Source organism: Nicotiana sylvestris, chromosome 10, assembly GCF_000393655.2.
Source record: "Nicotiana sylvestris chromosome 10, ASM39365v2, whole genome shotgun sequence".
NCBI classification, from domain to species: domain Eukaryota; kingdom Viridiplantae; phylum Streptophyta; class Magnoliopsida; order Solanales; family Solanaceae; genus Nicotiana; species Nicotiana sylvestris.
Window position 1 is genome coordinate 62,890,215 of NC_091066.1, and position 72,089 is coordinate 62,962,303.

At 41.7% G+C, this 72,089-nt stretch overlaps 3 protein-coding genes across 3 annotated transcripts; all 3 read right to left on the bottom strand.

Annotated features, from left to right (window-relative positions):
* Positions 1-23,347: 23,347 nt before the first annotated feature.
* On the bottom strand, positions 23,348-24,273 carry LOC138879422 (uncharacterized). Its single transcript, XM_070159030.1, has 2 exons — positions 23,971-24,273; positions 23,348-23,743 (listed from the first exon to the last, which is right to left on the bottom strand). Exons 1-2 carry the CDS (start codon positions 24,271-24,273, stop codon positions 23,348-23,350), a joined length of 699 nt encoding a protein of 232 aa, XP_070015131.1.
* A 255-nt stretch (positions 24,274-24,528) lies between these two features.
* Positions 24,529-25,179, bottom strand: LOC138879423 (uncharacterized). The gene is made up of 2 exons (XM_070159031.1): positions 24,886-25,179; positions 24,529-24,747 (listed from the first exon to the last, which is right to left on the bottom strand). The coding sequence occupies exons 1-2, from the start codon at positions 25,177-25,179 to the stop codon at positions 24,529-24,531; spliced, it is 513 nt and encodes a 170-aa protein (XP_070015132.1).
* Positions 25,180-36,516: 11,337 nt separating this feature from the next.
* On the bottom strand, positions 36,517-48,692 carry LOC138879424 (uncharacterized). The gene is made up of 6 exons (XM_070159032.1): positions 48,328-48,692; positions 45,224-45,248; positions 44,697-44,816; positions 44,504-44,629; positions 36,877-37,119; positions 36,517-36,708 (listed from the first exon to the last, which is right to left on the bottom strand). Exons 1-6 carry the CDS (start codon positions 48,690-48,692, stop codon positions 36,517-36,519), a joined length of 1,071 nt encoding a protein of 356 aa, XP_070015133.1.
* Positions 48,693-72,089: the final 23,397 nt, after the last annotated feature.

Sequence of the window (72,089 nt, forward strand, 5' to 3'; positions counted from 1 at the left end):
AGGTTTCACCCTTTAATTGGGACTATCAATTTTCTTGAGTCCATCCCAATTCCTTGTTGGATCAATTTCGGAGACTTAGGCTCTCGTTATCAAGAAGAGCCCAAGTCAACTTAGCACAAACTAGTGTTTGCAACAACTAATTTAGTAATTAAACCATGAAATTGACCCAAATAACAAACACCCATAGTTAATCTAACCCTAAATTGCAACACCCATCAATTTTCCACACTAGGGTTGAGCCACAACCCTAGCTAATGGGTCTAGCTACTCATACTTGAAGAGAAAAACAGAGAAATAGATGAATATAAACACATATTAATTAATTTCTAAGCAAAAAACAAAGATTCAATGATGAAAACTAAGTAAAGATGCCCAAAATGGCCAAGAAGAGTCGTCTCACGAGCGCAACTGCTGTATTACAATATCTGATACCCTAAAAATGGAAAAAGGATCTATTAATACTATGTTGGAAAATCTGGAAAAAATGCCCCTGCGGGGTTAGTGCGGACTGCACAAAATGGTGTGCGGCCGCACTAGACTCTTGAACTTGGAAACTTGATTATCTGAACTCAGGCTCCGCGGACCGCACAAAATGGTAGTGCGGCCGCATTACCTTAATGCCTGAAATACCAGCTCTCTGAATCTCCCTAGTACGAACCGCACAAAGTGTAGTGCGACCACACTAGGACTGTTTTTCCTGAGTTTGTCTTGTCTTTGGTACTTGTGAAAGTTTCACTCTTTTTGAGCTAATATTTGACATCTTGTCACTTTGTTGATCAAACCTACAATCAAGCACAACTTATGAGCCATTTGGGACTATTTTGTATGAATTTATAATTATAGCGTAAGCAAGAAAGAGTATAAAATGCATCAAAATCCCTAGTTATCAGCCACCTAGCCTCTGGTCACTTGACCTACTGGAAATTTTGACTTCTCGCCACATACTCAACTATGTACTTCTTCATTTGCTACCACCAATAATGTTGCCTCAGGCCGTGATACATCTTCGTAGCCCATGGATGAATAGAATATCGAGAACTGTGTGCCTCTTCTAGAATCTTCTCCCTCAAGCCATCAATATTAGGAACACATAGGCAACTTTGGAGCCGCAGAACACCATCCTCACTGCTAGGAACCTCCTTAGCACCACCCTGTAGTACCGTCTCTTTGAGAACTAACAAGAGCGGATCATCAAACTGATGAGCCTTGATTTGCTCAAATAATGAAGATTGAGTGACAACGCATGCAAGAACTCGGTTAGGCTCTGAAATATACAACCTCACAAGTCTGTTAGCCAAGGATTGAATCTCCAAAGATAATGGCCTCTCCTCTGCTGAAATGAATACCAAACTATACAAATTCTCAGCCTTTCGGCTCAAGGCATCCGTGACAACATTCGCCGTGCCCGGATGATAAATGATGGTAATATAATAGTCCTTTAGTAGCTCAAGCCACCTGCATTGCCTCAAATTGAGATCCCTCAGCTTGAACAAATGTTGCAAGCAGCGATGATTGATATAAAACTAATAGGACATCCCGTAAAGATAATGCCTCAAGATCTTGAGAGCATAAACTATTGCGGCCAACTCTAAATTATGTATGGGGTAATTCTTCTCGTGGGGCTTCAGCTGACGTGAAGCATATGCAATAACTCACCCCTCGTGAATCAATAAACAACCCAGGACAATGTGTGAAGCATCACAATACACAGTATACAACCCTGAACTGGAAGGCAACACAAACATCGATGATGTAGTCAATGCGGTCTTGAGCTTCTGAAAGCTCGCCTCGCAATCATCAGATCATCAGAATGGTACATCTTTCTCAGTCAATCTAGTCAAAGGTGCTGCAATGGATGAGAAGCCCTCCACAAATCAACGTTAATAACCTGTTAACCCCCAAGATATTCCTGCTCTCAGTCACTATGGTAGGACGAGGCCAACCTCGAACCGCCTTGCTATTCCTGGGATCTACCTTAACACCCTTACATGATACCACACTCCCCCAAGAATGCCACAGAATCTAACCAGAACTCACACTTGGAGAACTCAGCATATAGCTTCTAATCCCGCAAAGTTTGAAGCACCACTCTCAAATGTTGCTCGTGATCCTCCATGCTACGCGAGTAGATCAATATGTCATCAATGAAGACAATGATAAAGGAATCAATATATTGCCGGAACACTCAATTCATCAAATCCATAAACGCCATCGGGGTGTTTGTTAAGTCGAAAGACATTACTAGAAACTCATAGTGGCCATATTTAGTCCACAAAGCCAAATTCAGGACATCCGAAACACGAAACTTCAACTGATGATACCCCGATCTCAAGTTGATCTTAGAGAACACTCTGGCACCCTGCAACTAGTCAAACAAATTATTAATATGTGGTAGCATGTATTTGTTCTTAATGGTAACTTTCTTCAACTGGTGGTAATCAATGCACATCCGCACAGTCCCATTCTTCTTCTTCACGAAAAACACCAGTGCACCACAAGGAGACACACTCGGTCTTACTAACCCCTTAGTTAGCAACTCCTCAAGATGTTCTTTCAACTCCTTCAACTCCTTCGGAGCCATGCGGTGCGATGGAGTAGAGATAGGCTAGGTACTTGGAGCTATTTGGAGCTAAATCAATACATAAATCGATATCACGATCTGGTGGCTTGCCTTGTAAATTAGAAGGAAACACATCGAAGAACTCTTGAACCAAGTGAACTGAATCAATTACCAGAGTTTCTGCAACGGTATCTTGAACATAAGCTAGATAATCCAAATAGCCCTTCTCGACCATGTGTCAAGCCTTCAAGAAAGAGATAACCCGACTAGGTGCACTGACAGATGAACCCTCCCACTCTACTCTAGGAAACTCTGGCATCGCCATGGTAACAGTCTTGGCATGACAATCAAGGACGACATGATATGGAAAGAACCAGTCCATACCTAGGATGACCTTAAAGTCGCTCATATCGATCAACAAAAGATCTTTTCTAGTCTTATAACCACAGAAAGTCATGATACATGACCGGTAGATCCGATCCACAACAACAGAATCGCCCATTGGCGTGGACACATATACAAGAGGACCCAAGGACTCAAGAGGAACACCTAGAAAATGAGCAAACAGAGATGAAACATATGAATATGTAGACCCCAGATCAAATAGTACCGAAACATCCCTACCTCAGAAAGAAATAATACATGTGATCACGACATGTGAGGCTACTACATCTGGTCTGGCTGGAAATGCATAGAACCTAGCTAGAGTGCTACCTAACTGGACTCCACCTTTAGGATGGCCCCTACCCACCTGACCTCCTACTCTGGGCGGCCAGAAAAATAGTGCAATAGCTGGTGCTGTAATTATAGGCTGATGACCCTATTGTACTGCCTTGCCCCAAAGCCTGGGGTAGAATTTCCTCACATGACCAAGATCCCAGTGCTTGAATTAACCTCTCGGTGCGGAAAATGAATAACCCTGAGTCTGACTTTGGGGACCTGAACTCCCTCTTGAGTAAACCTAAATGGCTGGTGGATGGTAGAAGCTCTATTAAATGGGCACTAAAATAAGGCCGCACTAGAGTGCCCTGAAAAGGCGGCGGTGCTGGATATGTGGGCCTGCTAGACTGACCTCTCACAAACTGACCTCTTCCCCCAAATGGAGCACCACTGTACTCTCTAATATATTGAAATCGTTTCTCCCTCAGCATCTTCTCTTGGCCCCACTAACGAACACCCTCGATCCTCTGAGCTATCTCTATGACTAGCTCATAAGAAGTCTCCATCTCAACCTCTCAGGTCATATTGACCCCGATACCAGAGGGAAAATCCGAAACAAACCTCCACACTCTCTCTGCATCGGTGGGGAGTATCATAATTGCATGACGAGACAACTCAGTGAATCTTGCCTCATAGTCGGTCACCATATCTGGCCCTACTTAAGCTGCTCGAACTGACCCCCAACTTTCCCCTTAAAGAGGGTGGAATATATATATCCAGAAAGAGACGTGTGAACTGGTCTCAAGTCAAGGGAGGAGAATCTGCTGGTCTACCGATAAAATAGGACTACCACCATCTATAGGCCCTTCCTTCCAACTGAAAGGTGGTAAAGTCCACCCCGTGGGACTCAAATATCCTTATGTTGTGCAGTCTGTCCCTGCAACGATTAATAGAGTCTTGGGGGTCCTCATGTCGCTCACCTCCAAAGACAGGAGGATGTAGCCTAGTCCATCTATCCAATAGCATTTGCGGCTCATCGACCGTAGCTGGTGTAGCTCTGGTATAGCCGCTGCAACTAGCTAACCTCCACCCACAGGTAGTGCACCTGGGGTATGATATACGACAACTACATGCCTTAAAGCCAGAGTGGTAGGAGTCTGTGCTCCCCCTCCCGCTTGAGATGTGGCTAGTTCTGTTGGAAATAAACCAGCCTGTGCCATAGAATCTATGAACCACAAAATACGACCCATGACCTCCTAGAATCCTGGTGCGGACATGAAATCCATTAGGTTCGGCTTCGCTATAGGTACCTCACCCTGCTCCTCAATAACTAATCCTCCATTAGATCTACTGGTAGCACAACTGGAGCAACTCTAGGACGCCGTCATCCTCTACCACGAGCTGAAGCCCTTCCTCGACCTCTAGAAATAGGGGGAGAAGTTCCTCCATGGTCGGGTACATCTTCCGCGCACATTCTCACCATCAATTGCATGATAAGAGATGAAGAAAGAGTAGATTCCTAGCACCCTATAGCCTCTCGAAGATAAATACGAACGTCTCTGCACTAATTCGTAAGACTCTATTGAGCCTGGTCATCACTTGTGAGACCTCCATAAACCTAGTACTTTAATACTATGTTATCACGACCCAATTTACCCTATATGCCATGATGGCGCCCAACGTCGCCGTAGGCAATCCAACAGTGAACTAGCCATGTATTTATTCTTTTTAATAATTTCAAAGTAGTTGATTTTTATTTATTAAGTAAATGAGAAGTGGAAAATAATAGTAAAGTAAAGCGTAAAGTAATGAGAGAGCAAATATAGTGAAATAAATACTCAAAACCATAAAGTGTCTACAAGTATGTTCCCTGGACTCGATGTTATAAGTGTATGAGCAACTAGTAGATTATACAAAACACCTATGCTACTATCTAAAATAGGATGGACAAAAAGTAAATACAATAAAGAGACTGTGAGTGCTGCAGAACGGACTCATAGAGTATCTCACCACTATGCCTCAGGGTAATAGAGGTGCGCACCTGAATGAATGCCAGATGCACCTGCCTCAGATTCTGCACTATTAGTGCAGAAGTGTAGCGTGAGTACATAAACAACATGTATCCAGTAAGTATACAATCTAACATCGAAGAAGTAGTGATAAGGGGTTAACATAGACACTTACTATGGGTGTCGCGCCCCGTTTTCTTGCAAAATCGTGTTTTGACATGTAACAAATCTTTTAAATTGAGGAAGGGTATTAAAAGAGAAGAGTCGCCACCTAACAATGTTTTATGGTGCGTTAGGGCACCTATTATGCAAATAACTCGGTTTGACTAATCGATGTCACCAAAGATCGGGTAAGGGATCAAATTACCTCAAAGAGAAGATGTTAGGTACTCTTCGAGCGCCACAACTGTGGGTCTCGGCCGAACTTAACACTATGTGGAGTAGGTCATTAGGCTAAGTGATCATATGACAAAGAAATATAAAGTCGAAGAGTTTTATTATCACACTTGGAAATTGGTACAAATCTTAATGACTATAATGACATAACTCCATTAGTCTATATTAAACGACTAAGTGTAGATAACAAGTACATAAAGGAAGGGAGGGAGTTGTACGTTTTTTAGCCTAAAGGATCACCCCGTGCAACATAAATAATACTTCGTAACTCCCTTAAGGTAGAGGTTGCTTATATTATTCAGCGGGCACAGACTATCATCTCCTTCTACCCAATTACTTTGTTGAAGTTGTTTACTTAAAATCGCTCTAATTCCCATATTAAACAGGCAATGCAGTATATTCTACGCTAATGTATGGGCAGATCAAATCGTGATAAGTCCTATAGACATGTGATTTCTAAGTGATTCTAATTTCCAGCGTTATATATAAGCAGTGTTTAGGTGAATTGCAAATCATATTGGCATGATTTCTATGTGATTCTATATTCTAGTAGTAAGTGGGCAGTGCATCAATTTCTGGATTAACGCGTAGGCAAATTAACTGTAGTAAATCCTACATATCTAATCATTTGCGTAAAATTTAGTGAAACCAATTATAATTTTGAATTACTAATGTTGGATCGACACTGTGGTAGCAATGCAAGGGGAACAGTTAGTTGGAATATTAGAACCCTATAGCCATGTTATCTAAATAAGCAGCACACTAAAAGTAATTGAAGCAATTGATAGATTGATTCTTTTGAAGTCTTATAGGCACGACATCTATGTGAGTAAAATATTACATTACAATGCCCTAAGATATGTTATCTAAGGACACACACTAGTGGAAACAGGCACGACAAATATTGGAAAAAGCATATGTTTAGGTGATGTGTGCGTGTGACTCCTATAGGTTGGCTTTCTACTCGTGACATAAAAACATGTAAAACAAATATTGAATAAACTACATAGCTCCTATAGGTATGCTTTCTACCCATTTATGCATGTACTAGAATACCATTTCTTCCCTCAATTTCACTAAATCCCTAATTGTTTAATTTATAAAATATTACAGCCCAAATGAGATAATCAAATATGATTAATTATATAAGAAGACCACTTGAGGCCCAATGATAGGTCCAATATAGACATCCTAATGTTTTCCAGGCCTTCGACAACTCCAGTAGACTCGAGTTCCTGATAAGTTGGTATTTTACCAACTTATCTCTTCTTAATACTTAGGCTTTTTTATGATTTTGATGAGAAATCAAGGTATTTTCTAAGGTTTATTGGAATATTTTAGGTATCATATGATTTGTAGGAAATACGGAAGAAACCAAGACAAAATGTGCAAAATTGAAGAAAAATAATTGCTGCCAGTTAATGCTCTTCGCGATTGTGAACTTAGGCATGCAATCGCAGAAGGCTAGCAAACAACACATTGCGAACGTAGGGCGAAGTCTGCGAATGCGAACGTGAACGTGTGGATGTAGTCTGCAATTGCAGTGCTTCACAGCATTACCCTTCGCGATCGCAGGTCTCTTTCTGCGATCATGATTCATATTTACTGGCAGTTCTGGGCAAAAATGGAATTTTACATTCTTGATCTCCAAACCATTTAATACATGAACTAGCCTATTGGAAATATATCTTTTAGATTATTTTCAGTCTTAGGGCTAGAGAGAACGAGGTTGGAAGCTAGGGTTTGCACACACACTTTGGTCTTGAAGATTTGAAGCTTTTGGTTGAGAATTTCTTACCCATTTATGTTCATTTCTTCATTTCCTTGTTTTGTATTGTATATCTAAGTGTGTAGTATTTTATCCAACACTTGAATCTTGTTTATGAAAATATTCATGTTTAAAGTGTGGATTAAATATCTTGTTATGCTTATGTATTGAATGATTTTTATCTTTTTATGAAGTGAGTTTTTGTTATTTTAATTATTCTTGTTCTTTAATGTTTCCAAAGGGATTAGCTACCCTAGGACTCGCCCATTAGCTTCGAATTAATTTTGAAAAAGATTATTTGGGGTTGGGAAAGATTAATTAACATGAAATTGAGGCTTTAACCCTCACTTTATAGATTCTACCTAGGGATAGGATTGAACTACTTGTAGCCATAATCGGGCGTGCTTAACCTCGTAATTGCTTTGGGAATAATTCAATTAGGAATTCTTATTAGTCTTTGGATGAAGCTAATATATAATTATTACCCGTGACTAATTAACATAAACCCACTCATATTTGTAAAATCATGAAATACTTTGGATCGTTACTTGAGTGTAATTCCCGATGCATTCATACTTGTAGCCATTGATTATTTTACTTGCTTTCTAGGTTAGTTTACATTTCTGCATTTAGGTATAAATATTTTCTCAAATCTATTCTTAGTGTTTGGCATTGCATAACAAGTGATGATTCTTTTGAATTCCTAATCGCTTACATATTGTTCTCTTTTTGATTCGACCCTGACTCATAGTTGGGTAAATTATATTGCATGCGACCCTGTCCATTTATTTTTTTGTAGTGGATTTGGACGTCATCAAAATTGGCGCCGTTGCTGGGGAACAATTTGGCATAATTTAGGTTGTTTGAGAAATAAGCGTTAGTGCTTTGGTCCAAACTTGTGAATATTTGTGTAATTATTTTTTCTTACCTTGGTCTATTTTTCTTGTTTATTTTCTTAGTTTTGAAAAATGGAATAATTTAATGAAAATTGGTCGGAGGGTAGTTGTTCATACTTTGATGACCCTTGTCCTTATTGTGGAGGACCACACTCGTGGCAAAATTATTTAAATTATCCCGGGGGTGGATTGTGCGTACAATTTCAAACTCATAAGTGGAGTATTTGTTATAAGCGTGGTTGTCAAAATGGTCATTAGGATGATAACGATTATTTGTCCTTCCCTTCCCAAGCCCCCGCTATGATGATTCTACGTTTTGTGATGAAAATGATAGGGCTATGGAAGTGGAAGAAGTTGATCTTGGTCAAAATGGAGAGTTCAAGCTCATGTTAGAATGCCTAATTGAAGGAGGAAACAAAGAACAAAGCGCCTTGGAGGAGCTTTTGGAAAATAGTCTCCACAATGACTTGGCACTTGAAAGGTTGAACTTGCAAATGGAAGAAATGCTTGAAGCTTTAGAGGCCCAAAAAGTCTTGGAAGTTAATGATAGCCAAAAATCTTCCTTGAACCGAAAATCCTTCCTTGGAACTTGATCAAAATCAAGATGAACTCTCAAATGCTCAAAATGAGAAGATGATGCTCATGTTGGAGACCATTCTTGAAAATGAAGAGAAACACAACTTTGCACTCGAGAACTTGAAACAAGGCTTGACTCACAATGATAAACATATCTGCACTTTGGAAGATCAAACAAAAATATTGGTTGAGGCTCACTATGCCCACCAACTTGAGAGTGTGGAAGGAAGTAAAGAATAGTCCGATTTCAAGGAAGAAAGTGAGCTCTACTTTGAGGGATCAAGAATTGAACATTCGCCAACCGACTCCATGAGTGTTCCCGATGCCAAGAAAATTATGGAATTAGATTCAGTCAGTATGGATGAAAATTTGGTTGAGATTGACTCTAGTCCGGGGGAAAAAGAGGATGTCAAAATTTGGGAAGAATTGCAATTTGGAGGGTTGATGTCACATTCCAAGCATTTTTCAATATTGGAATTGTATGGTGATATGGGAATTGAACTACACGAGTCAATGAGAGATTGTGAGGAGGAAAGACAAAGGCCATACATTTTACAATTTGAGGGAACAAGAAGGCAAGATGACATTCCTCACATGAAAGCCAAGAAGTGCAAAATGAAGAAATTGATGCTTGGCTTGATCATCTACTTACCACCCCCGCCACTCGTGGTCAAAAGCTTGATTACAAGATGGGTGCCCAATTTATATCGTCCAAGTATCGATAAAAGTGTTAAAGTTGATTTGTGTCACGCCATGACGTTAAATGCTGCGCTTGGTGGGAGGCAACCCATCGTTTTTCAAAATTTCTAAAATTTTTTGAAAATTTCTAGTCATTTTTGAAAATATCTTTTTTTATAATAGCTTAGTATATTATTTTGACTAATCTGCCAAGTTTTAGAATTTTTGAAGTTGATTTGAGCAGGTCAGAGTGTTTCGGGCAGTCCAAACCAGTAGCTGCAGAAATATTGCAATTTATCGCGATCGCATAAAAGGCCTTGCGTTCGCAGAGAACGAAAATTTTCTAAATCTATGCGATCGCTTAATTAGAAATGCAATCGGATGCTTTTTGAAAGTTTGTTCTCTGCGAACGTAGTAAACCTCAAACGATCGCGGTTAAACAAGTAAGTTCCTAATTTTTAAAACACTGGGAATAACAAATAATGCCCACTTTGCCTCAAAACAAAAAAAACAACCTTCTCATACTTCTCTAACCCCTGGAAACCATCTTCAATCCTCCTATTGTTCAATTCCTGTGCAAAATTTTCACCCATCACTCCCAAGGTATGTGCATTTCTCCCCTGTCTCTTGGATCTCTTTTGTTTTTTCTGCTCCTATGCTTGGTGAGAAATGATAAATGGCAGAAACTCTTGAAATTTTAGGGCTTGAGTTTTGTTTTCCTTCTCAAATGAAAATGTTGTGTGCCTTGTGTGCTTGTTTGGTGTGAGAGATTGGTTGAGAGATTAAGAGATGTTTTGTGAAATTTTGGTGTAAAAATCCATGGGTTGATGGTGTTAACTAGCTGAGAAAATTGGGGCACACAACCTGTTCACTAAAATGCCCAAATGAACTCTTTCTGGGTGAAGAAGAAGACCCTCATGACCGTGATGCCTCATTCTGCGATCGTGTAGGTTTGAATCTGCTGCATACAAAAATTGTACATCGCGAACGCGTAAATTCTTCTGCAATCATGTAGCTTTACTGCTGCAAGAACAAAATTGTTCTTCGCGATCGTGTGACATATTCTGCGATCACGATTCACTGAGACCCAGGTAGAAAAATAGTAGACTCACCAATTTTGATCCTAAGTCCTTTTGATCTCTTTCTTTTGCCTAAGTACTTTCTAATACAATGCTTTAAGTGTTCATCCTGGTATTTAACATGTTTACTCCTTTTGTAGGTACTTTGAGCTCTAAAATGGATCCGATAACAAATGAAAATGTGCAAGAATATGTCAAACAAGTTGCCGAAGAGGAGTACTTTGATCGGGACATATTCTCATCATTAAGCTGTTCCCGCCGCTACGACAAATAACTGTGTAGAAGTATGATTAAGGAAAAAGGCATTCTCTTGACCGACCTTGAAGGTGGATGGCCGGAGTTCTATGGAAGATTAATATCTAGTGGATGGATTTGTTTTGCGGAAGAGCCACAAACAACCAACATGAAGTGATAAGAGAAGTTTATGCAAATTATGTATAGACCAACTTCAAGAATGATTTGGTTGTTACTGTTAGGGGCAAACAAGTTCGTTTTGATCCAGAGCTGATAAATACACATTACAATCTTCCCAATGCTTACAACCAGGTATACATGGATAGATCTAAAGGCTTGGGCACACAGTGGTTTGTAGATCATTTGCATGGTAGAAAGATGCCGAACTAGATAAAAAATCACTCAAGGATCGAGTCTTATAAATTCACAGCTGAGGCCAAAACATGGCTCTCCATTATCTATGCTCGAGTCATGCCTTCACATAATGAGACCGAGGTGACACTTGAGAAGGAAAGTGTGATTTGCACAATCATAGAGGGCATACCACTGAATGTGAGACAACTCATTATTGATGAGATAACTGAGGTTGTTGCAGAGAGGACTAAGAGTTTATTCTTCTCATCCCTGATCACTCACTTATGCTAAGAGGCCGAGGTGGAGAAGCGGCCTACAGAGAAGGAGAAGAACCCAGACAAGCTCATCCATCCACTGCTGAGAAAGGGAGCAGGGAATGCACAGAAGAAAAGGAAGATTGATGTAACATCTCCCACATTTGGCCAGTGTCCTGACACCACTATCGAGATACCCGATTCTGCCACAGATGCCACAAAGCCTTGCACTGCCATTGTACCACTTGATCAGGGACCTCTCACACTCAGGTATATCTCTCGCCAAGTTTATGGCATGGAGACACAAGTCCGCCAGCTTGTAGCTGGTCTTCCTTTTGGACCATCTGGAGAGGGCACATCTGCAGGTCTAGCTAGCCAAGGAAAGGTTCCAACTTTTGTCAGATCTTGTTAAGGAGCAACAAGTCATCGAAGCGAAATTGTGTAAGATTGAGCGGAGGCAGCTGAAGCAGAGGGAACATGAAAAGAAGAAAATCAAGTTCTTGACAAAGATGATGAACACTTTGTGGAAGTTTTGTGGATCAGAGGACGATGATGAGGATGACTTAGAGCTCTCAATTCCCAGTACATCCAGCTCGGAGTGATGCCATTCAGGGAGCACCTCTTTCATTTTAGCTTGTTTTGATTAGTTGCATTGGGGAAAATGCAACACTTTAGGCTGGGGGTGACTCATATATGATGGATGTATGTGGAGCATGATCATTTTTTGATAACTTGCGTAGATTGGTTGATTTTGTATTTTATTAGTTATAATTTGAAGTTTAATTCTAGCATGTTAGCATTAGTTTTTATATTTTTTTTTGCACTAGAATATATTTATTTTCTTCTTTTGCTACTTTATTTACTTATAGTAGTATTAATTAAAATCCTTGGTTTTTCTTTATACCGTGGTTCTTTTCCAAGTAAATAATTTGTGTCGAACCGGTTGACTTTTCCCTATGATGGATGGCGTGACAACTTTTTTAAGGGATTAGTCTTGCTTAGTTTTTCTTTCTTTTAGGTAAACATTCTTTTTTTAGTTAGTTTAGTAGCTAGTAGTGAATAAATTAGTTTTTGGGTGTGATCTTGTGTCCATAAACCAACGTGTGGCTTGTTTGGTACCAACATAATTTAAACTTTAGCATATAGAGTTTTGATCTTTAAAATAAAAAATGAAGAAGTAGTAATCCTTGTTGTGACTTTTAGGTTCTATTTTTGGCTCTTTGATTCATTAAATAGCTTTTTAGGCTATATGTAATTTTCTTCGGCTTCATTGGTTTTAATTAGATTTAGGATTTATATGTCACTCGAGTATGTAACATGTGTGGTGAGATTTGTTGTGAATTCTTTTGCATAATTTGTAGTCTAGAACTTGCCCGGAATGTGTTTCAAGGCGAAATCTTAGACTAACTTTGTTTGAAAAATGATATTAGGCATTCCTTGGACCGTTATTGTGCCTTAAATTTCCTACCCTTGCATATTTTCCCTAGTCAACCCCTTTTGAGCCAGAAACCATGTTACAAGCTTTAACCCTTGGTTATTTATTGATCTAGCTTGTGGCATCCTACCTCCCTAAGTACTTTAAAAGTGTAAACATAGGCTAAAAGCCTAAGTTTGGGGGTAAAGGTATGAAAAATTGTGATGTGGAAGTTGCTTAAAAGGTGAATGGCAAATTAAAAAAAATGGAACCTTCCTTGATTTTGAAAAAGTAAATATAAAAAAAAAGAGAAGGAAGGAAGGAAAAAAACAAGAAGTTGTGAATAAAGGGAAGATTAGGTATGGAATGATAAGTGAAGAAAGGATGAAAAATATTTTTGAAGGAAGTGTGCTTTAATTGTTGCAAAGTGTAGTGCTTAGGGAGGTTTTGAGACACTCTTATCCAAATTGTGCCCTACCTTAAACAAAAGCCTACATTACAATCCTTTAAGTCCTACTTGATTTTGAACCAAGTGTGTCTACAGTCGTGGAGAAATACATGAAGGACAAGCCTGTGACACTACTTTTGTGCATTTGAACATTTTTGAGAGAGTGAGAGTTAATTCTTTTCATTTGATATCTCATGTGTGTTTAAATTGCAATTTATAAGTTGGGATTCTCTCTTAAGTGTGAGGGCACATGAAAATTTTGAGTTGTGAACTTAATTCAATCTCCAATTGGGAGTAATGAACAAAAGAAAATTGTTTGTGATAATGAGGCAAATTTTGAAGCTTTAGTGTCATGACTTGGTTGACACTTTGATTAATATAGTGTTTGAGCACTTGAATTCAAAAAAAGTTTGTGAGAAGTTGGTGATTCATATGCTTTGGATTAATTGTTGGTACCAACCAAAGTCATTAGATTGTGTTTAATTTGTACCTTTTTGACTTGAAATGATGCTTGATATGCCATTGAGATTAATTGATGATTTTAGTGAAGGATGTTCTTAGTTTTTGAATTGCTTGAGGACATGCAATAATTTAAGTTAGGGGGCTTGATAAGTTGGTATTTTATCAACTTATCTCTTCTTAATACTTAGGCTTTTATCTAATTTTGATGAGAAATCAAGGCGTTTTCTGAGGTTTATTTGCATATTTCAGGTATCATATGATTTGGAGGAAATACAGAAGAAACCAAGTCAAAATGTGCAAAATTGAAGAAAAATGACTGCTGCCAGTTAATGCTCTTCGCGATCGCAAACTTAGGCATGCGATCACTGAAGTCTGGCAAACAACACATCGCGAACATAGGGCGAAGTCTGTGAATGCAAAGAGGAAGTTGGTCAACTGTCCTCCAATGCTCTACACGAACGCGTGGATCTGGTCTGCGATCATAGCGCTTCACAACATTACCCTTCGCGATCGTAGGTCTCTTTTCGCGATCGCGATTCACATTTATTGGGCAGTTTTGGGCAAAAATGGAATTTTACATTTTTGATCTCCAAACCTTTTAATACACGACCTAATCTATTGGAAAGATATCTTTTGGCTTATTTTCAGTCTTAGGGCTAGAGAGAACAAGGTTGGAAGCTAGGGTTTGTACACCCACTTTGGTCTTGAAGATTTGAAGTTTTTGATTGAGAATTTCTTACCCTATTTATGTTCATTTCTTCATTTCCTTGCTTTGTATTGTATATCTAAGTGTGTAGTATTTTATCCAACACTTGAATCTTGTTTATGGAAATATTCATGTTTAAGGTATGGATTAAATATCTTGTTGTGCTTATGTATTGAATGATTTTTATATTTTTATGAAGTGAGTTATTGTTATTTTAAATATTCTTGTTCTTTAATGTTTCCAAAGGGATTAGCTAACCCTAGAACTCGCTCATTAACTTCGAATTAATTTTGGGAAAGATTATTTGGGGTCGGGAAAGATTAATTAACAAGAACTTGAGGCTTTAACCCTCACTTTATAGATTCTACCTTGGGATAGGATTGAACTACTTGTAGCCATAATCGGGTATTCTTAACCTCCTAATTGCTTTAGGGATAATTCAATTAGGAAGTCTTATTAGTCTTTAGAAGAAGATAATATAGAATTATTACCCATGGCTAACTAACATAAACTCGCTCATATTTGTAAAATTATGAAATACATTAGATCTTTACTTGAGTGTAATTCATGATGCATCCATTTTTGTAGCTATTGATCATTTTACTTGCTTTCTAGGTTAGTTTACAATTCCGCATTTAGGTATAAATATTTTCTCAAATCTATTCTTAGTGTTTGGCATTGCATAACAAGTGATAATTCTCTTACATTCCTAATCGCATACATATTATTCTCTGTGGAATTCGACCCCGACTCGTAGTTGGGTAAATTATATTGCATGCGATCGTGTCCATTTACTTTTTAGTAGTGGATTTGGATATCATCAGTTCCCAACTCATAAGTTCAGTCTAGTAAGTCTGAATCCAACAACGATGCCCAACATCACATAGAACTAGACACCAAGCCAAATGAAGAATATGGTCACGCAAGCAACAGACTATATGTTGAACTAACTAAACAAAGCAACAAGTCACATACTTATTTCTTAGGACTGTAAAGCTGATTACCACCTAGACACATAGACAAATTCATGTGTCGTGTCGGCAGGACACACATAAAGCAAGTTCATGTTTTCATTTTTTCAGCTATAGGGGACATGATTGATCATCATATGATAGTAGACTATTTCTAAAGAAATTTCAAAAACTAACTTGGCGAAATATAACTTAAGACAACTTCAAGCAGGGGATCTAATTATGAATGCTGAAGGATCGACCGAAGATGACCTTAAAAGAGTAGTTTAAGCCTAAGAAATGCCATAATAGGTTCATAACAAGGAAAGAGTATAGCATGTGCAACATTGACAGTGTTGAGGAGGCTTGTTATTGGGATTAACAGGGTAAGCATACAAGATAAACATGTTGAGTTTTCAAGAAAAGTATTCCACAGTAAAGCATGATCCAAACTTAGTCTAAAAGGGACTTTACACCTGAGATTCTCAATCATGATAGTCTAATAGAGTCATAATCAGGGGAATAGCAATTTTCACATGAGGTCCTAATACACATAGAAAGCAAGCTAGTACAACAATCAACAAGCCCTAACATGCTGAGTATAACACCAATGATTCAAAAATCCAAAGAACTCATGGTAGGAAAGCATATCAACTAAGGTTAATAGAACATGCACACTCTAGGACTTATGCCAATTGACTATGCATAATAGAAAAAGCCAAGTATATTAAAATTTAACTAGAAATTTTAAGCCAATGCTGAAGAGTGCATGATAAAAAAATATGTTTGACTAAACACTGAGATAGTAATTGACACATAAGATTGATGTAAGTATAAAGCAGGGAAAATAGTAGAGCATACATAAAGCATTTATCGGAAAAAAAAGTTCACTTAAAGGAGTTCCTGGCAAGAGATAATCTCCAGAGAGTTTCAGTACAAGAATCCAATGCAAGGCATGTGAAGGGACTCATGACAAATAGTAGGTGATTAGAATGTCATAGCAGGTTTAAGGGAATCATTCAAGTTACACATAAAATGAGCATGTATCAAAACTCAGAATCCAAGTAGGTTCAGATACTATAAAAGACACAGGGTATAGGATAATGAGAATAAACATGAACACGAACATAGGCAAGCAACATCATATTGATTCACAAAGGCCTGAATGACATGACTACAAACAAAAAAGAATAAAATCGCAAGAGTCCCGTTACTCACCAGTTTGCAGAACTAACGGGCTAGTAAGGTAGAGATTAAGAGCCAACAACTTAGTTATCAATAACACAGAGAGAAAAGCAGAAACCCCAAAATACTCAATGCGTAAGAGTTTCCAAGGGCTTCAAGTGAACCCCGGGTAGTGCACGCACTGAGAGAGGTCAAAGATTGAATTCCGGTGTGTCACGAACCAAACCGATGGACCCCGATGGGCACCCGGTAACTTACTCAACCGAGTACCTATGTAACGTATCTTTCATATAATACTATCATAGGTAAATGAGCCAGAGAGGTTGTGGTGAGATAAGTAGAATAAAATATGGAGAAAATACTCGACATTGGACAACCCAACATGTAATCTAAACTCATACATATTATGTACTGGCCTATAAGGCTTGCATGATCCTTTATATATTCAAAACATAGGCCGGCAAGGCCATACAAGCATTCGTATACATGACATCTGTCTACAAGCCTCTAACAGTACACACACTTAACATAAAGGTCGGGACAGGGCCCCGCCATACCAAACAACAGACATCTAAATCTTACTGACTAAACAAGAAACTCCAGAGCAAATAGAGCGCACCAACATCTTTCGTCGAGCTGATAGCCTACTTGGAGGACTCTCGACCTATCTATCGGGACCTGCGAGTATGAAATGCAGCGTCCCCAGGCAAAAGGGACGTCAGTACGAATAATGTACCAAATATGTAAGGCACATAAATAAGTACATAAAAGATATGGAAGAAATATAGAATAAATGACTCAACATGTAAGTCTGGATAACTCTGTAAATCATGAAATGCGTATAGTGTCATGCATATACATATGAATGCCATGTCTTGCATAGGTACATGTGTTCATAATATCATCAAGCCTCTAAGGGCACCCCATCATATCATCTCGGCCACTGTAGGCAAAATCATTAACGTATACCAGTTGATCAGGTGGTGGTGCCTATATAACGCCATAAACTTTACCATATCCTATATACATATATATACACGTATATAACGCCATTTGGTCATGGGTCAATGTGCATGTATAAATGCATGAAATGCATATGAAATACGTTAATAAAATCTCTCGGTACATCATAAAAACTTTATGGCATCGATTAATATCATGAAATAAACTTTACCAACTTACGTATTTTTGAGACCCGTGAACAGAAGATAGAATAATATGACACATGAGAAAATAAGAATATATATATATATATATATATATATATATATATATATATATATATAGCATTTCTATGAATAGAGTAATTTATGGAAGTTGTGCATTTGCTCATTTCGTTTGTATCGTATGAATCATTCCAAATAGAAAGAATGGATAGCCTTAACATACCTGAGTCGATTCTCTTGACAATCCTCTAACACACGATAATTGCGATAAAATACGGAACAAGTCGTATGAAAAGCTTAAAGCAATCACTCTGCTATGCAAAGAAAATCTTGGCCGAAACCTTTCCTTTAGAACTTAGGAACAACATTGCTATTTAGAAAGTGAATTAACGTTGATATTTCCTTGGATTAGAAAGTCTTTGAATTGTAAGGTTTCTATGTGCTTGGATGAAAATCTCCTTGAGAGATTAGGATTCAACGTTACATGAAATGACAAGTTTGGATTAGAAACCAAACTTGGATTTTGAAAGAAAATTAACGTTGCTATTTCCTTGGATTAGAAAGTCTTTGAATTTTAAGGTTTCTATGTGCTTGGCTGAAAATCTCCTTGAGAGATTAGGATTTAAAGTTACATGAAATGACAAGTTTGGTTGAAAATGTTCCTTCAGATTAAAATTTAATTATGAAGGTTATCTCTAATATTTGGGTAGGCCCCACATGCTAGTGACTAAGCCACACAATCTACTTACATGTGCCACCTTTCATTCCTAATATAAGAGTCACAAATCTTGGAATGGGGCTGCCACGTTGGTCTTATCCAAGATTATTAATTAACTACCCACTAATTTTCATTAAGTTGCTAATTTCCACATTAACCAATAATCCACATAATTAAGAATTATCTCAAATTATTTATAATACTACTCACTTCAAATACACCTTAATATCATGGCCATGTGATACCTTGTATGTTATTAGTTCTTAAATATCGGGTATTTTAGCTTGGGCCGTATTTTATCCCAAAATGTCAAACTTCGACGAAAATTTATTTTTTCAATTTGCTTACCCTCTCACCTTCACGAATTATCTCATCACTTGTTTGAAAAAGCATAATGCTTATAATCTCAAAATAATCTCATTCCCGAACTTACGTCGATTAACTTACGACAAAACTTTAACGTACGAAAATGCGGGATGTAATAAATAATTTCCAAGCTTAAATTAATTTACTTATGGTGTACTTTTATGTACAAAAATATGGGATGTAACATGGTGGCCTTGGCTTCCAGCCAGCGAAGAGGCCGAGATTTAGAACAATATAGGACTAGTAAGAGTGAGAGTACAATGATTAAGGTTGGTCTAAAGGGAATCATGAGAAGGGTTTATATAGTACTGAATCAGGCAACTAAACAATGAAATAAATCAAGCAAACACAAACAAGAAAGAGTAAAATATCACATGCAATTAGTAAAGTAATGGAAAAGGAAAGAAATCTAACTCCAAACCCTAATTAGGGTTCGATACTCAAAAATCGGCTAATTAGTATGAGGAATCAGGCCTCTCTTCATGTATATGAATGAAATATTGTCCAAATATCCAAGTTTGAGGTTTATTCCAGTTCGATATAGAGAGGGTACTTGCCAAAATTGGGCAAGTACCTAAGTAATGCAATAAACGTGTGACCTGTGGTGAAAACACAGATATGGTAAGTATATAATGGTGGAATCCTATTTCTTTGCATCCTGTCTTCCCGAAACTCGAAGCTCCCATTTACCTAATTTACCACTAGGAGGGAATCACATTTTGCTTCAATGACTTCAGCTCCTAGGGCTTTGGACAATTCCAGAATTGCAATCATAGTCTCATACTCGGCTTTATTGTTAGTTAACCTTGTGGTTTTTATAGATTGTATAATCATGCCACCCGTAGATGTCCTTAGAACTATGCCGAGCCCGGACCCTCTTACATTCGAGGCACCGTCAGTGAACAGGATCCATATTCCATAAGATGTGCTTGTTTTTAGCAAAAGTTCTTTCTCGACCTCAGGTACGGGGGAGGGAGTGAAGTCGGCTATGAAGTCTGCCAAAATTTGAGACTTGATAGCTGTTTAGAGCTGATACTCGATATCATATCCCCCGAGTTTGATGGCCCATTTGGCTAGTCGGCCCAATAATTCGGGTTTATGCAATATGCTTCGAAGGGGATACATTGTTAAAACGCAAATATGATGGCATTGGAAGTAAGGTTTCAATTTTCGAGACGCACTTATTAATGCAAGAGCTAGTTTTTCCAGGTGCAGATACCTGGTTTTGGCATCACCCAAGGTCTGGCTTACATAATAAATAGGGAATTGCATACCTTGTTCTTATCGAACCACTACACTACTTACCACTATCTCGGATATGGCCATGTATAAATACAATGTCTCACCCTCTTTTAGGGTGTGGAGCAAAGGTGGGCTTGTCAGGTATTGCTTCAACTCCTCTAAGGCATGTTGGCGTTCCGGATTCCATTCAAAGTTGTGTTTCTTTTTGAGAAAGGAGAAGAAATGGTGACTCCTGTCCGACGACCTTGATATGAACTAGCCCAAGGCTGCTATCCGCCCGGTCACCCGCTGCACGACCTTTACATTATTTACCACCGTAATTTCTTTGATGGCTTTAATTTTGTCGGGGTTGATCTCGATTCCTCTATTCGATACCATGAAACCTAAGAATTTGCCCGATACTACCCCGAAGGCGCACTTCTCGGGATTGAGTTTCACGTTGTAACTTCTGAGGATGCCGAATGTTTCCTGCAAATGAATCAAATGGTCCTTTGTGCACATGGAATTAACTAGCATGTCGTCAATATAAACTTCCATGGACTTGCTTATTTGATGTTCGAACATCTTATTAACTAGGTGTTAGTATGTGGCGCTTGCATTTTTTAGCCCGAAGGGCATTACATTGAAACAGTACGTATCGTACTTCGTAATGAATGAAGCCTTTTCTCTATCCTCGGGGATCATATGAATTTGATTATACCCCGAATAGGCATTGAGAAAAGTGAGGTTTTCATGGCTGGCCGTGGCATCGATCAAACGGTCGATGTTTGGTAGTTGGAATGAGTCCTTTGGGCATGCCCTATTTAGATCTTTATAATCTACACACATTCTTAGTTTATTCCCCTTTTTGGGAACTACCACCACATTGGTTATCCATTCGGGATATTTTGCTTCCCTAATAGACCATATCTTGAGGAGCTTCGTTACCTCGTCTTTGTTGAATGCATGCTTTATCTCGGACTGGGGTCTCCTTTTTTGCTTCACAGGTTTGTACCTGGGGTCGACACTTAGTCGATGGGTGGTTATCTCCGATGGGATCCCTATCATGTCTAAATGAGACCAAGTAAAGCAATCACTGTTGTTAATAAGGAATTGAATGAGTTTTTTCCTGAGTTCGGGGGTTAATCCCGTCCACGAGTATACCTTCCGATCTGGGAGATGCTCGATCAATACGGCTTGCTCCAGTTCTTCAATAGTCAACTTTGTTGCATCCGATTCTTCGGGGGCAATGAAGGTTCTGGGAGCGAGGAAATCCTCTTCATCATCTTTGGGGGTTTGTTGGATTTTCAACTCTTCTGAGGTGGAGTGTACAGAATTCAGTACCTCTTTATGGACCACGAACATTTATTTCACCGCATGTTGCTCTCCATACACTGGCTTTATTCCGTCCTTTATTGGAAACTTCATTATCTAATACAGGGTCAATGGTACTGCCTTCATGTTATGTATCCATGTCCTACCGAGCAAGGAATTGTACCTCGGGTAACCTTTAATGACATTGAATCTTGTATCGTGAACTGCATCAGATATGTTAACTGGAAGGGTGATCTCTCCTTCTATTGCTTCGCGGCCATATTGAAGCCGTTGAGGATTCGGGAGGTAGGTATGGCCTGATAGAGTAATTCGAGTTGTTCTACCACCATCGATCTAATTACGTTGGCCAAGCTACCTGGATCCACGAGTACACGTTTAATTTGGATGTTATTCAAGAGAAACGAGATTACCAGTGCATCGTTGTGTGGATGAGATAGAGTCTCGAAGTCTTCTTCGCTGAATGCGAGGATGTCCTCAGATGCTCGGCCCCGGGTTTGCCCTTGAATTGCCACAGAAACCTTTATCCGCTTTATCACGGGCCCCTGGGGAACGTCGGTCCCCCTGATAATCATATGAATGATGTGCTGAGGTTTTCCCACTTCGCTTCCCCTATTTGCCTCTCTTTCTTCTCGGGTGAGGTTTTTCCGAGTGTTTTGTCATTTTCTCGGCATATACTCCTATTGGTGTGGGAACTTACACCAATGTATTAAGTGTTGCATGAGACCATATCAACGGGAATAGGTTCTAGTGCAACCTCAGGGTTTTGTGGTGGTACACCATTACCTAGAACAACTGCACCATACTCTCTACGGTCTTCGAGACCATTGTTGTCATGTGTGTTTACCGAGTTAGACATTTTGACCTAAAATCAAAGAATTTTGGACAAGAAAAAGTGTGAAAGATAACTTGCATTTTGTAGTAAGCAAGCAAGAAAACAATCACTATTATTCGTAGCCCCACGGTGGGCGCCAAACTGTTTACCTTGAAAATGGTAGTAACAATTAGATTTTATTTTGTGGTTCTAAAAATATGCGATCTATTTTTATGCTAGTTGTTAGACAATAGATGCTAAGTGAAAGATTAGAAAATAAGATAATAGCTTGTAGACAATGTAATAATCAAACCGAATGGCTGGAAATCGGGGCCTCGAGGTCGAGTCGGATGCCCAGCTAAGGGCATTCAATAGAGGATTAACAGTTACGATAAATTCGATGGAGGCTCTTTATGACCAATAATGAGCAATAAATAAAGAACAATTAATGAAATGTAATAAATATAAGTAAGACAATAAATGTAAGCTATATGATCAAATAGAGAGTATGTTTGAGTTAGAGAACAGAGAATGTTCTTGTATTGGATGTAGTGTGTAGTATACCCCCCATTACAAAAATGACAAGGGTTCCCTTTATATATGAGGGGAAAATCCCAATATGACACATGCGTAATTATTACATAAAGTAGCCAGTACAACCACTCAATCAGCCTGGTACATGCTGTCACTATTTGTGCAGGCATTTTCAGAAAAATACTGCTCCTAGGGAACTGCCCGCTTACTTGTGATAACCATCAGTTCGTTCTGCCCAGACACCGGTCATTAAGAATCCTCGAAGACTTCGAACCCTGAGCTATTCTTCGAGCCCTTCGAGGTGAAATTACGTAATGCCTCGCCGATCGTGAAATTGGTCTTTTTGATTTTAGTCGCATACAATTTTATTAAGATGTGACCGAACCCACAGGGCTACTTATGTATCTCCTCTTAAATGGGAATCAGGTCAAGCGTAGTTCAGTTACGTCAAATGAAAAAATGCAAACAATCTTAAACATAGTATCTCTTGACTACATCTGAATTGATAGGTTTTGGACAAATCTCTCTGTCCCTTTCTGCAAGTATAAGTGCTCCTCCTGTTAGTACTTAATGAACCATGTAGGGACCTTGCCAGTTGGGTGAGAACTTCCCCTTGGCTTCATCCTGATGTGTGAAGATTCTCTTTAGCACCAATTGCCCCAGTGTGAATTGCCTTGGTCTTTGACCTTTTTTGTTGAAAGTTGTTGCCATTATGTTCTGGTAGAGTTGACTGTGAAATACTGCATTCATTCTCTTCCTATCAACGAGAGTTGGTTGTTCATAGCGGCTCTGTACCCATTCTGCATTGCTGAGCTTATCTTCTTGTATGATTTTTAGAGAAGGGATTTCTACTTCGGCAGGGATAACCGCTTCAGTACCATAAACCAGTAGGTAGGGAGTTGCCCCAGTTGATGTGCGAAGTGTGGTACAATATCCAAGCAAAGTAATTGGAAGCTTCTCATGCTATTGTTTGTAATTGTCTACCATTTTCCTCAATATTTTCTTGATATTCTTGTTGGAGACTTCTACAGCTCCGTTCATTTGGGGCTTGTATGTTGTGGAGTTCTTATGCTTGATCTTGAATACTTCATACATGGCCTTCATTAGATCACTATTGAGATTTGCTGTGTTGTCAGTGATGATACTCCAAATAGACAAACAATGCGGTCCCGAACAAAATCCGCTACAACCTTTTTAGTTGCAGCTTTATAAGATGTTGCTTCAACCCATTTTGTGAAGTAGTCTATGGCCACCAGAATGAACCTATGCCAATTTGAAGCAACACATTCGAATGGGCCGATGACATCCATACCCCAAGCGGAGAAAGGCAAGGGTGAAGTTGTTGTGTTGAGTTTGTTGGGTGGTACTCCTATCATGTCAGCATGTATTTGGCATTGGTGACACTGCTGAACATACTTGATGCAATCTATTTCCATAGTCCTCCAGAAATACCCTGCTCTTAGTATCTTCTTGGCTAAGGTGAAACCATTCATGTATGGTCCACAGGTTCCAGTATGTATTTCCTCGAGCAATCTGGATGCCTCCTTGGTATCGACAAACCGTAGTAATCCCGGGTCTAGAGTCCTTTTATATAGAATTACCCCACTTTGAAAGAAATGGTTGGCTAACCTTCGAAGCTTGCGCTTCTGAGTGTGGGTAGCAGCCTATAGGTATTATCCAATTTCTAGGTATTTTTTGATGTGATTGAACCATGGATTTTTGTCGATCTCTTCTTCAACACGAGCGCATTAAGCCGACTGCTCATGGATTCTTATTGGGATAAGATCAATGAAGTTCTTGTCTGGGTGTTTTATCATGGAGGACAAAGTGGTTAACGCATCTGAAAACTCATTCTGAATCCTTGGAACATGTTTGAACTCTATCTTTGCGAACCTCTTGATCAATTTTCGTACACAGTGCAAATATGGCAATATTTTAGTGTTCTTCATATCCCATTCCCCTATAACCTGTTGCACCAAAAGATCTGAATCTCCGATTACCAGAAACTCCTAAACATTCATGTCCATGGCCAACCTAAGCCCCAAGATGCAAGCCTCATATTCTGCCATATTATTGGTGCATGGAAACCTGAGTTTTGTGGAAACCAGATAGTTTTTGCCGATCTCTGATACTAAGATAGCTCTGATACCCACCCCTTTGAAGTTTGTTGCTTCATCGAAGAACATTCTCCAACCATCATATGTCTCGGTGATATTATCTCCTACAAATGATACCCCCTTATCGGGAAAATACATTTTCAATGGTTTGTATTTTCCGTCCACGAGATTTTCTGCCAGATGATCTACCAATGCTTGCCCTTTGATTGCTTTCTGAGTTACGTAGACAATGTCAAACTCACTCAACAATATTTTCCACTTTGCTAACTTACCTGTAGGCATGGGTTTCTGAAAGATGCATTTTTGCGGATCCATCCTTGATATGAGATATGTAGTGTATGGAAAGAAATAATGTCTCAACTTCTGAGTTATCCACCTCAGAGCACATCATGTGCATTCCAGCAAAGAGTACCGGGAATCGTAAGGTGTGAATTTCTTGCTCAGATAATATATTGCTTGCTCCTTTCTTCCAGTTTCATCATGTTGTCCCAAAACGCAACCAAAAGTCCCATCTAATACAGACAAATAAAGCATTAGAGGTCTTCCTGGTTTTGGTGGGACCAGAACGACCGATTTAGACAAATACTCCTTGATTTTGTCGAAGGCGTTTTGGCATTCTTCAGTCCAGCTTATTGCAACATCTTTCCTCAGCATTTGAAGATTGGTGCACATATCATAGTTGATTGTGCTATGAAACAGCTGATGTAATTGAGACGTCCTAAAAAACTCATCACATATTTATTATTCTTTGGAGGTGGAAAGTCTTGGATAGTTTTGACCTTTGACAAGTCTAACTCAATACCTCAGCGACTGACGATGAATCCTAATAGTTTTCTAGTAGGGACTCCGAAGGCACACTTTGCAGGATTCAGTTTCAGATTGTAATTTCCAAGCCGGTCGAAGAATTTCTTCAGGTCTGCTATATGATTCGTACTACTTTTAGATTTGATGATAACATCATCCACATATACCTTTATTTCCTTGTGTATCATGTCGTGGAAAGTTGTTGTAATGGCTCTCATGTAGGTGGCTCCAGTGTTCTTCAGACCAAACAACATCATTTGTAACAGTATATCCCCCACGGTGTGATGAAGGCTGGCTTTTTAGCATTCTCTTCATCCATCCAGATCTTATGGTATCCGGCGAAGCAATCCATAAAGGACTGGAGTTCATACTTGGCACAATTGTCAATCAATATGCGTATGTTGGGCAAAAGGAAATCCTCTTTGGGACTTGCTCATTTTAGATCTTGGTAATCAACACATACTCTAACTTTCCCATCTTTCTTCTCAACTGTCATAATATTGGCCAACCAAGTCGGATATTCGACCATTCTAAGAACATTGGCTTTGATTTGCTTGGTGACCTCTTCCTTTATCTTTAAACTCATATCCGGCCTGAACTTTCTGAGCTTCTGCTTTACTGGTGGACACATGGGATTAGTGGGTAGCGTGTGAGCCACTATGGATGTGCTCAAACCAGTCATATCATCATAGGACCATGCAAAGACATCTTTATACTCTTTTAGGAATTTGATGTACTCTTCCTTCTTTGACGGTGATAGGTGAATGCTTATGCGTGTTTTCTTGACCATTTTAGAATCCCCTAAGTTAACTGCCACTGTTTCCTCCAAATTATACTTTTGTTTGTTTTCAAAGTTTTCCACTTCTCTGACAATTTTCACAGGTATTATATCTTCTTCCAGATCATCTGAATCACTATCCTTATGTTGCGTTGTCTCATTACATGTCACAGTTGTAGGTTCATCGGGATAAGTAATAATAATGTTGAAAAGATAATGTAAAGAATAATAGTAAATACGAAAAGCAGTAACACATTAACAAAATCTTAAAAACATCAACAAGTGCGGCTCGATGACTCAAGCAATTATATCAAAACAAATACTGAAAATGTCTCAAATGCTTAAAATTATTTTTAAAGTAACTCATGCTAATTTGCCAGGCTACCGAGGAACTCGATGGGCCCGGGATGGTGTAACAATCTGGTTCTTGAGAACAACTCTTTTCACCACGGTCTGAATGGTAAGGTCTTCTTCCTCCTCCTATTCAACTATTGCACTGCAGTCTATATCTTCTTTATCTAGGAATAGCTTCCTCATGCCATCTAAGACTACATCTTCCTTAGATCCCCACATCATATCAGCTTGATGATATGTCTGGTGCAGAGGTGGTATCGGTTGTTCCAGTGGATAATAAGGACCACGCCATGGTGGTGACCACTTCTAGTATTCTTGCCAAGTATATTTATATCCAAGCCCAAAGGTTGTGCCATGACGCTACGCTTGTACGAGTTTGTTGATCCCTTGAAGGTTTTTGCCGAGACCTTTGCCAGGGTCATACCCTATCCATAATATTATGCTTTCTATCTTGTTGCTCTACCATCGGTCCTTTTTAATTGCGTGGACTCACTCTGTGCGATGGTATGGTTCTCCACCCATCTTTTTCCTGCTTTCGATGACTGGAACGGTCTAATTGGTGTAGATAGGGTTGCTTACATCTGCATGAATATTCACCTCTTGATAATTCCATTCAAACTTCACAGCCTGATGCAGGATTAAAGACACTGCTCGGGCAGCACATATCCATGGTCGTCCTAAAAATAGGTTGTAAGTAGCAGATATATATATCACTTGGAACTCGACATCAAACCAGGTCGGGCCCATCTTTAGGCTGAGGTTGATTTCTCTGATGGTGGATATTTGAGATCCATCAAACGCCTTCACATTCATGCTTCCCATCCTTATCTTGTGCAAGCCTTTACCCAATCTCTTCAGATTAGTTAGTGGGTATATGTTGAGACTTGAACCCCCATCTATCCGAACCTTGGCGATGAATCTATCCTCAAATTGTACCATGATGTGTAGTACTCTGTTGTGACTTAGTCCATCTGGTTGTAATTCATGGATCACGCCCAACTATGCCTTATAAAAAGGACACACGGACGTTGCAAATATAATCTGAGTATTTAGCCCACATTCAAACCCACAAGGAATTAACCTATCATTTACTTTCGTTAAACGTACTAAACTCCACGGAATCAACTTCCCAAACGTTGTTAATAACAATTGATGGTATCTCTACTAACTAAGAATGAATGTAATTAAACGGCTTAAAACTAACTATGAATTAGTTGTAAATAATTAAGAGAAGGTTCTAAGGCTATGATTTTCCCTATTGATGGAATCCCTCCCGGTTATGCTTCACATAAAATCACCAAATCATCTCTATCAATCATGAGCACTCCTCTTACCGTAAATCTCTCCCGAGTAATCACGATAATTTACTAGACGCACTCTTCCGAAATACACTAGCTGGCTTTGTTTATTACAGCTCACTTTAGATTGCACTCAAGGCTTCGTTATCCCTAATACTGCCTTTAAACTCGCAGTTATAGATCCCTCTTATACTTTGGGAGTGGTGTTGTTCAACAATTACCTAAATATTTACTCTCTCTTGAGTTATGCACACTAAATAGGCACAACTAATTGAGGATCCTGTTAATTAACTACAAGAAACACGTAGTTGAACAAATAGAGATTAAACTGGCAAACTATATTAACATAATCAAGAAGTTCATCCTTCAATAGGTTCCATCAAAACCCTAGACTAAGGAATTAGCGACTCATGACAAAACAAGATGAAACAACTAAATTAATCATAATGGGTAATTGTAAGAAATTAAAAGAGATAGAAAAACTCTAATGTTTGGTTGATCTTCTCACACTTGTTCTTTCTCCAAGGTATTCTAAAAACAAGCTTCCCACCAATCTTGGGCGAGTTTCTAAAGCTTATAAGGGTTTGGCAAAAGTTCCCCGAATTTACACTTTGGTACCCAAATTTTCTAACGCGTGAACAGTGCACCGCGGTTGCGGCAAGACCGCGGCTCGACCGCGGTGGGAGCTGAACATTCTACCTCGAGCCTTTATCTGCCACGGTCGTGGTGGAATTTGCTCAGGCCATTTTCTCACTTTTTTGTGATCGGGTACTTCTCAAGTGGGCGTTTTCTTCACCTTATTGCCTCCAAAACACTCTATGGTGCTTCCTCACTTAGAATATTCCCTGCGAAACAAAATAACACCATTTAGAGCATTTTGTTCGCAATTCACCTATAAAACAACAATAAATCATGGTAATATTAAGGTGTAAATATCATCTATATAGCCTAATATCATTCATCCATATGAAAGGTAATTTTGTGGCTCTCCAATACCTGCCCGACCATGTTAGCCATCTCCCCACTAGTGGTGTTGGTACATAAGCTTCACTCAACACCTTCATCAAAGCATTCCTGTATGTGTCAGAGTTTGCAACAGTGACAAGATGGATATCTGAGCGGGAGTTTTGTTCAAATGGTCCACAACAGAGTATTCTCTTGCTTGTAATTTCCTCTAAAGGTCATCAGTGCCAGTCTCGACAACAAGCGGCTTATATATAGCTTCTTTGCTTGTCCCTCCCAGGTTATCAGGTGTATAAACTCTGCCAGTTCTAGTTAAACCTTGTTCCGTACCTGTTTCCTCCATTTTTGTTTTCCCTTTCTCCTTGCTTCCGCAACATAGCCCCACGGGATGTTATCAGACTTGTAAGATTGTGTAGGAGCTACCATCACAGTAAAGGGTATAGTTACCTAGACTTCAAATGGTGCTTGGGTTTGTACCACAACTAGTGTGAGGGTGACTGAAGATGTTTTTGAATCATCTCTCTCTCGAATGAGTTAGATTGACCCCTCCGAATCCCATTCCTTGTCAGTCTCTATCACATTCACTCCCTAACCTCTATGATCCGGGAGAGGATTATTACGAACATTTGGTACATCTTCCTTTGCCTATATGACCTTAGTGTCAATCAGTGTCTGGATCTTGTTTTTCAGTGTGTGACACTCATCAATGGTATGACCCTTCATGCTTGAATGATAGGCACATGTTTTGATGGGGTTAATCCACTTGGAAGAATTCTCCATAGCAATGATCGGGTCCAACCCTACACCACTACAAAGTGGCAAGAGAGGTCGAAGCAGCTTTTACCCGAGATGGTCGATATCGAATCCACAGGGAGCTAGATTGTTTGGGATTTGGATTCCTATCTAAACTAGCAGTGGCGTAGTGCTATTTATTACATTTCCAATCATAATTGTTCGTTTGTTGCTTCTAATTTTATGCTAATAAGATGCTAAATTAAACTAAGAGTAAATGCTTGTAAGGTTTTCTAAATGGATAACAAGGTACTAGGGAAGTGACTTTCTCCTAGGTGAATATTTGACGGGATCTAAAGCCTAAGGCAAAGTTATTATGTTGGGGATTAAGATATAGCCAATGCACGAAACTACTCACTCTATACCTCTCGGTAGCTTTAGTGACTCTGCCCTAATTGACTTTCTCAAGACCAATTGGGTGTCAAAATTGTGCAAGTAATATAGGCTCAAGTCGGGTATCACTATCTCTAGGTTTAACCCTTTAATTGGGGCTATCAATCTCTTGATTACACCTTAATTCCTTGTTAGACTGATTTTCCTTGACTCAAGTTCTCTTTCTCAAGAAGAACCCAAGTCAAAAAGGCACAAATTAGTGTTTGCAACCACTAATTCAACATGAAAAACACAAATCAGTCCAAATATCAAATACCCATAAACACATAAGCCTTAAAACAAAAGACCCATCAAATACCCACACTAGAGTTGAGCCACAACCCTAGCTAATGGGTCTAGCTACTCATAATAATGGAAGAAAATAGATAATTAGATGAATAATAACCCATATAATATGTTTACAAGCTAAGAATTAAAGATTCAATGTTGAACTAGCCACAAAATTACTCAATATAGGTCCAAAATGGCCTTCACGTGCTCAACTACGAATTAGATTCTAACAGATACCCTAAAAATGTGAAAAGAAAGTATTTATGCAAGGCCAAATTTTCTGGACAAAAATACCCATGGCAGAGGTATCGCGGACCGCAAAAAATGCACCACGGCCGCGATGAGACGTTTTGGCTTGACTTTTCATTCTCTACATCTTGCCACCGCGGACTGCATAAAATGCTCTGCGGCCGCGGTGGCTTCACTGCGGTCTGCACAAAATGCTCTGCGGACCGTGATGGCTTCCAATCATCCAAACCCCTAGATCTTTAAACCACATCTCTGCGGACCGCATAAAATGGATTGCATCCACGAGAAATCCTCTGCGGACCGCACTACTTGAAGACCCAAAAGTGGACCTCTCTAAACTTATCCACCGCGGACCGCACTAAACGATCTGCAGCCGCGGTGGGTCTATTGCAGCTGCAGTGGATTTTATGTTGCTGCAGTGCCTTTACTTGTTCTTGGTACTTGTGCAGGTTTCACTCCTTTTTGAGCTGGTTTTGACTACTTGTCACTTTTTTGACCAAACCCTACAAACAAGCACAACATGTAAACTTTCAGGATTATCTGTATATAGTTTAGTTCAAAACTCAAGCAAAAAGGAGTATAAAATAGACTAGAATCCCTAGTTATCAACTCCCCCAAACTTAAGTTTTTGCTTGTCCTCAAGTGAACAAAGTAATTCCCACATCCTTAGGAATAAAACCAAGAAAATTCATCTGACCTAAAGTGACCTCATCTAGCATCAATTGGGACTAACAATTGCCCTCAATTCAAATGAATCATTAACAATATTCAACCTTTTAAACACCATGGTTTTAGTGCGACACAAAAGCATCAAGAATTGACTCAACTCATCAAAGAAACTCTTTCTACCACTTTGGTCATTGTGGAACCCAAACTCATACTCCTCACTCTCCTTTAAGCAAATCTCACTTTTAGATTGTAGCACTCCGAATGAGTATTATGGAAACACACTCATCTCTCTCAAAGAAAGGTCACAAGTCCAGCTCTAAGTACCATAAGCTTTCCCCTTATGTGAGTCACCACTAATGTAAGCTTCATTCAACTCAAGATCATATAGGGCTTTTGTAGAGATATAGTGAAGGCTATTGGTTCAGGGTAGGAAATATTTGGTCTAAGTAGGTTCCATCTTCCCTTAAGCAGTTCATTTGCTTCATTTTGGCACACATTCTCTTGACTTTTTAAGTCATTTACTTCTTTCTTAGGGGTTAGAGAAATACACTGTCACTCTTTCTTGTTCATTTCAAAACATTTTCTCCTCTCTAAACTTTCCACACCTTTCATCTCTTTACTTTTATTGAATCCCTTCATTTCTTCTACATTGTTCATTCTTTTTGACTTTTTGCTTTTCTTTCTTTTCATTGCCTTTCCTTTTCTTAATTTTGTACCTTTTACCACTTTGTTGCATTCCTCGTCTCTCCCACCAAACTTATGCTTTTTCCTTGTGCTAAGGAAAGATCGGGTTCCAAGAGAGGTTCTTTTTAGAAAGGGTAAAGGCTTGTATCTTGTTTTTTTTAAAGAAAAAGGATTACGGCTTAAAAGGGTTGACTAGGGGTATTATCATTGGTAGGCTATGGAAGTTTTGAACATACCATTCGGATCAAGGAGAGCCTATAATCACCTCTCAAGTCAAACTACACTTAGAATTTCGCCTAGACAAATATTCAGGGCAAGTTCTAGACTAATGGCACGGGACTTGGACTAGCAATTCAATTTTTCACCACACAAGCTATAGGATTGTTAAATAGATAGAGTCGGGGTCCCACCACAACCTTAGCTAAGATTAGAGCAACACGAATGGTTCCGAAAAACCACTTGATGATTATCGGCCAACACAAGAGTCTCAAGGTCGTAACTTTCACCATCATATACAAAATAGTTTGTTTTTGACCATAAGATCAAAGGCAAATGTGTTAGGCCTAAGTGGAGCTTTGCTTGAGGCACTATTACTCATTAGCTACTATTTACACAAAAAAACAAAAAGAAAAAAGACTCAAACTCTTAAGAAGGTTGTCATGCCATCCATCATCGGGAAGAGCCACCCGGTTCACACAAATTCCACCTTTGGAAAGAACCATGGCATTAAGAAAACCAAAGGCTTATTGCACGCAAAACTCAAAATAAGAAGCTACGAAAATGAAGTAAGAAGCTATGAAAGAAAATGATGAAATTAAAATGAATATGTACAATAGGGGATTTCGACGAATATACATAAGGGGGAATGAATATATACATCAGAAAGTAACTTAATATACAGACCAAGGTTGCAAAGTACGAAAAGTGCAATAAACTAGTAAAATTCTATACATACCAAAAGTAAAAAAGAAAGCATAATAAATAGAAAGAAGTATCATATTTACAATCCAATATCATCAAAATAGGGCTACCCCCTCAAAAGAAAGCTAGCATTGTCTTTAATGCTAACTAACCAAAAATAGCTCAATAAAAGATAGAGAGTAAAGAGAAACTCCATATTGGCCCTCCGTCTACATAGGATCATAAGCCTGGGTCCCTGGGTCCTGTGACTGCTTGGGAACCTGTGACTGGATCCCGGTATCATGTGCCTGCACTGGGACCTAAGGTTGCTCTAGGGCCTAAGGCTGGCTAGAAGAACCTCCCTGCGGGTCCTCCAACTCTATCACTACATCATAAGCTCGGGGGATCACTCTCTTCCTCTTTGCTGGCCTCTCCATCTACTGCTCCAACTCAGGCTGGGCTACTGGAACCGGGGCATACAATAGCATCTCCAAGGACAAGCGATCAGCGACATTCGTTTTCTCCACTTCGACCCTCAACTCTTTCACATACTCATTTGATGCTCGAGTCTTTCTCAGCTTCTTTGTTTCCTTAGTCAGCTCCTTCAGTGCTTTCCATTAGTACCTACAGCCTCTAATATCAATTACTGGTTCTTCAAGAGCTTTTTCTTTTTGTCCAAAAGCCCCTTGAGAGTCTCCTCCACTGATGATGGAATATGTGGTTGTGGGGTTACGGACTGGGCTTCCACCAAACTAGAAAGTACAGATAACTTAGAAGTAGATGCCTGCATCTAGTTGTTGATACTGGCAAGGGTTTGGCTCAAATGGTGGCCAATCAATGGGTAGGCTAAGGATGAGGGGATATCTGGAATAGTGGCAGTAGAAGGTCCTAGGCTGATGTCTGGTGTAGCTGAGGGAGGCTAAGAATAAGCTAATACTACTACTGACTCTTCAGAATGGCCAGTAGAAGCAGTGGCTTTGCCTTTAGGATCTTTGCCTTTAGGGTTGTCATCACCTTTGAGGCTGTACCAGGAGAAAGGCATCTTTGGCTTCACTTTCACATCAAACTTCCTTTTCTCTACATCTTGGTCCTCAAAGTACATTGTCAGGAAATTTGGGAAGGGGTAGGATCTATCACCTTCATTCACCACCCTTGTGATCACACTGGACATAACATTCCCGATGTTGATGGGGTACCCCATCATGATAGAAGCCACCAATATTGCCCGGGAGATAGGAAGAGAGTTCTCATGAGTAGTGGGGTCCAACCTGCTGCATACGAACGTTTTCCACCCCTTTGCCTGAAAGTTCAATGTTCTGATCAGAATATGGACTCCTGATGTCAACCATGTTGGGGTAGTACCCGAGAGTGCCAAGTACTCCGCTAACCATGGACGGGCTGCCTCATCCAATGTTACCTTTTCTAAGTATAATGTTTCATCTTCCTCTGGAAAGCCCAGGTAGTCATTGATTGTCTTCCCATCAAAATTCACTGTCAAATTCCCCACCTTAGTCACTTTCGTGCCCTTTTTGATGTGGGCAACATTAGCATATAACTCCTTGACTAGGTGCTCATTTGCCTCCTCAAAGTTGCCTGTAAAATAGTCCCATCCCGGTCTCTCTCTGAATTGCCTCTGCACATTAGGGTTGTGAGGCAGAAGATCCTTGTCAATGAATCTCCGTTAAAATATCAACTTCCTCTCAGGCCACCACTTTTAGAATTTGTGGTAAGTAATCTCACTGACAAATCTTCTTTTCCACACCTTAGGGTTTCTAGTTCTCTCCACACCCCCGGGTTGTGGCACACCCCCTCCCTCTTCATCCGGAACCTCATCATTGACGGGATCCTCTCTAGGTGATAAACCAGTAGGTGAAGCAGATGCTGCACTGTCACTACCCTCAGTTGAGCGCTCAGATGAATCAGAAGAAATTAGAACTGAAGCTTGAGCAGTAGGAGTTCCCGGAGGTGTATCTCTCAATCTGTGCCTCTCCGGCCAGTTAGGAACATACTCTAGCACTGAATCGGAGTCAGATGCTTCCCAGGAGGGAAAATACTCACTTGCCTCTGAATGGGAAATAGCTCTATCTGCAACCTTTATTGACTTTCTGGTGTCCTTGGTTACCTGCCGGACTTGGGGGGTCAATTTGATCATTCCTCGTCCCCTACCCTGGGAGGACTCTCCTTTGACTTTCTGTTTAACACCTCCGCCTCATCATTTAACCATTGTCTACAAATGGAATTCAGTTAAAGCTTGTTAGTATCACAATGCAAGGAGAAACAATGAAGAATATAATTGCAGACAGCTAACTTCAGACCGCATAAAAAGAAATGCGGCCGCAAAGAGACTACCGTGGACCGCACAAAATGGAAACGCGGCCCGCATTGAGGGGTAAGAATATCCACTCTCTGATTCCAGGCACCACAGACCGCAAGAAATGTTGTGATGCCATGGTATGGCACTGCAGACCGCAAAAAATTGACTGTGATCGCGGTCCTCAAGATCAACCTCTCTAAAGTTTACCACCGCAGTCCGCACAAAATGGCATCGCGGACCGTAGAGAGGCACCGCGGACCGTAAAAAATCCACCGCTGATAGCGGTAAGCCTCACTTAGTAACACCAACCTAGGGTTTTAATATTTATCTCATTTTTAGCCTAAATTCACATATTATTAATCCCCTAGGTAGTTAATCATCATTATTCACTAATTAACCCTAATCTAAACATCATTAAGTAACCCTACACTACAAATTGAAAGAAAAGGGAAGAGAAAGAAGTACAACTAACTAATTAAAAGAAAATAAAACAAAGTGAAAAACTAGGTAAAGATTAAAAATATGAGTAATGAGATGCAGTAAAGATGAATGAGAGTCAATGATTGAATTTGCACAGTTAGGGCTTGATGAACAGTAATGTGTTTCTATTTGGGAAGCAAATGATTGAAAAGTGTAAAATAAGGCATGAGGTATTATTTATAGAAAAAGGACATGGGGCCCATATTACCTACACACTGTGGTCCGCATAAAAAGAAATGCATACCGCGGTACTGAAACACATGAATTACTGGCAAGGATGGCACGACGGACCGCAAGAAATGCTCTATGGCCGCGATAGGGCACCGCGAACCGCATAAATGCATTGCGGCCGCGGTGACAATATTCAGAGAACCTCCACTTTTTACCAATCAACACTGCGGACCACAATGAAATTTTGACCCCGCAACAAGGACATTGCGGCCACGAAAAATGCATCGCAGCAGCAGTCCAAACATTAGAGATTGCATCATTTTTCTAGTTTAGTCCTGCCTTGCAGCAAAACAATCCTACACACATCTCAAAACCAGTTAGACCAAAAGAAAATCCTATACTAAAAATAAAATCAAAGAAAAACAAAAAGAAAGACACATGGGTTGCCTCCCAAGAAGTGCCTGATTTAACGTCGCGGCATGAGGCAGGTTACCATCAAATCATTTTAGATGGATCAGTGCCACCATGTGGCTGTCATCAATCTTCCCAAGGTAGTGCTTGACTTTATGCCCATTAACTCTGAAGACCTCCCCATTTTTGTTTTTCAAGTCAAGTGCACCAAATAGAGTCACAAGCACCACTTCAAAAGGTCCACTCCATTTCGACGTAATCTTTCCCAGAAATAGACGTAACTGAGAATTAAACAAGAGAACCAAATCACCCACTTTGAACTCCTAGCCACGAGAATACTTATCATGAAGGTACTTCATCTTGTCCTTATACAAGGACAAACCGGAGTAGGCATGGAATCGAAATTCATCAAGTTTATTAAGCTGCTCCACACGAAGATTTGCTGCCACATCCAATTCAAGATTCAGCTTCATCAAAGCCCACATGGCCTTGTGCTCTAACTCAACTGGTAGATGGAAAACTTTCCTAAACACCAACCGGTACGGAGACACACCAATAGGAGTCTTGTAAGCAGTCTTATAAGCCCATAGACCATCATCATATTTCTTTGACCAATCGGTCCTATTTGCATTGACTGTCTTTGATAATATACTCTTGATTTCCCTGTTTGAGACTTCAACTTGGCCACTCGCCTGAGGATGATAAGGAGTAGAAACTTTGTGATTGACACCATACTTTGCAAGAAAAGTTGTACGCGGCGAAATCAGAAGACTTGATTTCTCAGTATCAAGACATTTCAGAAACATGCCCCAGGACCCCGAGGGCGGGAGGTCGTGACTGAGTTGTCAGCCACGGTGCTCTTCGAAGCCCGACTCGAAGGAAACGAAGAACGAAGTCAGGACAGAGGGGGAAGCCCCCTAGGAACATGGCTACATCTGACAGGCCCGGCCTATCCGGAGCCTATGCTGAGGCATCACGTCAAGCCATCCCATCGCTGTACATTGTAATTAATCTCCACTTGCTTGTAGCCAAGTCTCCCCTCATTTATAAAGGGGACTCACCCTACCTTGTAAAGCACAGATGTTGCTCCATTTCCCCACAAGTGCAATAATATCTCTCTCTCTCTTTTCTTCTAAGTTGTTCGCTCGCACTAGCCCGAGGCCGCTTTAGCATTTATCATTCTCTTATTTGTTCTTCACTACTTTTCTCAACATTGGTAACATAGAGCCTTGATCGATCATATCTCTGCCTGTTATCCCATTTCCGACTGCCCCCGATAGTTTGAGATCGATATTAACGCCGGCCCCGAGGTCCCATCGACCATCTATTCACCCGGGCAATGACCCCCCTTCGGTTTGGTTACTGCTTTTTTTATCTCGAATTTCACCGTTAAACTTAACATTCCTAGCATTAACTGCTTTAACAACTAGCTCGAGAATAGATCACGTATTCTTAGAGTCCCATTTACAAATTTAATTATTGTTACCATTTTCACGGTAAACGGTTTGGCGCCCACCGTGGGTGATTATTTTCTTACTAGTTGCGCTGCAAAAACGCGAGTTATCTTTCACACTTCTTCTTGCCCAAAATCTTCACTTTCAGGGCAAGACGCCTGGCTCGGCTAGTGAAATGAGAAGCCGAAACCCCAAAAGTGACGGAGAAGAGGACACGGCCAACCTAGAGTCTAGTGCAGCCCCGGGTTCAATCCGAATGAAATGGAGGGTTCCCCAGCATAGTGTCCATATGATTATCGGAGGAACTAACGATCTCCAAGGACACAAGTCCAAACGAATGAAAACATCCGCTACAGAAGAGGGACCGGTCTAAAAATGCTTATCCAAAGAAACTCTCATATTTAGCTGAAAGGATCTCGAGGCCATGGGGCAAACCACATAACGATGCGCTGGTGATGTCGTTTCTCTGAAACAACACAAGGATAAAGTGCGTGCTTGTGGACCCGGGCAGTTCAGCCAACATAATCAGGTCAGAAGTAGTAGAGAAACTCGGGTTGCTCGATCAAGTTGTTCTCATCCCTCGAATCCTCCACGGTTTCAACATTATCAGGGAAGCAACGAAAGGAGAAATCACCCTCCCGATCAACACGTCTGGCACAACCCAGAACATTGAGTTTCAGGTCATCGACGATGATACAAGATACAACGTCTTGCTTGGTAGGCCTTAGATACACAATATAAGGGTAGTGCCCACGACCTTGCACCAGGTGATAAGGTTCCCCACAAGGGTAGGCACCGCGATGATACATGGAGAACAGCGGGCATCAAGGGAAATGTTTGCGGCCCACCATGAAATGCCAACCCCCATACACTTGCCTCGAACGAGGAGAGAAGCATACAGACTCTTGGAGACGACAAGGAAGATTTCTTCTTCCCTCGAACTCTGGACAGGGTTTATTCAATTTCTTAGTAACAATGTCGACTATTTTGCCTTGTCCCACCTAGATATGACAGGTATCCCACTGGAAATAACCTCCCACCCGCTGAGCGTCGATCCTAAATTCAAACCCGTGAAGCAGAAGAGGAGATTGCAGTCCAAGGTAAAACACGCCTTCATCAAAGAAGAGGTAGCAAAACTTCTTAAAATCGGATACATCATGGAGGTAAAGTATCCTGAATGGCTAGCTAATGTAGTGGTAGTGCCAAAAAAGGGGAATAAGCTAAGGATGTGTGTAGATTATAGATATTTAAACAAAGCATGCCCCAAAGATTCCTTCCCGCTACCTAATATTGATCGTTTGATCGATGCCACGGCCAGCCACGAGACCCTCACCTTCCTCGATGCCTACTCGGGGTACAATCAAATCCAGATGAACCCCGAGGATAGGGAAAAGACCTCGTTCATCACGAAATATGGTACATATTGTTATAACGTGATGCCCTTCGGGCTAAAAAATGTATGAGCGACATACTAACGCCTAGTTAATAAAATGTTTGAGCATCAAATAGGTAAATCGATGGAAGTATACATTGATGATATGCTAGTTAAATCCCTGCTCGCAAAGGACCATCTGACCACCTTGCAAGAAACTTGCAACATCCTTAGAAGCTATAACATGAAGCTCAATCCCAAAAAGTGTGCCTTCGGAGTAGGCTCGGGCAAATTCCTAAGCTTCATGGTCTCAAACAGGGGAATCGAGATCAACCCCGACAAAATAAGGGCCATCGAAGAAATTACAATGGTAAACAACGTGAAAGCCATCCAATGGCTGACCGGGTGGATCGCGGCCCTGGGCAGATTCATATCAAGGTCGTCAGACAAGAGCCACCACTTCTTTGCCCTACTCAAAAGAAAGAGTAACTTCGAAAGGACTCTGAAATGCCAACACGCCCTTGAAGAACTGAACGGTACCTATCTAGCCCGTCTTTGCTGCACACGCCCAAGGAGAATTAAACATTGTACCTGTACCTGGCCGTGTTCGAAATAGTGGTGAGTGGTGTATTAATCCGAGAATAGCAAGGTACGCAATTTCCTGTGTATTATGTAAGTCAAACCTTGGAGGACGTCGAAACCGTGTACCCCTATCTAGAAAAATTGGTGCTATCACTAATAAGCGCCTCGCACAAGCTGAAGCCTTACATTCACTGCCACCGCATTTGTGTCCTATTGACTTATCCTCTCTGGAGCGTACTACACAAACCCAAGTTGTTGGTTCAGCTGGCCAAATGGGCCATTAAACTCGGAGGGTATGATATCTAGTATCAACCTCGGACGGCCATTAAATCCCAAATCTTGGCGGATTTGGTGGCTGATTTTTTGCTATCCCTCGTCCCCGAGGTAGAGAAGGAACTTTTACTAAAATTAGGCACGTCCTCCGAGGTATGGACCCTGTTCATGGATGGCGCCCTAAACGTCAGAGGATTCGGGCTCGGTATAGTCCTAAAGACGCCTGTCGGTGGCATAATCCGACAGTCCATAAAAACCACAAAGCTAACTAACAACGAAGCCATGTATGAGGCTATGATTGCAGGTTTGGAGTTGGCCAAGGGCTTGGGAGCCGAGGTTATCGAGGCAAAATGCGATTCCCTCCTCGTGGTAAGTCAAGTGAACGGGAACTACGAAGCCTGGGAAGACATGATGCAGAGGTATCTGGATAAGATTCAAATCACATTGCGCCGCTTCAAAGAATGGACCTTAGTCCATGTACCCCGAGAGTAGAACAATGAGGTCGATGCCCTAGCGAACCTGGGATCGTCTGCTGAGGAGGAAGACCTGCTCCTCAGACTTGTTGTCCAATTAATCAAGTCCGTGGTCGAGGAATGTCATGCGGAAATTAACTCCACCAGCCTGACATGGGATTGGAGAAACAAATACAATGTTTATCTGAAGGACGGGAAACTGCCCGCCGATTCAACAGAACCATGGCCCGGTGCAAGAACCACAGGGCGCACGGGGTCACCGGCTCAAAAGAACGACAACCATACTATTCGATAGAGATCGTAACCAGGTATTATTGAGCGGTCAGGCTCAAGTCCAGCTCCAAGGGAGGAAGGAGATCGGGAAAAATGAAGTTGACAAGCCACGGCGTATTGCCATGACGGTAAAGGGGCGGCGGCACCCTTCAAAGATCCATAAAGTGTAGAGTGAAAGTGCTCATCGCCAGGAAAGACGGGTCTGGGGAATATACCTGAAGGACACCCTTGAATCCAAGGAAAGAGACGCTGATATTTCACCTCGGCCTCGTATTAACGCGTTGGTAACCCCTTCCTTCATTTGACCTATTTCAAATAAAACATGTTTTCATGAATACAGGTAGTTCGATCAATTATACCGACGATGTCAGGTCAAAGCCAATAAGGCAGTTCGGACTAACGAACCAAATCACTCCCACACCTCGAATTTTTGATGGATTCCAAACGCTGATCGCCACAACTATCAGGAAGGTCGTTCCCTCTATACAGCCCGCCTGAGATCGGGCTGGAATGCCGAGCCCAGAAAACATGGACATTTTATTCAGATGACAACGGGCATACCGCCCGGGGGTGACTTCAACCCCACTTCGCCAAAAGGATGAAAATCCCTGACAGAGGTGAGACTAAAACATTCGACAAGGAGCTACACGCGACGAGAGGAAATCCCTCACCACATGACCCATCGCCGGCATCAATGCCTCCGCCCTCAAAGGGACCAAAGGGTAAGCAGAACCACCTCTTCGGCCAAGCCTGGTTGAACATATCAGAGGGTGTATCAAGGCTCACGCCTCGAAATGTCGCTGACGCATCCCATAGCAAGGAGGAACTACTCCGCTGCTTTGTTGTTTCTATTTTTTACTAACCTATATGTAGGAATTCAGAAGTTCTAAGCTCTACTCGGAGACCCTGCAGAGGCCCCGGATCTCCGAGTGGGCTTCCAACCTAAAGAAGGTCCCGCCAGCAAGATTATTAGAAGAGTAGCGTACTCCTAGAAAGGGATCTAACGAGATCGTAGTACTTTATTCTACAGTCAGACGACGTGTGATGACCTTCTCTTAGGGACACCGTCCCCCAAAAAAGGGATCCAACGAGATCGCAGTCCTTGTTTCTACAGTCAGACGACGTGCGATGACCTTCTCTTAGGAACACCGTCCCCCCGGAAAGGCCAATAAATGGAGGGCTAAGTTTCAAAATAGAATCATGTAAACAGATCAAATGATTGGAGGAGCAGCGGCCATGCGGGCCGAGCTCAAAAAAACGGGACAACATGTATTTGGAGCACATATTTATGCCAAGTAATAAAGAATACCTTTTCGACATTTCATACTTCGAAAAAGGCTATTTCGGCATATTCATGGTTAAGGCCTCTCCGCCAAATACGTCCCGAGATACTTGGAGACTTAAACAATTCAGCGCCCACACGACCCGAGGGTGGGAACTCCGGGCTCATCAAGCCCCAATAAGGCAACTTCAGGCTCGTGAAGCCCCTAGAAGGTAACTCTGAGCTCACGAGAAGCGATCTTCAAGCTTAAACAAACTCGATGACTCAGAGACTGTCGTTGAACGCCATACGACTAGAAAACCTGAAACTGTAAGACCCCTAGCGGGCAGCCCCGACGTAACCAGATCTATTCTACATGACAAACAAATTGTAAGACCTCAATAGGCATGACAAGCTGTAAGACCTCAATAGGTATGACAAACTGTAAGACCTTAACAGGCATGAAAATCCCGAAGTTTAGGCTATACATCGCATTTGTAAGAATCCCTAAAGGGCATACCCTCAATATAGACGCCTAAGCTCTCACTTGGGATAAAAAATGGCTACGTCCAAACGCATATGACTATGGTCAAAACGGCTGATAAAGCCAAAATAACGCGGCTCGTGGATGCCCGACTGTCGCTAAAAATTACATGCCACTACTCCGAATATACTTCGGAAAGAACCAGTTAATACAGGCTTCCCTCAACAGGCAAAAACGAGCTCCGACCATGTCGGCTCCAAATCGTAAGAGCATCGATATACTCGACCTATGAGCTATGAACCTTATGAGGTGCTCGAAACATCATTGCAACGACTTGAAATCGAGGTTCCTCTTGAACCGACGACGGGTTAGGCAAAAATACTCTAAAAGACCTTAACGAGCAGAAACAAAGCCTACAGAAAAGCCCACGGGCAAAAACAACGTAAGAGCCATTGTCACCAGCTAAGCAAGCCTATGGGGCTCATATTGAAAGGTCTCTACGACCAAACAATGTAAGAGCCATTGTCGCCAGCTAAAAATTTTGACAACTTGAGGATTAAAATGAGCTCGAATCGTAACCCGATTCGGAGACCGGATGCAAAATAGTTAACTATGCAAGCCTCCGGGACACATACTAAAAGGTCTCAACGACCAAACGGCATAAGTGCCACTGTCTCCAGCTAGAAACTCAAGGGAATTTAAGGGTCAATTACAGCTTGAATCGCAACGCGATTCGAAGACTGGACCCGAAAATTACAATATGCCTAAGGGCACGGCATAAGTGCCGCTATCGCCGGCTAGGAAACTCAAGGGAATTTAAGGGTCGATTATAGCTCGAATCACAACGCGACTCAGAGACTGGACCCGAAAATTGCAATATGCCTAAGGGCATAGCATAAGTGCCACTATCGTCGGCCAGGAAATCAAGGAAATTTAAGAGTCGATTACAGCTCGAATCACAATGCGACTCAGAGACTGAACCCAAAAACTACAATATGCCTAAGGATATGGCATAAGTACCGTTGTTGCTAGCCGAGTAAACCTCTGGGCCACGGGCCCGTTCGGTCACTTTGACCCAGAGTACAAAGGGCCATCATCATCCGCCCATGCAGGCAGGAAAGAGCTTGAGGGTCAATTGAAGCTCGAGTCACAATGCGCACGGGCACAAAAAATTTGAGGACAAGAAGGCTCTAGTCGAAGCCCGACTCGGAAACTAAGCCTAAACAGTCGGTCCAAGCACGGAGGCCCCAGCACCTACTCACGTCAAGAATCATGCTTAAGAGCCCCCGGATATGTACGATAAGTTCCGGACCTACGAGGATCTCGCCAAACACCAAAACCAGTCTGTCCGATCGAAAGCAACGACAGAAAAAGGTACAGGAGAAACAAAGCTTCAAGTTTCTTCTTATGTATTACATGCGCGAAAAACGCATTCTCCACCTACAGGCATGCCCTACGTATATCAGAAACAAAGCGACAAAACGGTAAAATCTACACTCTGCGCTAAAGGGCTACAACTTGTCAAATTTTCCCTCCGCAGCATCAACAAGAAGTGACCGAGCGTCATGCTCATCCTCCCTTGCTCGAGCCAACTCCTCCGAGAGAACGAAGCCCCTTGCACCGACCTCCTCGAGTACCTCTCTTCAGGATCTACAGCGAACATATTCCTCGATCCTCTTCTCCCGGTCGAGGGCTCGCTTCAGCTCAACTTAGGCATCAGTAGCATCTTTCATAGGAATCACCATCTCACAAACAGCCTTGGTTTGGCTTAATGTCGCTCCTACCTGGGCGTCAATTATTTCAGCTCTAACATTCGAGAGATCAGATTCAAGTTTCCTAATCATATACGCTTGAACTTTGGAATTGTCATAAGTCAAGCTGAGTTGGACCTAGAAGGAAGGGACCTTAGCTGAGGCGCTCATCTCCTCTAAAGCTCGAGCCTGCACTTGAGCCCTTAGCTCCTCGCATGCAACTCTGATGCGGTTGACGTCGCCTTTGAGGTACTCTAAGTCCTCCGCCTTTTTTTGCAACTGATGCGGCAAAAAGTAGTTAGCCTTAAGGTTAGAAAGGAGCAAAGCATGTACTACAGGAAGTTACCTGCTCCATCAAATAACTCTCATAGTTTGACCTCCGGTACGCCTCATATCGCCAATGTTGCAGCTCAACTTCCTTCTCCTTGCTAAGAAGCTTAAGGGATTCGCCCTCATCCAGAATCTTCTAAAGCTTGGCCCCTTGACAAAGCAGCTCAGATCTAAACCTATCAATGGCCTGATCAAGAAAGGTTCAATAGAGGGAGGAGGACACAGGATACAGGGAAACTGTGCATAAACTTACCATAAAGTGAAGCCGACGGACTTCCTCGAAGTCAGAGCACACTCCTGTTTATCCTGCTCATGCGGCCCCAGAAGAACAGACCTCGGGCACGTCATGATCAATCAAAGGAACCGTCGGCCAAGAGTCAAGCACTCCGAGAGTAGCAGACTTGGGAAATACCCCTTTCTCGGAAATATGAGCCCCACTAGCACCACTAAAGGCTCCGTCACAGCGGGTGCTGATCCCTCATATTGCCATCGTCCCTCAGCTCGGAGGCCAACGATCCCTTCCCCTCTTTAGAAAAACATTACCTCATCCAAAGGAACCGACCGATATCTGCAAACAGCAAATCAAGTGCAATTGAAAGGGGAAAGTATTACCTTGGGTATACGAAGGCAAAGGCAGCATACGCACATACCTTGGTATTGCACTCTTCATCTGGTACGAAGCACAGCTTGCCACCTACGCTCTTCGCAGGACGAATGGGTCACCATCCTCCGGACCCAACCGGGCAGGTCATGGACTTCACCCGACATCCACGAAGTTGTTGCAACAAGGGAGAAAACATTATTACTCAGCTGGTTTTCGCTATATACGGAATCTGAAAAGCGCCAAACGCCTCACTCACGTGCATGATTCCACCCTTCGTGAAATGGCAAAAACTCCATAGGGATAATATCGGTCGTCCGGACCCAGATAAACCAACTGGCCCACTCTCGATCCCCGCCTTCCTCGTCAGCAACAACAAAGGGCGTGGATGAACGACACCTCTGAGTTAGCAGGCCTCGATGATGAAATGGCCGATATAGCCTAACAAGATGGTCAAGCGTGAATTCAAGCCCGACTTTCTCCGCGAAGAATCTCATCATCAACGATGTTAGCCAAAATGATAGATGAATCTGAGCCAGGGTAACCCGATACTTCGAGCAAAAATCAAGCACAACCCTATCAAGGGGGCCAAATGCGAACGGGTATAGGTATGCACTCAAAAAACCATTAGTGGAGTCCGCAATGCCCTCATCTGGAGAAAGCACCTGCAGTGTTATCCCCTCGCTCCACCCGCAGTACCTCCTCGCCATCTCCAGATGTTCCTCTCTTATCAAGGACGCCATCTCCAGAGAAAAATCCCTCGGTTCCTGAGCATCAGGAGTAGCGCCCCCGCCCTTGCCGGATCGGCCCCGAAGTGGTTTCTATGACTATGGTGAAACTAACAAGTCAAGGCAAGGGCGCGCATCAACACTTTTTGCATTAAATATATGAAGTATCCCGTTCCAAAGCAGAAAGGCGGCTATCTAAAAATAGTAAAGTCTTGCGAAGGAGCTGAAGCCTCCCCATATATATGCGAGAAGCAGCAACGATTCTCCTACCCGAGGCAAGCCCCAGGAAGCCAACAACCTCGAAATAGATCGATGGATCGGTACCCGATCCAAAAAGCACCCTTCAATGAGGAGTCAAGACTCGAGGGGCCATTCATTTTATCTCCAAGCTCGAGGCAACACTCTACATCAACAACCCTCGGCCCAAAGAAGTTGGACCTCGGTAAGCTTTAAACGCCGACACTCGACTCAAGGAAAGCACCTGGTCTCGTGATCCCCTCTTTCTGAAAAGAGGAATAAACACAGGAAGCTCCGATCGCGAAAGCTCCACGAATGTACGAGGAAGTGCCCAAATATAAGTAAACTTCTCAGCAAAAGTCAATCCTATACATTCTAATAGGGTTATCTACATCAAGATCAATAGGGACCCCCGGGTACCCAAAGATGACCTTCATCCAGGATAACATTCCCTAAGCTTCGGAATTCGATGCATGATCTCCAAACAACTCGGAGGGCCTCGATAGCCCAGACCTATCAGATCAATCCAAGATTGGTCTGAAGCACGACGATGGGTTCGGAGGAGAGCCTTATCGATCAACAGAAGATCAGAGTGTACGCCCGCACTCAAGTGAGATATCAGCAATCAACGAGGAAAGGAAGGCATTCAAAGAGCCTCGAAGGTCATGAGAGCATACAAAAACAAAGCAAAATAATGAAAGCAGAAGTCAGCAAAGTCTATTCTTATTCATGAAAATTTGCGTACAAATAGCCCTCGAGGGGTCCCATCATCGATATGGCATCACCGAAAGAAGCTCGAGGAGTCAAGTGTCAGAATCATTTCCCATCACTTCGTTATGGGAAATGCGGAGACTATCTATATGTGGCAAAATCAGAAGACTTGATTTCTCGCTATCAAGATATTTCGGAAGCATGCCCCGGGACCCCGAGGGCGGGAGGCCATGATCGAGTTCTCGGCCTCGGGGCTCGTCGAAGCCCGACTCTAAGGAAATGAAGAACGAAGTCAGGATAAAGGGGGAAGCCCCCTAGGTACATGGATACATCTGACAGGCCCGGCCTATTCGAGCCTATGCTGAGGCATCACGTCAAGCCATCCCATCGTCGTACTTTGTTATTAATCTCCACTTGATTGTATCCGAGTCTCCCCTCCTATATAAAAAGGGCTCACCCTACCTTGTAAAACACAGATGTTGCTCCATTTCTCCATAAGTGCAATAATATATCTCTCTCTCTTTTCTTCTAAGTTGTTCGCTCTCACTGGCCCGAGGCCGCTTTAGCATTCATCATTCTCTTATTTGTTATTCACTACTTTGCTCAATATTGGTAACATAGAGCCTTGCTCGATCATATCTCTGCCTATTATCCCATTTCCAACTGCCCTTGATAGTTCGAGATCGATATTAACGCCGGCCCCGAGGTCCCATCGACCATCTATGCACCCGGGCAACGGTCCCCCTTCGGTTTGGTTACTGCCTCTTTTTAACTCGAATTTCATCGTTAAATTTAACATTCTTAGCATTAACTTCTTTAACAACTAGCTCGAGAATAGATCACGTATTTTTAGAATCCCATTTATAAATTTAATTGTTATTACCATTTTCACGCTAAACAAAAATGTTAAAAGCTCGATTACAAAAATGAGACCCCCATCACTTATGATAGCTTGAGGAGTGTCAAACCTGGTAAAAATACTATTCTTGAGAAACGCAACAACACTCTAGGACTCATTTTTGGGTAAAGCCACGGCCTCAACCCACTTTGAAACATAGTCAACTGCCACTAGATTGTATGTGTTCCCACACGAACTAACAAACGGGCCCATGTAATCAATGCCCCACACATCAAAAATATCAACTTCAAGAATAGTATTGAGAGGCATCTCATCTTTCTTCGAAATTCCACCCGCTCTTTGACATTCAATGCATCTCTTCACAAGTTCACTTGCACCCTTGTACAAAGTTGGCCAGAAAAACCCACAACTAAGAACCTTCGAAGTTGTCCTCGCCCCACCGTGATGACCACCATAGGGAGAGGAATGATATGCCTCTGAGATACTCAATTTCTCCTCCTCCGGGACACACCTTCGGATCACACCATCTATGCAGATCATGAACAAGTACGTCTCATCCCAATAGAAGTCCAAACTATCCCGTTTGAGATTCTTCCTTTGGTTAGAAGAGAGCTCACACGGGATTATACCAGTCACAAGGAAATTACAAACATCCGAAAACCATGGCATACCATTTACCAACACATAAAGGAGTTGCTCATTGGGAAATGAATCACTGATCTCTAGGCCATCACAAGGCCTCCCTTCCTCCTCCAAGCGGGACAAGTGGTCCGCCACTTGGTTTTCACTACCTTTCCGGTCCACAATCTCCAAATCAAACTCTTGAAATAATAAGACCCATCGCATCAACCTAGCTTTAGAATCCTTCTTCGTCATCAAGTACCGGAGTGCGACATGATGGGTATGAACTATGACCTTGGAACCTATGAGATACGACCGAAATTTCTCCATTGCAAACACAATAGCCAAAAGCTCTATCTCAGTCACCGAATTGAGCATCATTCATTGTCTTGCTCGCATAATATATCGGATGAAACATTTTGTTCACTCTTTGACCAAAGACTTCCCCAACCGCAACATCACTCGCATAACACATAAGCTCGAAAGGCAAGCTCCAATTGGGTGAGGTAATAATAGGAGTGGTGGTTAACTTGTGCTTGAGAAGTTCAAAGGCTTGCATACATCCCTCATTGAACACGAACTTGGCATATTTTTCCAATAACGTGTACAAGGGATTTACTACCTTCGAAAAGTCTTTGATAAATCTTCGGTAGAACCCTGCATGCCCAAGAAAACTTTTAACTCCCTTAATTGGAGTAGGGGGAGGGAGCCTTGAAATTACTTCAATTTTTGATTTCTTTACCTCTATACCATGCTTTGAAATTTTATGGACAAGGACTATGCCCTCATTAACCATGAAGTGACATTTCTCCCAATTAAGCACAAGGTTGGTTTCTTTACAACGGGCCAACACTCTATCAAGATTTTTCAAACATTCATCAAACGAGTCACCCACAATATTGAAGTCATCCTTAAACACCTCCAAAATGTCGTCCACCATGTCGGTAAATATGGCCATCATACACCGCTGGAATGTACCCAGTGCATTACACAACCTAAATGGCATCCTAGAAAAGGCAAAGGTACTATACGGACAAGTAAAGGTGGTCTTCTCTTGATCTTCAGGAGCAATCAAAATTTGATTGTACCCATAATACCCATACAAAAAATAGTAGAAGGCACGCACAGCAAGTTTGTCTAACATCTGATCAAGAAAAGGCAATGGAAAGTGATACTTGCGGGTCACTTTATTCAACTTGTGGTAATCCATGCACATCCTCCACCCAGTGACAGTCCTGGTAGGAATCAACTCATTTTGCACATTGGTAACCACTGTCATACCACCCTTCTTTGGCACATATTGCATAGGCGAAGTCCAAAAGTTATCAGAGATGCGGTACATAACCCCGACATCCAACCACTTGATCACCTCCTTTTTCACAACTTCTTGCATTGCCTCATTCAACCTCCTTTGATGTTCCAAGGAGGGCTTTGCATCATCTTCAAGAATAATCTTGTGCATACAGAAGGCTGGGCTTATCCCTCGAATATCAGCTAAGGTCCATCCAATTGCTTTCTTCTACTTTTGGAGCACCGCCAATGTGGCATCTACCTGCATGTTAGTAAGATAAGAGGAAATAATAACTGGCAAAGTTGAACTACGACCTAAGAATTTATACCTGAGGTGTTGAGGCAACGGCTTCAACTCCAACACCAGAAGTTCCTGGATTGAGGGCTTTGTTGGTGAAGTCTTCCTATTCTCAAGATCCAAAGAGAGTTTCCGAGGCTCATAAGAGTAAGATCCCATTCCATTTAAAGCATTGACACACTCCACTCAGCCTCCATCCTCATTTACATCAAGATTCAACAATACCACCTCAAGAGGGTCCTCCTCATTGATCATTGCACTAGTATTGTCAACTATCATTGTCGTGACAAGATCCACAAAATAGCACACTTCAGAACTGTTGGGCTGCATCATTAACTTGCACATATGAAAGACCACTTTCTCATCACCCACCCGGAAGGTGATTTCCTCTACTTCCACATCAACTAAGGCCTTCCCCGTTTAAAGGAAAGGTCTTCCCAATATGATTGGAACCTCATAATCTACCTCACAATCCAAGATCACAAAATCAACTGGCAGGATAAATTTTTCCACTCGGATAAGAACATCATCAATTATACCCAATGGAATCTTCATTGTTCTATCCGCCATTTGCATTTTCATGGAAGTCAGCCTCGATTTCCCAATACTCAAAGTCTTGAAATATGAGTAGGACATCAAGTTGATACTTTCCCCCAAATCACATAGAGCTTTTGCAAAGTCTACACTCCAATGGTGCAAGGAATGGTGAAAGCACCGGGGTCTTCTAGCTTCGGATCCATTGAGTGTACTATTGCACTAACTTGGTGGGTCATCTTGATAGTTTCACAATCCATGGATCTTTTCTTTGTCACCAAGTCTTTCATGAATTTAGCATAACCCGACATTTGCTCTAGAGACTCCACCAAAGGCACATTGATGGACAAGTTCTTCATCATGTCAATAAACTTCTTAAACTGGTTCTCATTTTTCTGCTTTGCGAGCCTTTCAGGATAAGGTGGAGGTGTCCTTGGCAAAGGAGCCTTGGCATTAGGCACAACCGTTTTCAGTATGTCTATTACGTGTTCCCTAGACGGGTTCACGTCATTCTGAGTTTCCACCTCGGCATCTTGGATATCAATCCTCACTTCCTCATTTATGTTCTCATCAATCACATTTTCAACCACCAAAGGGATCTCATCCTCTTGCAACTCAACTTCATCACTCAAAATTTTTTTTTGTTTGGAGGCATTCACATCACCGCCACATCCACTTCTTGTAGTTACCGCTATACATGCCCGGAATGGTTCCCACCCTTTGGGTTGACTACTGTATCACTAGTTAGAGCCCCCTTAGGGTGAGTATTCAAGGATTGTGAAATATAGCCTAATTGAACATTTTTGATTGAAGTATTGTGGGAAGCTAACTGGGCCTCAGAGTCAGCATTCTTTTTCATCATCTGTTCAAATATCATTTCAATTCTCCCCATTTCATTGTTGGAAGAATTAGGACCTTGGGATGGAAATAGGGGTGGATTGTTCGGTTGTTGATACATTGGGGGCCTTTGAAAGCCTTGCCCCTGATTTCCTTAGTTGCCATTGTTCCAACCACCCTGATTGTTGTTTCCACCCTAGTTGTTGTTGTTGCCACTCCAATTACCCTGGTTGTTTTGATTATTGTGATGGTTGCCCCAATTTGAATTTTGGTTTTTGTTCCCCCAATTACTATTCCCATGTTGTTGTTGATTTCCCCAATTGCCTTGGGGTCTCCATTATTGTTGGTTGGAAGAATTACCCCTTTGGCCTTGATAGTTGTTCACGTATTGCACGTCTTCATTCTGCTCATCATACCTATCATCTTGGAATCCACCACTATCTTAGTCATATTGATCTGGACTCCCTTTGTTCTGTTGACCTCTTTGTCTTCCTTTGTTCACTAATATGTTGACACCTTCCATATCATTCATTTGTCGTGGAGTTTGAACCTGCTGTAATTGTGCCTTTGCTAGCTGGTTCATTGTCGTTGTCAGTTCTGCTATTGCCTGCCCATGATCATGAAGCTCTTTGTGCAAGTGAATGGCCGTGGGGACACCCTATGGCACATTTGCTCTACTTTGTTAAGCAGAGGACGTGTCAGCCATCTCATCCAATATTGCATTAGCCTCGTCATATGGTGTGTTCATGAAATTGCCCCCAGCGAGTTAGTTCACTATGCACTGATTTGTTGTGTTAATACCTCGGTAAAGTGTTTGTTGTATCATTGCCTTAGTCATATCATTGTTGGGACATTCTTTTACCATAGTCCGGTATCTCTCCCATATCTCAAGCAGTGGCTCGTTGGGCTCCTACTTGAAAGCTAAGATTTCATCCCTCAAAGTTTCCATGTGCCCCAGCGAGAAAAACTTTGTATTGAATTTATCCACCAGCTCATCCCAAGTAGTGATGGAATGGTTGGGAAGCCGTTCAAGCCAGTCCAAAGCCTTCCCTTTAAGTGAGAAAGGGAATAATCTCAACTAAAGTGCATCCTCTGATACATTTGTTTGCTTGCTCCCCCAACAGGTATCCAAGAAACCCTTAAGATGTTTGTAAGCATTCTGATGGGGAGCACCTGTGAAATACCCTCGCTGCTCCAACAAAGTCAGCATCACATTTGTAATTTGAAAATTTCTCGCCCGGATCCGGGGTGGGACAATTGCACTAGCATATCCTTGGTTGGGAAGCACTCGAGGAGCCACTCTTGGAAGTGGCAGGGGAGGGTTTGGAACATTATCATTGGCTTGGCGGCCTCTCCTTTGTCCTTGAAGTACTATAGGAACCTTATCATCAATATTGTCATCTACCTCCTCTCCCGGCGGAAGATCTCCAAGAGGTGTATTGTTTGCTACCTTTTTGTACCTGAATTTGCATCACTCACAAATTAGTAACACAGAAGGAAAGAAAAACAATACAGAAAAATATTTAGATAGATAGCCAAAACCATTAGCTCCCCGGCAACGGCGCCAAAAAGTGATCGGGTCCAACCCAACACCACTACAAAGTGGCAAGAGCGGTCGAAGCAGCTTTTACCCGAGATGGTCGGGATCAAATCCACAAGGAGCTAGATTTTTTGTAATTTGGATTCCTATCTAAACTAGCAGTGCGTAGTGCTCTTAATTACACTTCCAATCATAATTGTTCATTTGTTACTTCTAATTTTATGCTAATAAGATGCTAAGTTAAACTAAGAGTAAATGCTTGTAAGGTTTTCTAAAAGGATACGAGGTCTAGGGAAGTGACTTTCTCCTAGGTGAATACTTGACAGGATCTAAAGCCTAAGGCAAAGTTGTTATGTTAGGGATTGCGATATAGCCAATGCACGAAACTACTCACTCTATACCTCTCGGTAGCTTGAGTGCCTAATTGACTTTCTCAAGACCAATTAATTGTCAAAATTGTATGAGCAGTATAGGCTTAAGTCGGGTATCACTATCTCTAGGTTTAACCCTTTAATTGGGGCTATCAATCTCTTGATTACACTCCAATTCCTTGTTGGACTGATTTTCCTAGACTCAAGTTCACTTTTTCAAGAAGAACCCAAGTCAAAAAGCACAAATTAGTGTTTGCAATCACTAATTCAACATGAAAAACACCAATCAGTCTAAATATCAAATACCCATAAACACCAAAGCCTTAAAACAAAAGACCCATCAAATACCCACACTAGGGTTGAGCCACAACCCTTGCTAATGGGTCTAGCTACTCATAATAATGGAAGAAAATAGATAATTAGATAAATAATAACCCATATAATATGTTTACAAGCTAAGAATTAAAGATTCAATGTTGAACTAGCCACAAAATTACTCAAAATAGGTCCAAAATGGCCTTCATGTGCTCAGCTACGAATTAGATTCTAACAGATACCCTAAAAATGTGAAAAGAAATTATTTATACAAGGTTATATTTTCTGGACAAAAATACCCCTGATAGAGATATCGCGGACCGCGGATAATGCACCGCGGCCGCGATGAGGCTTTTTGACTTAACTTTTCATTCTTTGAATCTAGCCATCGCGGATCGCATAAAATGCTCCGCAGCCGCGGTGGCTTTACTACGATCCGCACAAATTGCTCCGCGGACTGCGATGGCTTCCAATCTTCCGAACTCCTAGCTCTCTGAACCCCCTTTCCGCAGACCGCATAAAATGGATTAAGGCCGTGAAGAGGCTACTCCGGCCGCGAGAAATCCTTCGCAGACCGCACTGCTTGAAGCCCCAAAAGTGCACCTCTCTGAACTTATCCACCGCGGACCGCGCTAAATGGTATGCAGCTGCGGTGGGTCTATTGTGGTTGCAGTGTATTTTATGTTGCTGCAGTGCCTTGACTTGTTCTTGGTATTTGTGCAGGTTTCACTCCTTTTTGAGCTAATTTTGACTACTTGTCACTTTTTTTACCAAACCCAGCAAACAAACACAACATGTAAGCTTTCGGGATTACATGTATACATTTTTAGTTCAAAACTCAAGCAAAAAGGAGTATAAACTAGACTAGAATCCCTAGTTATCAAGCAACGACAGGAATGGGAGTGACATAACCAGTAGCCTTCAGTCTCTCATATAGTTGGTCTATGGATTTAGCAATTAGCGTGTATTGTCTTGGTGGTTAGAGGTCGAAGTTTGGTCGTGGTTTTTGGTAGTTTTGGTGAGAGGGTGGTGGTGAATGGTAATATGAGGGTTGAGTATTATAGGCGTGGTAGGTGGTGGAAGGCTGTTGGTATCTGGGGGTAAAGGTTGGTATGTGGGTGGAGGTGTTTGGTATCTAGGTGGAGGCGTTTGGTATGTGAGAGGAGACTTAGGACCCTAGGCTACCATTTCGGCACCTACTTCTTTCTTCTTTGAAATACCTCCCAATTGCAAAGCCTTATTCGTGGCCTACAGTGCCTTGAAATTTGTCACCATCTCATTCTTAATCCCTTCTTCTATTCTTTCTCCTAGCTTGATGAAGTCGGAGAATTTGTGATTTTCAATAACCATCAACCTTTCATAATACTGCGGGTCTTGAGCTTTGATGAAGAACTTAATCATTTGTTCTTTAAGTGCTGGCCTTACTTTGGTAGCTTCAGATCTCCACCAAGTATCATACTCGCGGAAGGTTTCTGTCGGCTTCTTCTTGAGATTTTGAATGTAGAAAATGTTTGATGCGTTTTCCGTGTTGAACCTGAATTTGTCCATGAAGTCTGACGCCATGTTTACCCAACTAACCCACTTCTTTGAGTTTTAATTGATATACCAAGACAATGCATCTCCTGTGGGACTTCGCATGAACAGTTTCATGCGGATTTGTTCATTTTTGCCCACTCGTACAAGTTTGTTACAATATGTTCTCAGATGCCCTTCTAGATTACCAATTCCATCTAACATTGCGAACTTGGGAGGTCTAAAACCCTCCGACAGTTCCACATCTGGCTAAATGCACAAGTCCTCATAGTTTAAACCTTCAATTCCTTTACCACCTTCGACACCCTGAACTTTGTCAGTGAGCTTCTTGAGTTCCTCTACTATATTCTTATATGTGGGGTAAAGTTTCCACATATATTCGATTGCTTTGATGAACTCTAGGAATCTGGGTATATGAGTTGTCATATATTGAGTTTTGGGGATCAGGAGTATGTTGTGGTGTATTCTGGGGAGTGTGATAAGTAATGGTTTGTGTGTATTGAGTTAGATGATGATGGTGTTGTTGAGGAGTTGGTACTAGTGGAGGGTTAAGGTTTTGAGGAGGTGTGGGTACTGGTGTGGTGTAGGAGGATTTGGTGGTGGGTTTTGGTTTTGTGTGTTTTATGGGGGTGTTTGGTTCAGGGTAGTTGGATTTTTCTGGTTAATATCAGGGACATTGAGGGTGAGGGAAAGGTTTGCCAAATTTTGGACCTGCTTAAGTTCAACTTGTAAATCCAGGATTTTCTTTTCCACACATAAGACCAATTCATTCTGCACCGGAGTACTTGGGCCATCTAAAGTTTCGCTTTTTTCTGCCATGGTAGCATTACCTTTCCTGATAACACTCAAATCATCCATTTTCCCTTTTCCTTTGCCTTTGCCTTTAGGATAGCTTGGTGAAGGGGGAGGTGGAGGACCTATGGATCTAGTGTGATATGCTTATATTGTCAGTATGCATGAACCAACCTTGGGGAATGAGAATAATCAAAAAAGAAGAAAAAGCAAAAGTTAACCAAGCTAGTAAGGGATATTGAAAAAACGCTTGTAGTATTGAACATGTTTCGCAAAGTCATGCAATAATTTGTTTCCTACTTTGGGGACCTCGTTGTGCCCGAGGTAGGCCTAAGCAACACATAGACTTGGAGAAAATCGATACCATAATTGTGACATTTCATTAATACGAAAATGAGTCAAACCCTTACTAAATCAACAATAATAATAAAGTTACTAATGGCATTTACACTTATTACAATTGAAATCTAAAACTAAGCTAGAAAACAGTAAAAACATCATTTCCTAATCTACTTGGTCCCTGAAGGACCTTCTGCGTGCTTGGGTCTATTGACTCCATCAAGTAGGTTCCCCCGATCACGCATATCCAATAATAAGTAAGCCTTTGCTAAGATGCCCTCCTTCACTGCCATTCGTGTTTTAACAATCTGAGAGCCTTTTTCTCATCTTTCCCTCAAGCTCCATCAATTCTTGTTCCAAGTATTCCAATCTCTCTGTTGACTTAGTGGCAATTTCCCTCTATTCTTTTATTGCCTCTATGTCCACTTTATGTTGTTCTAGATGTCTAGCTTCAGACTCGTAAACCCTCTTGCGTAGCCTTCTATACTTACCATGTGCTTCAGTAGCATCATCTATGATCATGTCTTTCAGATTGACTCATGGCTTAATGTCTCCTGCTATATCGTCCACCAACCATGATGGATAAAAGTACACATGACTGGCATGATACCTATCTATCTCAATGGTTTCTTTTTCCACAATGATCTTCTGGGTCCACATATGTTATACCTCGAACTTGAATGGAATGACATCCCCTTTGAAATCTGCCTTGTACTGGACCATGTTGGAAACCCGAGGTATGACCTGTTTTCTTCCCACTTGTCATATGACCCTTATAGGAGCATAAGGATAGATGCCTCACAACCCGATTAGTACCAGATAAGTAGTTTCTCTTGACCTGAAGATGAACTCATTGCTAGGAAACCATTCAAACATCAAATGTACCTGCTCGTCTGTCAGATTGCTGAAGAAACGCACCCAACTTACAGCATTCCCAGATTGTGCAAACCTGTTTGGGATAAATGTCCTTTTCTATGGGTAATGGTAGGTATGTAGTCATTCAACGACCATCGCAGAAGCTCTCTTGACGATATTCTCCCCTCTAAAAGTGTTCTAGTAGCCAGACTTGCAGTAACTGGTTACAACCTTCAAAGTGTCTGAATCCCTACTTGCACTGATCTAGAGCGCAGTACATTTCAACTAAGATCATGGGGATGATGGTATAAGTTTGTCCCTCGATGCCTTCCATCAAAGTCTTGGCGACCATGGCTAAGTGATTATGAATCCTTCCCCCTTTCATTGGAAATATTAAAAACCCCAAGAAGCAGACGATGAACAAATAAACCCGGCGGTGCATCCAACTCAGGGAAGTAACTACAAGTTCCTCATGACAAAGATGATACGAGTTACTATGCCCATAACGCTCGTAAAGAAAACCAAAAGGGATGTTTGATTTCTTTAAACAGAGCAGTTCATCATTTTTCTTAAAGCCCATCATCTTTAGAAAATCGTGAGGGGTGCCATTCGTTGGTACCAGTGATCCCGGACTATCCCATGGTAACTTAGCAAAGCCTCCTATTTCTTCTATGAGAGGGGTCATTTCTATGTCACCAAATCAGAAGACAACTCTTTTCTCGTTCCAGAACATGGTAGCAGCCTCAATCAATGCCCTATTTGGTCGGATCTTTAGCAAGTATGGCAAGTTACCAAGTACACTTCTCACATGATTCTTGTCACAAGGTGTAAGGTCTTTCCACCATTCAAGTAGCAAAGGTAGGATGTTTTGCACCATGCCGAATCTAGGAACTTCGTGCATCATTTTCTTCAAACAAACAAAGGTTAGCCCTTTCCCCCCTCCAAATTCGACTACTTACGCAATAATAATCAACACATTGGCACATTTTCTCCAAGTAATGCACAAAACATGATGGTGTCCTTTGGGATTGTGGAAATCCCATCCGATTTTGGACAAGGTTTATCGCGGGCTATTAAGTTAATAACGTTCTAACCCATACTAGGTTTAACATGATGCATGTACATTTCATGTTGGAGTAAGGTTTCTAAAATGGTCTAGATTGGTACTCTCAAGTGGACAACTTGATAGGGGAAGGTATGGGACCGTCGATTGCACCGTTGATCGACTAGTCTAGCACAAATAAGCATTTCCAATTTAAAAGGGTAGTGTTGGAAGAGCGCGGGCACTCATCAAGCACCGCTATGTTGATAATTAGCATGAATGGAGCATGATTCGAATCATGCTTTATGCATAGATAATAACACATTGCCAAGTATTTGCATGATAAAATATGTAAAAGAAATAAATATGATAGCAAAAGTAACCATGGAAAAAATAGAAAAGAAAGAAGAAAGGAAGAAGTCAGTTTAGTTCATGGAATATATGCATGAATGTAATAAGGCAAGTAAAGAAGTAGGCATGATATAACAATTTGGACAGGATGAAGAGCAGGCATAGAAAATAAAGGTGAATATGGGAAGGGACGCGCATGTCATAGTAGGTTTAAAAAAATAAAGGTGAGTAGGGGAAGGGGTGTGTATGTCATAGCAGGTTTAAACCAATAAAGGTGAAAAGGGAAGGGATTTGCATGTCATAGCAGGTTTAAATAAACAAGGGTGAGTAAGGGAAGGGATGTACATGTAACTAAAAAAGTAATCCACATAAGCCAAGTTCATTATGGTAAAAGCCTTAGTGTAAATCCCCAGCAAAGTCGTCATGCTGTCACACCGCATTTTCTTGCGAAATTGGGTTTCGACGTGTTCTTTTAAATTGAGAAAGGGTATTAAAAGAGAAGAGTTGCCACCTAATGACTTTTTAAGGTGCGTTAGGGAACCTATTATGCAAATAACTCTATTTGACTTGTCGATATCACCAAAGATCGGGGAAGAGATCAAATTACCTCAAAGAGAAAGTGTTAGGCACTCTTTGAGCTCTACAACAGTTGGTCCCGACCAAACTTAACACTATGTGGATTAGTTCATTAGGCTAAGTGAACATATAACAAAGAAATATAAAGTCGAAGAGCTTTATTATCACACACGGAAATTGGTACAAATCTTAATGACAACAATGACATAACTAATTTGGACTATATTAAATGACCAAGTGTAGATAACAAGTACATAAAGGAAAGGTTGGGGAGGGTCCTAAGTTTTTTAGCCTAAAGGATTACCCTGTGCAACATAAATAATACTTTGCAACTCCCTTAAGGTAGGGGTTGCTCGTATTATTTAGCAGGTACAGACTATCATATCCTGCTACCCAATTACTATGTTGAAGTTGTTTACTTAAAACTACTCTAATTCAATTCTAAATCGTACCCTATGTGTGCACTACCCGTCCCATGCCTATGGTCCAGGAGGCTTTGGACTTCTATTAGGGTGGTTCTAGACTTACTTAGGTTGCTCAAATGATAAAGCTAGGTGACATTCAAAACGAATAAGACTTCACATAAAGTGAATTAAAGGCCCTTGTTAGCCTCCGCACATAAACAACAAATGCATGCGAGCAATTCAGGAAATAGAAAGGGTCCAGACGTATTAAATCCTATAAGCATAATTTCTATATGGTTACAATATTAAATAGGCAATGCAGTAATTTCTATGCTAATGTATGGGCAGATTAGATCCCGAGTCCTATAGACATGGTTTCTATGTGATTATGATTTCCAGCATTATATATAAGTAGTGTTCAGGTGAATTGCAAATCCTACAGTCATGATTTCTAAGCGATTCTGTATTCTAATAGTCAGTGGGTAGTGCAACAATTTCTAGATTAGTGCATAGGAAAATTGACTGTAGTAAATCCTATAGGCATAATATCTAAGCATTTGCGTAAAAATTAATGAAAACAATTATAATTCTGAATTACTAATGGTGGATCGATAGTGTGATAGAAGAACAAGGGGAACAGTTGGTTGGAATATTAGAACCCTATAGCCATGGTATATAAATAAGCAGCACACTAAAAGTAATTGAAGTAATTAATAGATTGATTCTTTTGAAGTCTTATAGGCATGTCATCTAGGTGAGTAAAATGTCACATTACAATGCTCTAAGGCATGTTATCTAAGGACACACAGTAGTGCAAACAGGCACGACAAATACTGGAAAGAGCATATGTTTAGGTGATGTGTGTGTGCGGCTCCTATAGGCAAGCTTTCTACTCGTGACATCAAAACATGTAAAGCAAATAGTAAATAAACCACATAGCTCTTTTCTACACATTTATGCAAGTACTAGAATACACTTTCTTCCCCCAGTTTCACTAAATTCCTAATTGTTCAATTTACAAATTGTTACAGCCCAAATGAGATAATCAACTATGAATAATTACATAAGAAGACCACTAGAGGCCCAATGATAGGCCCAATATAGACATCCCAGTGTTTCTCAATCCTTCGACGGCTCCAGTAGACTCGAGTTTCCAACTCATAAGATCAATCTAGTAAGTTTTAATACAATAGCCACGCCCAATATCACATAGAACTAGACACCAAGCCCAAACAAAGGACTTGGTAACACAAGCAACAATCTATATGTTGAACTAACTAAATAGAGCAAGAAGCCCACATACTTATTTCTTAGGATTGTAAAGTTGATTACCACCAAGAAACATAGACAAATTCGTGTGGCGTGTTGGCAGGACACACATAAAGCAAGTTCATGTTTGCATTTTTTTAGCTGTAGGGGACATGATTGATCATCATAGGATAGAAGACTATTTCTAAAGAAATTTCAGATACTGACATGGTCAAAAACAACTTAAGACAATTTTAAGTAGGGGATCTAATTATGAATGCTAAGGGATCAATAGAAGATGACCTTAATAGAGTAGTTTAAGCCTAAGGAATGAAAAAATAGCTTCATAACAAGGAAAGAATATAGCATGTGCAACATTAACAGAGTTGAGGAGGCATGTTTTTGGGATTAATAGGGTAAGCATACAAGATAAACATGATGAGTTTTCAAGAAAACCATTCCACAGTAAAGCATGATCCAAACTTAGTCTAAAAGGGACTTTAGACCTGAGATTATCAATCATGATAGTCTAATAGAGTCATAATCAGGGGAATAGCAATTTTCTCATGAGGTCCTAATACACATAGATGAAATATTGTCAAGCAGGCCAATTAGTATGAAGAATCATGCCTCTCTTCGTGTATATGGACGAAATATTGTCCGAATTAAAAGAGGTGGCTAATAGGGTTTCTTTAGAGAGAGGGGTAGTGTTGAGAGAATACAGCGGCAGTTCTCTTAGGAGAATGGGGATTAGGGTTTGGGGTTGGGTAATTAAAAGGGGTAGGGTAGTTGTGGGCCGTTGATCTTGAGAGATCAACGACCAAGATTAAAAATAAAGCGGGCGGGAGGGGTAGGTTTAACGAGTCGCAGCCGAGTTGATATTAAAGGGTCATTTGATTTGGGCTAGAAGATTGTACCAGGGAATTTTGGGGCATTTGGGCCACTAATATAGTTGGAAATTGACTTATGTTTTATTTGAAAGGGAGAAGGTTATCAGTGTGTCAGTGTGAGGCCGAGGCGAGGTCTCAGTGCCTTTTTTCCTAGATGTAAGGATGTCCTCTGGAATATATCCTTGGGTCCGTTTTTCCCTGGTGACGAACATTTTTACTTTCCATTTTATGATTCCTTGGAGGGTGTCACTGTTCCACCACTATCGTGGCGATACGCCGCAGCTCGTTTGCTTCGTTCTTCCTGGCTAACTTCCTTCCTCGGGGCTGAATTCGAACCTGATCGCTCAACAGCACTCGGCAGCGATTTTTATTGAGTAGCACGGCTGCTTTCCTCCTGAGTTGGTGGCCATTTTCGACCCTGTGGTCGTGCGGGCCCTGCGGTTCCCGCACCAGGTTGTGGTTCTTTTGAGGAGGACTAGGTCAATAGCGTCCTTGGTTTTGCTTATGGTGAACACAATGTTTGGTATAGTGATGCTGAAGTTATACTCTGATGGGCAAGGTGCTGTCGGCCATGCCTCGTCGAATCTAGCTTTGTTGAAGATTCCTCGAGGATGTTGCCTTCGGGCCATTTCCCGATCATTGCGAGGTGGATTACGTCTTGGGTCATTCCCCCTATCCGTGGCGTATGGGTGGCACCTCTATCTATTTGGCATTAGTTTCTTTGTCGGGAACCTACTCGAGTATACTGAGCCTGAGGGGGCTCCAGGATGGTCGTCCATGGCCCTGATTCGTGAATAGCGCCGGATACGGGCATCCGACCAGATCTTGGCTGGGTACTTAACTAAGTTTTGTTTGAACTGCCCTAAAACTATTGGGCTTGGTTTGTTTGGGCTTTGGGTGAAGGCCTGTGCTGCCCAGTTATCCGAGACCGGGGGAAATCTCGTTCTTTCTATCAGGAAATGGGGTGCGAATTCCTGTGGCGCTTCATTCTCTCTTTGTTCTGCCCCAGGTGTGTCGGGCTCTCTTGTCGCTGCTTTGATGGCATCGGCGTGTGTCTCTACGGAGGAATTTGCCAGTACAGTAAGCGAGTTTGTGAGGTTAGGTGTTAGGCTACAACACCACATCTTGGTTCTTTTTGAGAATGTTTCCCCGAACCTCTTTGATAAGACGGGCTCGAACTCATCATCTTAAAGGTCGTTACCTTTTCCCGCGCATGCACAAGCGGTGATGTGATCGTCGGGATCTGAGGTCCCGTTGTACTTAGGGAGTTCTGGTGTTACGGATTTTCGTGAAACGGGTTCCGGGACCGCTTCCTCGGGGGACTGTCGTTGCATGGACTTCCATGAACCTGACTCAATCCTTTTGGAGAGATCCCTGAGCATCTTTTATATGGCAGGTTGGTTAGCGATCTGTCGTCGCTTGATCTCTCGGATATTTGTTTAGTAGGGGGAGCTGTTTTCGGCACTGCTGTGCTGGGAGTCTCCGGGTGACTTTGCAACTAAGCGATAGCCAACTGTTGTGCCTGCAACATTTCAAAAATATCATGAAGACTCACTTCCTGTGCTTATTGAGACGAGATTTTTTGGGCTTCCTGTCGGTCGATATGTTGTATGATCCAGTCGGTGTGTAAGGTTTTGTTGACCTACTACGCGTCTTGTGAGCTCGCGTCCGCTTGGATTAGCCCAGATGCATTATCGGGGTTCCGCGGCATCGCGCCAACGACTGGAGCAGCCACACCATTTTCACCATGATTTTCGAGGTAGTTGTTCTCAACCCTGTTTGCCGAACCAGACATTTTGACCTGAAATCAAGAGATCTTGGACAAGAAAAAGTGTGAAAGATAACTTGTGTTTGTGCAACGAAACCAGCAAGAAAATAATCACTATTATTTTTAGCCCCATGGTGAGCGCCAAACTATATACCGTGAAAATGGTAACAACAATTAAATTTGTAAAAGGGATTCTAAAAATACGTGATCTATTTTTATGCTAGTTGTTAGAGAAGATGATGCTAAGAAGATGAAGTTCAGTGATGAAATTCAAGCTTAAACGAGGTAGTGATCGGACTGATAGGTCGGCTGCCAAGGTGTAGGACTGGTCGATGGGGGACCTCAGGGTCGACGTCTGGGTTGAGCTCGAGCTATCAGGGGCAGTTAGGAATGGGAGAACAGTTAAGATATGATTAAACAAGGCTCTTTATGGCCAATACCAAGCGATAGAATGAAGAACAAGTAAGAAAGCGATAAATATTAAAATGACCTCGAACCAATGAGAGCGAGCAAGATAGAGAGAAAAAAGAGAGAGAGAGAGAGAGAGAGAGATATTATTGCACTTGTGGAGAAATAGTTGGAGCAACTTCAGCCCTCTACAAGGTGGTGCGGGTTCTATTTATATAGGAGGGGAACCTGGCTATAGTACATGGGCATTAAGTGTAAAGTATGGAGATGTGATGCTTAGACGTGACGCTTCAGCATAGGCTCTGGGTAGGCCGGCCTTGTCAGACTTAGTCGTGTGCCTAGGGAACTTCCCCTTCTGTTATGGCCTCGTCCTTCTTCTTCTTTGAGTGGGCCCAGACGAGCCCCAAGGGAGGGAACTCGGTTATGGCTTCACGTCCTCGGGGTCTCGAGGCATTTTTCTGAAGTGGCTTGATGGAGAGAAATTGAGTCTTCTGATTTTGCCGCATACAATACTATTATTGATTAAATGGTGGGATCGGGAGGCATGCCACATCAAGTGTTATTTATGTATTTTTTTCTTCTGAGATTCATTAGTGTGTTGTTGAAACTCTCTTAAGGATTGGTTATAGCTGAGTATGGGTGGAAAGTGTGGGTTCCATATTTATTTAATGCAAGTTATTATTATATTTCATTCTACAATTCCTTTCCGTCTTAGTATAAACTGTTGCACGTTATATATATTGTTATGCCCTACCGTAGCCTCGTCACTACTTCATCGAGGTTAGGCTTGGCACTTACCAGTACATGGGGTTGGTTGTACTGATACTGCACTCTACACTTTCTGTGCTAATTTGGGAGTTGGTAGTGGCTGATCGAGAGGTCGATTGCTGATACTGCATTCAGGAGACCCGTGGTAGTCCTGCAGGCGTCCGCAGGTCCTGCGTCCCCTCGTATCTTTACTTCTTTTGTGGTTTACTATCTTCGAGATAGATGTATTTTCTTTCAAACCATTACTTGTAGTATTCATAAAATGTTCGTGAGTTGTGACACCAATTTCTGGGTGGTATCTATTTCGGTTTTTTGTTAATAGTGTAAGACTAATCAGTTAAATTATGTACTTCCTCTTTTATTTCTGCTGATTTAATTTTGTTAAAATTTTAACTATAAAAGGATAAAGGAAAAAGGTGAAATATTATGTAATGTTGGCTTGCTTAGCGAGTGCAATGTTAGGCACCATCACAGTCCCGATAGTGGGAAATTCGGGCCATGACAAGTTGGTATCAGAGCACTAGGTTGCCTACATCTCACAATTCACGAATAAGCTTAGTAGAGTCTGAGGGATCAGTATGGAGACGTCTGTGATTATCCCCCAGAAGCTGTAGAGTTAGGAACAATTTCACTTCTATTCATCTCTGTCGTGCGGTTTGATCTCTCAATGCTAATTGAACTCTCTACTCTATTCTTTCACAGATGGCGAGAACACATACCGCTTCAACAACTAACTAACAGCCTGAGCCCCCAGTGGTAGCTCCTATGAGGGGTAGAGGATGAGGCCGAGGCAGGGGCAGGGCTCAGCCTAGAGCTTGAGCAGTAGACCCAGCCGTGGAGCCTCAGGTAGAGTTTGATGATGAGGTTTTGGCCCAGACAGTTCTGACGGGCGCAGCTTAGGTTCCAAAAGGGTTCATCGCTACACCGATACTTCTGGATACTTTGGTCCGTCTAGTGGACCTTATGGAGAGTGTTACTCAGGCCGGCATACTTCCTGTAGCACCAGCCATCTCTCTAGCTAGGGGAGGAGCATAGACTCCCGCTACTCACACTCCGGAGCAGATGGCTCCCCAATTTCAGACTCCAGCCGCTTAACCAGTTGGGGTAGTTCCGCCGAGTGTTCTAGCACAGACTGGTGATGGATCATCTATGTCTTCTGATTCCTTGTGCAGATTGGGCAGGTTTACCAATATATTTTCTACTACTTATGGCAGTACATCTTCAAAGAATCCTTAAGACTATTTGGACAGTTGTCACAAGGTTCTACGGAACATGGGGATAATGGAGACCAATGGGGTCGACTTTGCTTCTTTTCGCCTATCAGGTTCCGCCAATAGATGGTGGAGGGATTAGTGTTTGGCCAGACTAGCTAGGTCACCCGCTCTTACTTGGGACTAGTTCTCGCAGCTATTCTTGGAGAAGTATTTTCTTATCACTCAGAGAGAGGACTATCGGAGGTAGTTTGAGCGCCTTCAGTAGGGTTCTATGACCGTCACTTAGTACGAGACTAGATTTGTTGATTTGGCCCGTCATGCTCTTATTATACTTCCTATAAAGAGAGAGAAAGAGAGAGAGAGAGAGAGAGAGAGAGGGTGACGAGGTTTATTAAGGGGCTTACTCAGCCGATCAGATTGCAAATGGCTAAGGAGACAGGGAGTGAGATTTCTTTCTAGGATGCAGCCAATGTGGTAAGGTGAGTTGAGATGGTTTTAGCTTAGGGGAGTGGTCAGGTTTTTGACAAGAGGCCTTGTCACTCCGGTGGATTCAGTGGGGCCTCATCTAGAGGCCGAGGTACTTTTGGTAAAGGCCATCATCCCAGGCCATTTCATTCAGCACTTAAGACATCCTATGGAGCTTTAGGGGGTCGTGGTCTTTATGTACCTCTTTTAGGATAGCCAGCTTATAGTGCACCGCTAACTCCTCTCAAAGCACCTTCTCTTAAGATTTATTATCATAGTCAGCCGGTCCATCAGGGTCAGTCTCAGTTTTGTCCACCGTAGTATTCAGATGGATGTTTTGAGTGTGGTGAGTATGGGCATGTTCGGAGGACCTGTCCGAGATTAGTGGGTGCTTACTCGTAGTAGTAGAGTTCTCGTACCATGATTCCGGCACCGCCTGCCCAGCCAGCTAGAGGTAGGGGTTAGGGAGCCCAAGGTAAGGGTCATTCCGCTAGAGGTGGAGGTCAGGCCATTAGAGGTGGAGGCTAGGCCGATAGAGGTGGAGGCCAGCCAGCAGGAGGCCATCCCAGAGATATGGTTCAGAATGGTGGGCCTAGCCTCGATGTTATGCTTTCCCAGCCAGGCGTGAGGCTGAGTCCTCCAATGTTGTTATCATAGGTACTATTTCAGTTTGTAGTAGAGATGCTTCAGTTCTATTTGATCCAGGGTCTACATACTCCTATGTGTCTTCTTATTTTGCTTCATATTTGGTTGTGCCTTGTGATTCTTTGAGTGCTCCCGTATATGTATCCACACCGGTAGGGGATTGTATTATTGTAGATTGTGTCTATCATTTGCGTGTGGTTGTAATTGGGGGTCTTGAGACTAGCGTAGATCTCCTACTTCTCGATATGGTTGATTTCGATGTCATTTTGGGGATGGATTGGATGTCACCTTATCACGCTTTATTGGATTGTCACACCAAGACTATGACCTTACCTTTGCCGGGGTTTCCCCAATTGGAGAAGACTCTTGGTCATTTTACTAGCAGGGTTATCTCCTATATGAAGACTCGGTGTATGGTTGAGAAGGGGTGTTTGGCTTATTTGGCTTATGTTCGTGATTCTAGTGCTTAGGTTCCTTTTATGGATTCTGTGCCAGTTGTTCAGGAGTTTCCAAAGGTATTTCCGACAGACCTGTCGGGGATGCCACCCAACAGGGATATTGACTTTTGTATTGATTTGACTTCGGGCAATAAGCCCATTTCTATTCCACCATGCCGCATGGCCCTGCCAGAGTTAAAGGAATTGAAGGAGCAGTTACAAGACTTGCTTGATAAGGGCTTTATTAGACCCAGTGTCTTGCCCTGGGGTGCGCTGTTGTTTGTTAAGAAGAACGATGGATCGATGAGGATGTGCATAGATTATCAGCAATAGAACAAAGTCACCATCAAGAACAAGTATCCATTGCTGAGGATTGATGATTTATTTGATCAACTTCAGGGTGCCAAAGTGTTTTCAAAGATTGATCTGAGATCTGGCTACCATCAGTTGAGGATTAGGGCATCTGATGTCCCTAAGACAACTTTTCGGACTCGATATGGGTATTTTGAGTTTCTAGTGATGTCATTTGGGTTGACGAATGCCCCAACAACATTTATGGATTTGATGCACCAGGTGTTCAAGCCCTATATAGACTCTTTTATGATTGTTTTCATTGATGATATCTTAATCTACTCCCGTAGCCGAGAGGAGCATGAGCAGCATCTTCGAGTCGTTCTTCAGACTCTGAGAGACACCAGTTATATGCTAAGTTTTTGAAATGTGAGTTTTGGTTGAGTTCAGTTACATTCTTGGGTCATGTTGTATCAACAGAGGGTATTCAAGTGGATCCTAAGAAGATTGAGGTAGTCAAGGACTGGCCTAGACCCACATCAGCTACAGAGATCTAGAATTTCTTGGGTTTGGCAGGTTATTATCATCGGTTTGTGTAGGGGGTTTCATCTATAGCAGCCCCGATGACCAGGTTGACCCAAAAAGGTGCCCCGTTCAGGTGGTCGGATGAGTGTGAGGTGATCTTTGAGAAGCTCAAGATAGCTTTGACTATGGCGCTGGTGTTGGTATTGCCCACAGGTTCAGGGCCCTATACAGTATATTATGACACATCTCGTATTGGACTTGGTGCGGTGCTGAGGTAGAATGGCAAGGTTATTGCATATGCTTCGCGGTAGTTAATGGTTCACGAGAAGAATTATCCAGTTCACGACTTGGAGCTAGCAACCATTGTTCACGCGCTGAAGATTTGGAGGCATTATCTATATGGCGTGTCGTGTGAACTGTTCATGTATCATAAGAGTTTGCAATATTTGTTCAAGCAGAAGGAGCACAATTTGAGGCAGAGAAGGTGGTTGGAGCTATTGAAAGACTATGATATCACCATTTTGTATCATCCCGGGAAGGTCAATGTGGTGGCCGATACTTTGAGTAGGACGTCAGCCATTATGGGCAGCCTTGCGTATATTCTAGTCGGTGAGAGACCGTTTACTTTAGATGTTCAGGTTTTGGCCAATTAGTTTGTGAGTTTGGATGTTTCGAGCCTAGTCGTGTTTTAGCTTGCACAGTCGCTCGGTCTTTATTATTTGAGCATATCAGAGATCGGCAGTATGATGATCCTCCTTTGCTTATCCTTAGGGACACAATGCAGCACGGTGGTGCCAAGCAGGTTAAGTTGGAGATGATGGAGTTTTTAGGATACAGGGTCGTGTTTGTGTTGCTAATGTGGATGGACTTTATGAGTTGATTTTAGAGGAGGCCCATAGTTCCCGGTATTCCATTCATCCGGGCGTCGCTAAGATGTATTAGGATTTGCGGTAGCATTATTGGTGGAGGAGGATAAAGAAGGATATTATTGCATATGTAGCTCAGTGTTTGAATTGTCAGCAGGTAAAGTACGAGCATCAAAGACCTGGTGGTTTGCTTCAAAAGATTGAGATTCATGAGTGGATGTAGGAGCGTATCACTATGGATTTTGTTGTTGGACTCCCACGGACTCAAAGGAAGTTCGATGTAGTGTTGGTTATTATAGATAAGCTGACTAAGTCAACGCATTTCATCCCTGTAGCAGCTTCCTATTCTTCGGAGCGTTTGGCAGAGATCTATACCCGTGAGATCGTTCGTCTTCATGGTGTGCCCGTTTCTATCATCTCTGATCAAGGTACGCAGTTTTCCTCACATTTTTGGAGGGCCGTGCAGCTTGAGTTGGGTACGCGAGTTCGTTTGAGCATATCATTTCATCCTCATACGGGCGGACAGTCGGAGTATACTATTTAGATTTTGTAGGAAATGCTTCGTGCCTGTGTTATTGACTTTGGAGGTTCTTGGGATCAGTTCTTGCCGTTAGCAGAGTTTGCCTACAACAACAGTTACCAGTCAAGCATCCAGATGGCTCCTTACGAGGCATTATATGGTAGACGGTATCGATCGTCGGTTGGGTGGTTTGAGCTGGGGGAGGCTCGGTTGTTGGGTACAGATTTAGTGCAGGATGCCTTGAATAAGGTTGAGATCATTCAGGATAGACTTCGTACAGCTCAGTCCAGGCAAAAGAGTTAAGCTTACCGTAAGGTTCGTGATGTGGCATTCATGTTCAGAGAGAGACTGTTGCTTTGACTGTCGCCAATGAAGGGCGTGATGAGATTTGGGAAGAAGGGCAACCTAAGCCCTAGGTTCATAGGACCTTTTGAGATCCTTCATCAAGTGGGGAGGTGGCTTACAGACTTGCGTTGCCGCTAGGTTTATCAGTTGTGCATCCAGTGTTACATGTCTCCATGCTTCGGAAGTATCACGGTGATCCATCCCACGTGTTAGATTTCAGCACTGTCCAGTTGGACAAGGATTTGACCAACGAGGAGGAGCCGGTAGCTATTCTAGATTGGCAGGTTCGTCAGTTGAGATAGAAGAGTTATCTCCAGTTCGTGTGCAGTGGAGAGGTAAGAATGTTGAGGAAGCTACCTGGGAGTCCGAGTTCAATATGCGGAGCAGATATCCCCATATTGTTACTGTCTCAGGTACTTTTCTATGTCCGTTCGAGGACGAACGGTTGTTTTACAGGTGGAGAACGTGATGACCCAAAAGTTCATCTTTTGTTTTAGAAGTCGAATTCGTGTTTTGAGGCCTTAAAACCATCCTTTTATCTCTCCTTGATTTGCGTGCTATCCGGAAAGCCCTTATGTGAGAAATTTAATAAATAATGATTTTTGGCTTAAAAAGATAATTTTTTTACTTCGGTCAACGTTTTGGGTAAACGGACCTAGACCCGTGTTCTAACGGTCCCAGAGGGTCCATAGTAAAATATGGGACTTGGGCGTATGCCCGGAATCAAATTCCGAGGTCCCTAGCCCGAGAAATGAATTTTTGAAAAAAATTGATAAGACTGAAAATGTAATAATTTAAAAGATTTGATCTCGTTAGTATCGGACCCGTATTTTACTTCTAGAGCTGGGTACAGGTGCATTATGATATTTAAACCTTATCTGTGAAATTTAGTGAAAAACGGAAGTGATTTGATGTGATTCGGACCGTTGGTTGGGAAATAGAAGTTTTGAAACTATCTTAAAAATTTCATGAGTTTTGGTGGTGAATTCATAGTTCTAGATGTTATTTTGGTGATTTTATCGCATGAGCAAGTTCGTATGATGTTTCAAGACTTGTGTGCATGTTTGGTTTTGAGCCCTGAGGGCTGGGGTGAGTTCTGAATACGCTACGGAGTGTTTTGGACTTAAGGATTTTTGTTGGTGTGCTTCAGGTCTGCAGACTTCGCATTTGTGAAGTCTGGCTCGCAAATGCGAGCATTGCATTTGCGAAGATATTTCGCATTTGCGATCTGAAGGCTGGGAAGGGGACCTTCGCATTTGCGAAGCTCAATTCCACAATTGCGATTAGAACAGAGGCCGCATTTGCGAACACTTGTTCGCATTTGCGATGATAGCAGGACCAGGTCATTCTTCGCATTTGCGAAACTATGTCTTCATTTGCGAGTTCACATTTTCGAACCTAGGATCGCAAATGCGATACCTGCAACTATTCAAAACATAACTTAGATGGTATTTTCACCCATTCTTCACATTTTTCAAATCTTAGAACCCTAGAGGCGATTCTCCCAAGACCAAACCTTCCCCAAAACTTTGGTAAGTGATCCTAACCCATTTTCTTTCACTTTCCCATCACATTTCAAGAATTTCCAACCAAAAATCTAAGATTTCTATGTTAGAAATTGGGGGTTTGGGTAGAATTAGGACTTTTTATAAATTTGGGATTTAGACCTCGATTTGGGGTCAAATTTCAAAACCAATTGTATATCCGGCCCGGGGGTGAATGAGTAATCGAGTTTTGGTCCGAATTTCGAGTTTGAACCAAGCGGGCCCGACATCGGGTTTTGACTTTTTGGGGAAAATGTTAGAAAACCTATAATTATGCATTGAAATTGATTCCTTTAGCATTTATTGATGTTATTAAGTTAATTATGACTAGATACGAGTAGATTGGTGGTTGAATCGAGAGGTAAATCAGTAGTTGAGATTTGAAATACCCGTTGTCTTGAGGTAAGTGTTTCTTCTAACTTTGACTTGAGGGATTTGAGATCCCCAACTTAATTGCTATGTGAAATTTCATGTGTGTGGCATATAGGTGTGGTGACGAGTACCTATGCGCCACCAAATTATCATTTTAGCCTGTTCCCTTCCCCGTTTCCTAATATATTATTTGCTGTCTTAATTGGTACTTGCTCATAAGTCTTTCCATGTCTAATTGCTTCATGATAATTGTTGTTTTCTCTATTGAA

Bases quoted from the DNA above. Each gene is read 5' to 3' on its own strand.
- LOC138879422 (XM_070159030.1), bottom strand. From the start codon at position 24,273: ATGAATGGTTTCACCTTAGCCAAGAAGATACTAAGAGCAGGGTATTTC. The intron at 23,744-23,970 runs GTTGTAGCGGAT...TACAAACAATAG, and splicing joins ATAAAGCTGCAACTAAAAAG to CATGAGAAGCTTCCAATTAC.
- LOC138879424 (XM_070159032.1), bottom strand. From the start codon at position 48,692: ATGACGAAGAAGGATTCTAAAGCTAGGTTGATGCGATGGGTCTTATTA. The intron at 45,249-48,327 runs GTGTGTCCCGGA...TGCTGTTTGCAG, and splicing joins ATAGATGGTGTGATCCGAAG to ATATCGGTCGGTTCCTTTGG. The intron at 44,630-44,696 runs GTAACTTCCTGT...TTGCCGCATCAG, and splicing joins AGAGTTATTTGATGGAGCAG to TTGCAAAAAAAGGCGGAGGA.
- LOC138879423 (XM_070159031.1), bottom strand. From the start codon at position 25,179: ATGCCTACAGGTAAGTTAGCAAAGTGGAAAATATTGTTGAGTGAGTTT. The intron at 24,748-24,885 runs GTTTCCACAAAA...TTGGTGCAACAG, and splicing joins AGATCGGCAAAAACTATCTG to GTTATAGGGGAATGGGATAT.